Raw genomic sequence first — 72,089 nt, 5'->3', positions numbered from 1 at the left:
ATAAAATTGGGCAAAATAACTCCTAATTATTGCTCTAATTTCCTCTTCATTCATGGGTTCTGATAAAGACCTCATTTCTAAAATATATAGAGAATTGACTCAAATTTATAGGAATTCAAGCCATTCTCCATTTGATAAATAGTCAAAGTATATGAACAGACAATTTTCAGATGAAGAAATTGAAATCATTTCTAGTCATATGAACAGGTGTTTTAAATCACTATTGATTAGAGAAATGCAAATTAAAACAACTCTAAGATACCAATTATCCACCTCTCAGATTGGCTAAGATTACAGGAAAAGATAATGATAAATATTGGAAGGGATATGGAAAAACTGGGACACTAATATGTTTTTGGCAGAGAGTGAATGATTCAACCATTCTGGAGAATAATTTGGAATTGTTTTCACAGGATTATCAAGCTGCGCCTTTGATCCAGCAATGTTTGTGCTGGGTTTGTATCCCAAAGAGATCATAAGGGAGGGAAATGGACCCACATGTGCAAAAATGTTGTGGCAGCCCTTTTTGTAGTGAAGAGAAACTGAAAACTAAGGGCATGCCCATCTATTGGAGAATGGCTGAATAAGTTATGGTATATGAAATGGAATGTTATTGTTCTACAAGAAACGATCAGCAGAATGATTTCAGAGAGACCTAGAGAGACTTAGATGAACTGATGGTAAATGAAGTGAACAGAACCTGAAGATCATTATACACAGCAATAGCAAGATTATACGATGTTCATTTCTGATAGACATGGCTTTTTAACAATGACATGATTAGGACCAGTTTCATTGGTCTTGTGATGAAGAGGACCATCTGTACCTAAATAGATGACTGTTGGAACTGAGTGTGGATCATAACATATTTTCACTTTTTTATTGTTGTTCTTTCTCATTTTTTCCTTTTTGATCTGATTTTTCTTGCACAGAATAATTGTGGAAATATGTGTAGAAGAATTGCACATTTAACATACATTGGATTACTTACCATCTAGGGGAGAAGGTGGGGGGAAAGGAGGGAAAGAATTTGAAACACAAGGTTTTGCAAGAATGGATGTTGAAAATTATCCTTATATATATTTTGAAAATAAAAGGTTTTAATAATAAAAACAAGAAAGTACATTAGAGAGACCTCAGATAATAAGTAGATTTTCTATAACTTATTCTGGTCTATGAACCACATGAGAAACAATATTGCAGTTGCAGAATCAGATGGAGAGAACCTTGAAAAAAGGCTTTAATTGGCCTTGGCTATTCCCTCAGCTTCTTTGCTCATGACTGGACTTTTTTGTTGATAGTATCTGGTAAGAAAAAATGTTCTACAATCCAACACCCATTTCTATTTAAAAAACAAACACTAAAGAGCTTAGGAATAGATGGAGTTTTTCTTAAAATGATCAATCCCATCTATCTAAAACTATTGCCTCAGATATAATGTGGATAAATTAGAAACATTCCCAATAAGATCAAGGGTGAAACAAGGTTGTCTACTGTCATCATTACAATTCATTATTGTATTAGAAAGGTTAGTTTTAGCAATCAGAGAAGAAAAATAAATTAAAGGAATAATAGTGGGTAATGAGGAAACCAAATTATCAATCTTTGCAGATGACATGATGATATACTTACAGAATAAACTAAAAAATTACTGGAAACAATTAATAACTTAATTTAGGACCCAAAATAAATCCCCATAAATCATCAACATTTCTAGATGTTAACAACAAAGTCCAGCAGCAAGAGATACAAAGAAAAATTGTTCTAAGGACAAAGGTAAATCTTTCAATATTAGCCTTGATCCAGTCTAATTCTCTCTCCTCCAGCAAAATGCTCCAACTATCATCCTTTACTGTTTGTTTTATCTTCTACCTCTCCCCATCTACTAGCTTTTTAATTGCTGTCAACAAACATGCCATTTGGATACCATCCTTAAAAACTCTCACTTAATCTGAAAATCACCACTAGCTCTTTGTCCTATATTACTCTTCTCCTTTTATGCCAAACTCCTTGGGGGGAAAAAAGTCATCTAAGTTGAGTTTTCTCTCACTAACTTCTAAATTCTTTACTTTGGAACTTCCAGTTCTCATGACTGAAATGAAACTGCTCTCTCCAAAATTACCACCAATCTCATAAATGCTAAATCTAATGCTATTGTCTCTGGCCTTATCTGTGGTCATCTCAGTTACCTTTTTCTCTTCTGATTATCTTCTATTAACTCTGTCCTCTCTTGATTTAGGTAGCAGTACTCTCTCCTGGTTCTCCTCCTATCTACTTTTCAATCATTTTTATTTGTCCAAGACACAACTGTAACTGTGTATATTCCCCAAGGCTCTGTTCTAGGTGCAATTCTCTTTTTCCTGTATCATATCTGACTTGATTTTTCTCATCAGCTTTCATAGAATCATTCTATCTCTTTGCAGATGATTTCAAGATCTATATAACTAGACTTAATCAGGAGAAAGCCTAAACTCTAGTCTCAAATCATAAGCTGCTGTCTGGATATCTCTATCTTCCTCATTCTCCTCAACTGCTCTCTTTCTGTAAAATTTTCATATTTCTATCAAGGACAGCACATCATCCCATTCATCTAGCTTCACATCCTTAGTGTCATGTTTGACTCTTCATGTTCTCATCATATCCAGGCTGACTTGAAATGCTTGTCATTTCTACAGTCATAGCAGTTCTCAAAATGGACCTTCCCTTCCTGCACCCCCCCTTCCCCATTAAGACAGCCAACAGCCTACTGCAAGTCCTTATCACTAACAGTTTAGACTATTTCTACAGTCTTCTGATTGGTCTGAAATCTCTCTCCACTCTAAGGATTTTCCTGAATTCCTATTGATTTACTCACTGATTAATCTTTGATCTGGTACCTGCTGAAGCTCTGTACTGTTATTCTTGGGAGAAAAAGCAATTTTTCCCCTAAAGAGTATCTAGTTCTCTCACCTTTTGGAAAATTTTAAATTTATGATTGTATAACTTTCCTTTTCCTTCCTTTTCTGATAACTGTTACACTCTTTCATTCTTTCTCATCCTAGGAAGAGTCAAATCTCTTTTCTACTTTTTGATGTCACAAGGATACCAGGAGAGCATGCAGGATTATTTATTTGATTATTCCTTGTCACATGAGAAGTCTCTTTTTTTTATTCATACAGTTCTTTGATAAAATCTTTATTTCATGATTTTTTTATTGTAATGTGTTGCAACTTCACTGGCTAAACTTCAATTTATTTTATTGGAAATGTAATATTTCATGACTTACAAGTATACAACATCTGAAGAATGTTGGTATTTTAAATTGTGGGCCTTTAAGTTTATAGAGAAAAAAGTCACTAAAAGAGCTTCATTTGTAACAAAAAATGAATTTTAAAAATTAGATAAATTAGAGAGCTTCCCAATTATCCCAAGTCATTTCAAGATTGATATTTTCTCCATTTTTAATTGAATCTAACTTGTTTATCATTTACCTTTCATATATTTATACTAATATTTATATATCAATACATATATATTCACATATCCATATATGTATCAGTACATACATCGTATATTGATATATACATATATGCTATTGAATAAGCTTGATTGCCTATTCAATTGTATATAATAATAGAGACTATGAATTCTTCATCCTTTTTACTTTAAAAGATTTTTTTGTGCAGAATGCTAAAAATTAAGTTCATATACAATATTTTGAAATTAATATTTAATATATATGCATATATTAATGATATGCATAATAGTTTTTGTGCCCCATGTAATTAATGTAAAAACATATGGTAAGCACTTTTTAAAAATTACTCTTTCTTGAAGGCAAAGAACAGGCAAATCAAACTGTTGTCTTTTTTTTGGTCAGTTTCCCAGATGTCATCCTTCATTCTCAAAGTTATACTATAGCTGATTGTGGCTAATCAGGCCAAAATGAGCTCAGAATGCTCTGCACAAATAGTCCATACAAATATTTTAGGTAGGTTCTCTAACTTTGCACTTTTTGTTTTTCTTCTAAGCTATTTCAAGTCTGTTTTGCTTATAGAGCACAGCCCTTCTCCCTGTCATGTAATCAGTTCTAAAGTTCTTAATGGAGAGCTTGATATCTTTCTATCACTTTTTCTGACCATCCCATGAGTGTTTTCCCTGTCAGTTCTTCATAAAATGGTCTTTTGGGCAAGCATATATTTGATATTAGAACAGTGTGGCCAGCCCAAAACTGTTGTATTCTCTACAGTAGAGTTTGAATGCTTGGCAATTTAGTTTGAGAAAGGACCTTAGTATGTTTGGAATCTCATCCCATCAGGTGATCTTCAGAATTTTCCTAAAACAGTTCAAATGGAAACAATTAAGTTTTTTGACATAATATTGGTATACTGTTCAGTGCTGGCCACGTTGGTAATGAGGTTAAAACATCTATTACCAGAGCTAGCTTACTTTGGAAGATTTCAAAGGAAAGTGTGGGAGAGGAGATTAACTATCATACTGAAGTTCCACAGAACTGTTTTGCTGACTTCATTGTTGTATGCCTATGAAACCTGGAAATATACCATGGCAATGCCAGGAAACTTAATTGATTACATTTGAATTGTTCCCTAAATACCATCCTCAATATAATCCTTTTTTAAAATAAAATTTTATTAATATTTTTGAGGGTTTATTTTTACATCATCAGACTTTTCCCAGTTACAAGAAAGGCATTGAAGAGCCATCCTATCCAATACAAAAAAAAAAAAAAATTTAAGGAAAAAAAGTTTAAATTAGCAAAACTGATCAAGCTATTGAAAAAAAATGTAAATGTACAACATAGCACTACCTTCCAGACTTGCCACTTCTGCAAGGGGGTGTAAGGGTATTTTGAGGCTTGCTTATATTTTATGATTTTGCATCATTAAATTTTGATTACTTTGTGATTCTTTCTGTTTACATTTTTAAAGTTGTGGTATATATTGTTTTCTTGGCTTTGTTTATTTCACTCTCTATTAGTTAATGTAATTCTTTCCATTTTACTTATATTTATCATTTCTTCCAGAATAGTATTGTTCTATGGAATTCATATACTATAATTTGTATAGAATCTACTTTATTAATTTCTTTATTGTCACAAAAAACACTGCTATAAATATTTTGCTAAATATTATTTTGTTATAGATAATATTTTTAGTGCTTTTAGAATTTTTTCTTATAAAATGGCTTCCATGGCATGTAAGCCTAGTAGTAGGACCTGGGTCCTACTAGTAGTAGTCAGTGGGTTTGCATAGTTAATAACTATTTTCAAAAATGATAATACCAACTCATAGCTTCACTTACAAAGCATTGGTGTGACTGTCTTCCTACAACCTCTCTAATCTTTACTATTTTTACCTTTAGTCATTTTTGCCAATTTTGTGAGGTAGAATCTTAAGTTTCCTTTGATTTGTATTTCTCTTACTATTAGTAATTTGGAGCATTCTTTCTTATAGTTGTAATTCTTCTTTTGAGAGTTGTTTTCATCCTTTAACCACTTATGTATTGAAGAATGGCTTTTGGAGGGATAGATAGAGAGACAAACAGATAGAGGGAGACATTGTAAATAAAAATAATATAATTAAACTATAAAATTATAAAAATATATAGATATATGAAATTATGCTAAAATAAACAGTAAATAGAATAGAAAAATAATAAACATTAAGTAAATCTTTAGGGTCACTGGAACTATTTCTATTACTATTTTACTTCAAAGGAGTTCTGAGCTGGGCATGACTCGGTACAGTCCTCCAATAGTTTAGGTTTGATATTGGAAGAAAATGAGATACTTGTAAATCAGTCAGTAGTTAACAAAGATTTACTTAGTCATAGCAAAAGGATAATTCAATAAGGGTAGGCTTTGAGAGCTCCTAAAAATTGATTCAGTTGGGTGAAATTCCCTTACTTCATAGTGCTCCACCAATCAAACATCAGAGCAAGTCTTCAAGATTCTTGTAGTTGATTTGTACTCAGGAAATAAGGACTGAGCATTTATTCTCCCGCATCAATCTAAGAGAATAATTTAGTATTTCTTAACTTAATGGTAATTAATCATTCATAAGGTGAAGGAGAATTCTATTCTGCATTCTCACTATTATGAAGAAACTAATTCTAAAGTTGAAGTGATGGAAATATTAGAAAGAAATTACTATTTAGTCTTAGAATCTGTGATAGAAAGTAAGAAGGAAAGCAGACAATGTCTGATTTGTACTCTGGAATTCTATGAACTAAAATTTTAGGAGGAAAGTTGTTCCAGGAAGAATTAAATTCTAAAGACAAAAAAGTAAACAGTTCCAACGAGAAGGAAAGGGGAGTGTTACATAAAGAAAACATTGTAAATGCACAGCAAATTTAAAAAATCATACAGAGAATGAAAACTAGGACAGGTAGGAGAAGATGAATAAATAAATGTGGCATTCTTCTATAAGAATAGAGTCAGGAGTACTAGATCTCAAAAAGAACTGAGAACAAAAAAGAAAAGCTAATGACAACAAAAAGATTTTAGAGGGCTTCTAGCTTAATATTAGTCAACAAAATGATGTGACAGCCAAGAATCAATTAATAATAGCTCATCTACAAAAAAATAGAAATAATTCCCTTGCATTCTTCCTATAGGTGAAAGACTACACCTATAAATTTTTTTTAGTTCTGGAATCCACAATTTAGAAATATTACTGTATGCAGAGTAGAGCAATCAGAATGCTGGAGGGCCTTAGCCGTGCATGCCATTTGAGTATTGATTAAAGATTGAACTGGGATGTTGAATTTTGAAAAGACTCAGTGGTATATCATAGTTTCTTAAAGTACTTCAATTATTACATTAAAATGAATAGGGGCAGCTAGATGGCACAGTGGATAGAGTACCAATCCTGGGAGGTTCAAATACAGCTTCAACACTTAATTCAAATGCTAACTAGCTATATTACCCTGGGCAACTTTACATAAGGATTAGACAATTTATACAAAGATAACCTTATAAGAAAAACAACTTTGAAGGATTTTAGAACTCAGATAGGCAGAAATGAAGAGAATATGAAGGGATTTGTTTTGGGGATTTATTTATTTTTTTAATTTGATGAGAGAGATAATAGGAAGAATATATTGACAAAAATAATTATTGTTTAAAAAATTTAAGGACACTGATAATATTACAAATTAATTGTCTTAGAAGGTAGTAGGTTCCCCATCACTGGAGGTCTTGAAGTGAAGGCTATATTGTAAAACTATATGATAAAACTAAATTGTAGTGAAAATTCTTTTCTAATTATGTGGCCAATGAATTTTTTCTACTCTCAAATTTTGTGAAATTATGGCATTAAATTTGTTATTATTATATTCATTTTGTAAGTGACAAATCTGAAATATTAGTAAATGCTAGAAGTTGGATTTCAACCCAGAGTTTTGTGATTCTAATTCTACTAAATATGTTCTCATACTTTTATGTCACAAAATAATAGTCTTTAGACATTTTAATCATTTAATCATTCATTAACCAGGATTCTATAGTTTCATTTTAATTTCTTATAATTGTTTGCCTTTGCAGGATCTTTCTTCTAAAAACGAGAATCATTAGTGACACCATTAGTCTTTATATATTCGAATAAAAGTGTTGCCTCCTAAAGGTCCCATAAGATTAAAATGTAATTTGGGAAATGTTCAACAAAATAAATAAAAATATAATATATATTAATTGTGGTTTTCTAAATCAAAATAAAAGCTGAAGATACTCTACAACATGTGATACCACTTCCATTTCTGAAAAATTGAAAAAAAATTCACAGCAAGTGGTGGTTTCTAGTGTAGCAAATGCTTAATTGTGGAGGGAAGGGATATATTTGTCCATTTTAGTTAATCACTGCTTTGATGCCACAGGGATTATCTAAACAATTATGTCAGACAAAATAATTGATAATAGTTGAAAATGGATAATGTTTTACAGAGAATATTCATAATCATTATGTGAAGCCACAAATGGTGATCCCACACTTAACCCAGACTTAGCCTTTGTTATCTAGCATTTTAAATTTTAGATCATTATGATAAAATAGACCCTTTAAGGTTACCTAGTCTAGTTTTATTCTTCTAGCTAAGAACACATGTAAGGCACCAACCAAAAATTTATCTAGCCTGTTTTTAATGATCTATAATGAAGATTTTTTTTATAATTTTCTTTGATAATAGATTTTAGCACTCATTGCTATGTTACACTGCCATGACTATTCTCCCATGTTTCTTTGTGAGGGTGTTTCATATGTGAACAGTTTTGTTCGTTTGAAGGAGGCAGAAACAAGTGCAGTTGTGAAAGAATTTCTGAAAAAGCAGTTCTACAAACACAGGTAAAAATGGTTAAAATGTTCTTTGTTTCTCAGCAAAAAATTTGTATATGACAGACATAGGTAATTTGACATTAATAGCTAGGAAACCTTGATTTCTGAAGCTATTTGGTGGCCATTGAATGGATGTGTATTTTCTGGTTGTATATTGTCTGGCAGAAATTAGGGGGTTTTGGTTTATCACCATTTAATGAAGTCATTTCATTTAAGAGATTTTGTTGTGCCCTAGTTGTATAGTGAGGTTTATCTTAAAGATCAGATAAGAGCTGAGATAACCTCAAGAGAGATCTCTAGTCAGGTTTGAGACAGGATCTCATTGTCACTTGTTGCTTAAAATAGCTGTTTGGAAGAAGAAAAAAACTCTGATTTTGCTTCTTAGAAGAAAAATCTAGATTAGAGTGTTATGCCACAATTTTTTTTAACTGTCCTGACTCAGTTTCCTTGTACAAGTTTCCCTTGTCTCAGTCTCCCTAATTACTCCCCTAAGCTGTAAATCTCCCTCTGGTCCATGAAGGCTGAGGACCAATTAGTCTAAGGTTATAAATTGTTAGCCCAAGCAAGATAAATAAGAGAGTAGAGCTCCTGATTATCTTCTGTCCTTGAAAAGTTACAACATCCCTCTAAAATATTCCAAGATAGTTCACTAACATCTTTATCTCTGGGTATTCAGACATCCTGTCTCTGGGTTCCTTTTTGATTCATAGCCTTTTCCAGCTGGCTCTTTCCCTCTTCTTTGTCTCCAAAAAGTATATAAAGGTTAGAGATTCTCCATTCATTGCTGGAGAATGGCGGCTGGCTGTGGATGCTGGACGCTGGATTCTTTGAGATGATAGTCTCCTCCAGACCTGGAACCAACATGAATTCCTTGGTCCCAGTATATCTTTATCTCTGTCTGACTGGATAATTTGAGACGAGAGTCCTGTCCAGTCAATCTTACTCTCCCATTAATAAAATATTAAAAACTCTCTAATCTCTCTCCTGCCTCAGTTTCTCTGGCATTACAAGAGGAGGAAAAGTTTTATCTTTGCTTTTCTCTGCTTTACCTGAGAAGTGGAAACCCCGCCGCCGCCCCCCACCCTCCAAAAAAGAAAGAGATTTCTGCTTTGGCTTCAAGAAACAAAGCCAAGATCATAGATTGGCAAAACTATAAAAGAAATCCCTAAAGTTTCTGTTTTTACTGAAAGAATGAGACATTAACCTAAGCAGCCCAGAAAAGAAGTGAACTTAATGGAACAGTTATTATTGTTAATAATTATCTCCTCAGGGAGATAAAGAACAAGATGATGTACATTTGAATTAGGCATTGTTTTAAGCACTTGAGGTTCTTATACACATTATTGACTGCTATTGTTCTGTAGATTTGTGCTCAGTCCCTTGTAAAAGAAACGCTTCACAAAGCTCCATTTTCCTGTTATATTAAATAGGAATAACAATATTTTCACTACTTATTTCACCATGTTCCTGTGAAGATGCTTCTAACATATAAAAGTGATGTATGATCATTTTTTTTTACTTAATTACATTATCTTTGATTTCTACTTTCTATTTCTCAAAAACCTCTTGTCTATTTGTGAGTTTTGAAAGTCCTTTTTTACCCTGAACTAACAGTCTCACAAGCTGATATATCCAAACCATTTTTCCAATTTCATTGGAACAATCTTGCCCTAGAAAAGAGATAATCAATGGCAAGCAAGGATTTGGAATTAGTCACCTTAGTTCCTATTCTACATAAACAGGATTCTCCAAAATAGGAACCATGAGTACTGGTCCTTTAAACATGCTGAATTATAAGGGAAGGGGAGAAAAATGGAAAGATCCCAGGATCAAAGAGTCTTAAGCAGCTGGAAATATTATTTAGACATATTATACCATACTCAAGGGAAAGAGTAATCAAATTACATATCTTCCTCTTCTCTGGGGTTTGCAAATTATCAGTTTAGGTTTCTGTTTCTTCCCTCAACCATATAATCCAAACCTGCATGGCATAGAATGCATTGTTTGAATAATGTTGGAATGGCTTTACTGTAACCTTATAACTGTGGCAAAATGGTTTTAGTCAGAAGCGCTGGGTTTTGCTACTATCTTTGACTTTTATAATCAATGTGACCTTAAGTAAGTCATTCAACTTCTTTAGATCTTAATTTCCTTATCTATAAAATGAAAGGGTTGCATTAAATGGTCCTGAGGTTTCTTCCAGCTTCAGGTTTCAATGATTTCACTTCCCTGGTTTTCATTGGGAGGCAGTATGGTAAAATGAAATGAATTCTGTTACAGGATTAAGAGAAACTAGTTTAAATCATAGTTCTTGCATTTACTACTGTAGGACCTTGGAAAAGCCTCAATTTCTTTACTGTAAAATGAGGGAGTTGGAGTAGAAAGTTTTAAAGATTTCTTAGTACTTTCAATTTAACTAGGTACTTACTATGGTATCATAGCTTCTTGAAATTAGGGCAACTTTGTAAAAAAAAAAAAATGATGCTCAGGAAAAAGAAGCTATTTTTGGAAAGTATTACAGTCTTCCTGACACTTTTAAATATTAGCAAATGCACTCATTCCAAAAATGCACTAGCTCCTTTTACTAGCAAATGTCTGGAAAGTATTGCAATTTGCTCCAAAGTGACTTTTATTTCCTGGACTTTAGTCAATATCCTCCAGGGAGCCTGAAAGTTATGTCAATTATGTAAGTGTGCCATCTGCTGGCTCAAAAGAAGTTATCCAAGGAGTTCATTCAGCCTTTTTAACACTTGAAAATTAATCATTGAAAGGTGTTTCCATTGCTTCTTAACGTAGTGCTAATTATCTCAATGAATACTTTTATCACGCGGTCCCTATACTGACATTAGGAGGAAAGGAAGAATTTCATGAGCCTTGTACAATGCCTAGCATATTCTTCATTTAATAGAGATCTAAAGAAATTATCTTGCTGACTCAAATCCACCTTAAGAACAAAGGTCTCCTGATTTCCAGACCACTACTCTTAGTTTCTAGAACAGTTTTATCTTTAACGTATGAAATCAGTTAAGGTAGACTGAAAATTTCTTTCACCAAAACAAAACTTGGACCAAACTAAAAAGTGGTTGATTACCTGGGCATGCTGTAAAAATTTGATAATGGGTTTTTGTTTTTGTTTTTGTTTTTTCACATATGGTTTGCAGAGAACCTTAGAATTTCATCTTGTTAGCAAAATACAAAATCTACTAACTATTCCCATTTTTGGTCATGTCCAAGTGAAAAGACAGAAATGCATTATTCTATGCTGAATAGCAACCTATCTGAGGGGGAAAGGGAGGGACAAAATGGGTTTTAATGTATCTGCCCTGGGGAGTATTTCACTTCCTGGAAAAGTAGAAAGGTCTAGCAATGTAATTACTATAGTATCTGTCAAGTTAGAAACCTTGCAGGTACCAATCACATTACCATGGATGCAAGACTAGAAGTTAGGAGCTTTAATATCCAAAGTCCAAGCTTCCTACTGATTTTAACAGAAAATTTCCTTATCTTGCAAACTGAACCACAGAAAGCTCATTCTTATCCCAGGATTCCCTGCAATCTATTTTCTCAAGTCACCTGCCTGTCAGGAGACCCCAACTTGTTCATAGATAATAATTTTTGCCAATTCTATCCAATAGAGGGCAGTGACACACATAGGTTTACAATTTGTTCAACCTTCAAGTAAGAAAAACTGCGTTCTTATATATTAGAAACCTGAATCTGATTTGAGTGTGGTTGTAGTTCTTGCCTGAGGAAAACCATGATCTTAAACCACAAGCTCACACTTAAAGCATTATGTTGTCTTGCTTTTTCTCCATCCAAGCTTTCAAATTTATCCCTTTTTATTCTTTTGCCAGTGCCTTATCAGATTCCAAAATTCAAGGTTAAGCCTAGTCTTCACTGAAAAGCAAAAGTGATAATCTTCCAATCAATTAATAAAATGAAAAACTAAAGTCCAAATGTTCCCCAGGGAAAAAGTGCTTCAAGAATCTTGAAAAATATATCTAGCTTTGTTTGTAACATATAAAATTATTACAACTATATTCACTATGAGGACTATTGATGGATGATTCATACATACTTTAGCTAAATTCAGTGAACCTCACATTGTGCCTATCCCAGTAGGTGACACATGTATTTTTTTATTTCAAGTACCAAATATTTGCCAAAACCAGTTATTTTTTAAAAGTAATGAAAATTGTTCAAAAAGAGTGTATGAATAGGTTAGACTACCCATCAACAGCTTCATTTTGTCTTGACCACTTACATGGGATTTGGTAGGACTACTATAGTAACCCTTGTTAGAAAGTGTTCACCACAGGAAGGACAGCCTCAGGAAGGGCATATTTGTTCTATTTTAGATTTATTATTGCCTCCCTTTAAATACAAATATCTATCAGTAGAGATGTGTAGCCTTTTGAAAATATCCCAGTATTCTAGAATAGAAAGCAATACTGTAAAGGGGAAAAAAAAATTTCATAAAATGACTAAAACAGAAAGAAACCAGGTCAGTTTCTGGTTCTTCTTTTTCATACTTCTTTAATTTAAAAAAAATCAAAAGAATGGAGAAGTGAAAATTCACCTGAGAAACTAGAAAAACAAAGTTCTTGACCAGGGAAAGTTAAGACAAGTTCACTATTCTAACCACTAGTAGGTCATATCAATTAGTAGTAACTATTCATTAAAGCTTCAGCAAGATTTACTCTCTCTAGAACATGCTGTTTTGATCAGCCTCTTGTTGAGGTCCTGAATAATGAATGTGTTGGGCAGAGAGAAATGGAATTGAGAAAATTGATCCCTGAAGCTAGTAAGGAAAAAGGGAGGTTATCCAGTCAGAAATCCTCGTTTTATCAAATCCCTGAGGCCCTCTCTCTCTCTATAGGGGACTTGGATAGCCTGACCTTGCCATGCCCTGTCAGAAATCTTAGTCATGTCCCTGAAGTTAAATTTTCCCTATAAAATCTATCATCCTATGGTGGTTGCCCTTTTTTGAGTCAGTCAGCCTCTTGGTATCTTTTCCCTTATTCCTCCCCCACGATGGGGGTGGGGGATCTCTCCTAACTCCACTTCTCCTTATAGCTAGGTAACTGTCTTTAGAAAGTCCCTTTCAGGATTTAGGCTGCCAAATAAGGACATGCCCCATGGGGTGTTTCCTTTCCTCTGGAAAATGGCAAGTTCTACTAAGGAACTTGCCCTTTCTAGCATTAATTAATAAAATCCCTTTCTATGCTTTCCCAGTTCAATTTCATATTTTCCATTCCTAGTGTCTACTGTATCCTTTCATTTTGTCTGCAATCTCTTCCCTAAATAAACCTGCCTTTTGCCAGAGAGAACAGTCATTATGAATTCTTCACATGACTGAAATCCAAGTTTTGGTGCTTCTTCTAAAAGTACATTATTTGGTGTCTACCATTATTCTACCATCATTTGGTGTCTTTATCAACCACATCTCTCTAATGCAGTATCTGAATGAATATTTTGGAGATGTCCATTTTCTCCTTTTCTTCTTTCTTTTCCTTCTTTCGTTCTTTCTTTCTTTCTTTCTTTCTTTTCTTTTTTTCTTCTTTTCTTTCTTTCTTTCCTTTCTTTCTTTCTACCTTTCTTTCTTTCTTTCTTTCTTTCTTTCTTTCTTTCTTTCTTTCTTTCTTTCTTTCTTTCTTTCTATTTTTTTGCTGAGGCAATTGGGGTTAAGTGACTTGGCCCAGGTCACACAGTCAGGAAATATTAAGTTTCTGAGACCACATTTGAATTCAGATCCTCCTGATTTCAGGGCTGGTACTCTATTCACTGCGCCCCCTAGCTGCCCCTGTTCATTTTCTTTAAAAGAAAAAGAGAGACGGACATTAGTTTGTATATGGGAATAAATGTACATCTTACAAGATACTTAATCTTTTTAAAAAAACAGGAAAAATCTGCTCTCTTTCCCTTATCCCAAAACTCCCTGTCAAAAACAAAAGAAAAAGAAAATCCCTATTACAAACATGTATAGCCAAGCAAAACAAATTTCAATCTCATTTAAATCCAAAAAAAAAAACAAAAAAAGTCATTCTGCAACTCTGAATCTTTCACTTCTGTATCAGGAGATAGTTAGCATGTTTCATCATTATTCCTCTAGAATCCTGGTTGGTGATTATGCTGATCAAAGTCCCTAATTTTTTCAAAGTTGTTTACCTTTACCATATTAGTGTCATTGCATAAATTGTTCTCTTTTACTTCCCTCTGCATCAGTTTATACTGCCCTTCCCAGATTTCTTTCAAACCATTCGCTTCATCATTTCTTGCAGAATAATAATATTCTATAACATTCATATACTGTAACTTATTATTAGTTGTTGTTTAGTTATTTAGTCCTGTTTGACTCTTTGTGACTTTATATATGATTTTCTTGGCAAAAATGATTTGCCATTTCCTTCTCCAGTATATTAAAGGCAAACAGAGGTTATATGACTTGCCCAGGATCACACAGCTAATAAGTATCTTGAGTTCAAATCTCAAATCACCATATCTCCAGGCCTAGCACTCTATCCACTCAGTCACCTAGTTACCCCTATGCCTTGGTCTACCCTTCCACAATTTATGAGCACCCTTTCAGATTCTTATTCTTTGCTACCTCAAAAAGAACTATAAATATTTTTTAATTTAAAATTTAAATAGAAAAAGAAATATAAGGGGGGGAGGGGAGGGAGTGAGAAGATAAGAGAAAATTCAAAATATGTAACAAAGAATTTCCATTTCAAGAAAGTATATTTAGTAATAGAACACATTGTATTCAGAACTGTCCATCTTCTTTTTGCTTTCTGGTAGACTTTTTTTTGTTGTTCTTTGCTATGCAAATTTTAACTTTATTCTTTTATTCCCCTTTCTTTTTCCTCAACTTCCCCAAGAAGGCTACATTAAGCACAGATATTTATGTCTCTTTCTATCTATCTATTCAGATATCTAGCATCTATCTACACATATGTGTGTATATCTACACATTCATATATATATATATATATGTACACACACATATATATAAAACACACATATATGCATTATCTCACTAACTTTTACTTCTACTTCTTAACTTGTCTTGCCATTACTTAGTACACACACACACACACACACACACACACACACACACACAATCTCAAGAATGCCTCCTATATCCTTTCCCTTCTTCACCTCTTTTCCTTCCTTTTTATCCCTTTGCCATTTATTTGCACACCTTATCCCACTCCCATTATTCTCACACCCTTCTATATTCTACCTTGTCCTATTCCTTGCCCACCTTATTTCTTTAAAGATTTTGGAGAGTGCTATACTCTTCTTGATATGTATATGTATATATGTATATGTGTGTGTGTGTGCATGTACAAATAAATATATGTATTGTTCCCTCTTTAAACAATTCCCATGAATAGAATTTCAAAAATACCAACCATCCTCCTCCACCTAATTATTCTGTGTCAATTCTTGCTCCTGCACCTCATTTGTATAGAATAAATTCTTTTTTTTTTTAATCTTTTCCTACATGGCTTTGCTTTTTAGAATTATATCATACTCAGTTCTACCCCACTCTTTCTTTGGAACTATCCAATTGCTACTGATAATTTCCACATATAAAACATAGTTTCTCCTCATTGAATTCCTTGAAATTAGTCTTTGATGTTGGTTCTTACTTGTCAAATTTTCTATTTAGTTCAATTTCTTTGCAGCAAAATCATAAAAATCTATTAGTTCATTGAATGTCTTTTTTTCCCATTCAGTATTGTACTTAATTTTGCTGAATATGATATTTCAGCCACAATCCTAGTATTTTTTTTTAAATTTTTGATATATAGCATTCCAGGATCTGCAGTTTTTTGTGTGGCTCTAATCGTAGTTCCAGCACGTTTGAATTGGGTTTGTTATTGTTGCTTGTAAAAAACTTTTTCTTTAATCTGAGATTTCAAAATTTAGCAATGATGTTGCTGTATGTTTTCCTTATGAGATCTCTTTTAGGATTATTTCTTATATTATTGTTTCAAAGCTTTGGGAGGTTTTTTGGTCATAGCTTTCAGATAATTCCATTATTCTTATATTTTCTCTTCTTGATTTGTTCTCCAGATCTTTTCTTGTGAAATGTCTCACTTTTTCTTCTACTTTTTCATTCTTTGCATTTTGTTTAATTATTTCTGGTCTCTTATAACTTCACTGACTTTCCTTTGCCCAATTCTAATTTCCAAAGAGCTATTTTCTTCCTTAAGACTCTGGATCTCCAATTCTGATGGACGTGGCCCTCTTCAGCAATGAGATGAACCAAATCAGTTCCAATAGAGCAGTAATGAATTGAACCAGCTACACCCAGTGAAAGAACTCTGGGAAATGACTATGAACCACTACATAGAATTCCCAATCCCTCTATTTTTGTCTGACTGCATTTTTTATTTCCTTCAGGTTAATTGTATGCTATTTCAAAGTCTGATTCTTTTTGTACAGCAAAATAATTATTTGGACATGTATACTTATATTGTATTTAATTTATACTTTAACATATTTAACATGTATTGGTCAACCTGCCATATGGGGGAGGGGGTGGAGGAAAGGAGAATACTTCAATATTTCTATGCAGTTCTGATCTTTTCATCAGAAATGCTTGGGAGTTCTCTGTTTCATTAAAAATCCATTTTTCTGAAAGAGGTTTCTGTGAAAATGGTGAAATAGGTCAGAAAATTTCAACTCTCTAGATCTTCTCCACAAACAAGACAAAATAGTACCTGAAGGTGAATGTAGAACAGTAAAAACAAGCAAGAATTGAGGCAGAACAGTAATTCTCCAAGGACAATTTGAAATCTGAAGAAAGATAACAGGATAGATATCTGGATCATATGAAGTGCAAACAACTCAAGGCTAGTTCTGCTGAAACAGCAAGCAGCCAGAACAGGGTTGGGAGATAGTCTCAGACGCAAGCACAGAGAGCCTCTACTAATAAGGAAAGCTAGGCTCAGCTGTGCTGCTGAGACTTGGACTTGAAAGAGGAGACAGCACATACCCAGTAAGTAAAGAAGCAATGGGACAGGATTGGCTGGCTACAGACTTTCAGGAAAGCAGGGTTCTTGGTTTCGATTCCAGGCCAGGGAGAAAACTGAAGGAGGACCTAAGCCAGAAGCACCATCCCCACAACCCAAGACTGAAGGTGATTGCACTAACAAACTGCTATAATTTTTTTTTTTTAATAAACAAGCAAAGGAAAAAGAAAGGAAAAAGGAAAGTTACTATAGGAACTGCAAAGATCAGAGTTCATCTTTAGAGGAGGATATCAAAGAAAAAAATTTCTCTCCTTATTGCTTTGTTGTCTGTTAAGATGATACGTTTTTATTTGTGGTGAGACCAGTGGTATGGCCAAAAATCTTGATTTATAAACAAAAATTTTAGAAGGTTCTTCTTTCAGGTTATAAAAATATATTCAAAAGATTATACATTATGACCTGATTGAATTAATATGTAGAATAGAGCATTATTAAATATTGAAAAAATATATATTAACCATATTAATAACAAAAAGAGTATAAACCAGGTAATTACATCAGTAAATGTAGAAAGATTTTGTGACAAAATGCAATACCCTTTTATAGTTAAAAAAATACTACAAAGAACAACAATACATGGATTTTTGCTTAATATGATAAATATTATCTATTAGAGTCAGGGGCAAACATCATATGCAATAGAGAAACAATAAAGTCCTTTCCAAAAAAGATAAAGCAATAAATAACTAGAGAAAGTACACTTTGAAATCCATTTATCAAAACAAGCTTGCAGGTGCTAAGCCTAAGTGGTCTCTGAAAAGCTGGAATATATGTCAACACTTTTTTTTAATCTTTGGAATTCATTTTAATATTATTTTTGTTCTCATTATTTTGTTCTCTCTTCTATTTCATCCATTCTAATTTCCAGGGAGTTTGTTGCTTGGGCAAACTATTAATTCTCTTTCCACCTATTTGTTCAATAGTTCTTATGTGTTTTTTTCCTTTTTTTAAATTTATCATTTTAGTTTTATTTATAAAAAATTATTTATACTCTTTTTAATTCTTGCCTCATCTTGTCTAAGAATTATAATTGAATTTGTACCCAAATTGTGTTTTTCTTTGAAGCTTAGCTTGTTGATATATTTGGAGTCATTCCCTTGTAAGTTTTAGTCTAGAGCATCTCACTCAGCATAATAGATTTTTATGGTGTGATCCTTGTTTTGTTTTTTCACTCTTCCAAACTTCTTCTTGACTTCATACATGATATTTGGGTCAGGTCAGGTTCTGTATTCTTATGTTGCTTTGTTGGGGTATTTTGAGTAATGGGAAAATTCCACAAACCCAGTCTCTACAATGAGGAATCACAAAATAGTTAATGCTACCCAGCACATCTAATTCTATGGACATGAAAAATTAATAATGTAATAATGTAATTTTGACCCTTACACCCTTAGTCTATAAGTTAATTTATTTTTATATTATGAGAAGTAATAGACAAAATTAAATATTAATTAAAAGGCATTTGATTTCATAACATCTACTGAAACAATATATTTTCATTATATTTCTTTTAGCAATGTATCTATCCAAGGAAGTCAAGTATTAGGAACTTTTTATAAGAATCTCTTGTAACTAAGAAAACATTTTATTTCATTTGCAAATGAATATCCCTCAAAACTTAATCTCACATATTTTAAAGTACTGCATGTCATTTCACAAAAAAAAAAATCATCAAAAAGTTGTTACAGAAACAGAGGAAAAAGACCTATTAAAAAGATCATTTAATCTATTAAAAATTATACAATTGCTTAATTATAAGAAACATCATCATATTTTCCTAATGTCATTAATTGTATCAACCATATTAATTAACATTAGATGCTGCCAGTAAATGCATTATGTTTTAAAGTTTGAGGAAAAACAAAATGCTTTCATCTCAAAGTCCCAATAAAATAAAATATTCTAAATCCCAGAGTTCTATCTGGTTAAAACCCTATTTGGTTAAAATCATAAATTTTAATTCTATTCTAGATTCAACACATAGAATTGTGTGTGTATGAAGACAAGAGTTAAGTGCTTTGTTTAGGGTCTCACAGTTAGTAAATACCCAAATTTGAATTGGGCAGATTCTCCCAACCCCAGTACCAGCATTTTATTACATCACTTAATTGCTCCAACACATAAAAATTTAACTATCAGATAGTACTGATCACTTATAATTCACTGATCATCATGATAATGTGTATATTTCTCCCATGCATAATTGCTAAATACACTCTATATTTATTGGTCAACCCACCATTTTGTATCCCTCAGTTCTTTTTTGTGAAGTCGTGTTAACTCATTGTTAAGAGTATGTAGATTTCCCCAGTTAGAACTTAACTCTTAGCCTTCATTCATTGGTCTAGCTTTTCAAAATTTTCAATATTTCACTGAGCAAAAGTCAAGAGACCTTGGAATGTCATTGCTTATTGAGTGATGCGTATACACGTGCTTAGGTATACTGCATACAACACTAACTCAACATGGAGTTGTTAGACAAATAGACAATAAATACAAAGAAACAATGAGCAACAAAACATTAAAACATCTACCAAACAGCTTCAAGTCCATCTCTATCCTAAATTGTAGAAATTATCTATGTATCCAGATCCATGGTTATCTAAATCCAAGAGTTCTAGGAAATGTATAATTTAAGATTATTTAGTTCCTTGCATCTGTGTCCTTCTGAGCAAATATAGTAATATCTATTTTTGTGTAACAGGCTTGGTAGTGTGCTGGCAAAAAATACTACATATAACATTTTTTAAATGTGCGCTTTATTAACATATTGTGTATTACTTCCCTAAATCTAGATACTCAACGAAACAAATACATAAAGTCCTGATTTGTAGCATTTATTGGTTTCCAAGATGCAAAAGCTCAAACTAAAAAGTTAACAGTCTGCTTTCACAGAGCCTCTTAATTCTAGCTCCTACACAACCCTGAAGTATGAAGAGACCAATTTGTTTCCCTAGTGCCTGAGACATAAAAGGCCCAGCCCAAAAAGAAGTTGGTGTTAAAAGTTTCGCCTTGCTCCTTGCTGACCTACAAATATTTTCCTGGGTATTTGTGCTATTGATTCTCCAAATGTTTTATTTTAACTCCTACTTAGAAAAGTGGTTTTTAACTGAGTCTCTATGATCAATAATGCTTATTGTATTTTGATCAAACCTGAGTATTGTACTAAGCATAATTTAAACTTGTCCTACAATAGACTGTTGACTCATACTTCTAGTAAAACTGATCATAAGAAACAATGGCAGAAATTTGTGGGTAATTCAAGATCTGGTGTAAATCTAGACCCAGTTTCCTTCATTCCAACTGTCAGCTCACTGGTCAGTGAATACCATGGCTTAACAAAGTGAATGCACTTAGCAATGTCACACACAGATAATCAGTGATTTGATGTTAACTAGTACAATGGAAATACTAACTAGATTTAGGATTTTCAATGTCTGAAGTGATACCTGTGTTCTTAGTGTTGTAGAACTGACTGAGTGATTATAGAGAACTGAAACTCTTGAGTCATTGCACTGAGGTTGGTTCAGACACTTAGGGCTAATTACCGAGTGGACAATACTCTATGGGCATGTGCTTGGGAAATGGCCCTTCCCGACTATCCTGTGCTGGCTTAATAATTGGTGTTTACAGAGAATTGTAGGAAGGACTATGGGGTGGAGTAAGACTAGCCAAGGTCACTCTGGGAGGAGACGAAGAAGGAAGCTTGCGGAGATTCTGCTTCCATCCAATTCAATCCTACCTCTAAAGACTAAGAATAAAGACTAAGAACTTTTGCTTATCTTGACTCTGGCTGATTCTAAGGTATCCAGGGTGCTAACATGGCCATCACAGATTCTACAATGATTGACTGTAGCATTGACTTAGTATAGTAGATTGACTAAACTTGGAATCAACAAATATGCATATGAGTTTTGAGATTCACTGTGTATATTATTAACAAAGCCTAAAAGAAATTCTACTTAAAAATAACTTCAGACAATATAAAATATTTGTGAGTCTACCTGCTAAGACAGACACAGGAACTAAATGAGCATAATTACAAAACACTTCATTCAAATAAAGCAAAATTGAAACTAATGGAAATATATTAATTACTCATGGATAGACTGAACCAATATAATAAAAATGACAATTCTGCCTAAATTAGTTTATTTATTCAGTGCCAAACTAATCAAACTGCCAAAAATCATTTTATAGAACTAGCAAAAATGATAACAAAATTCATCTGGAAAAATAAAAGGTCAAGAATATGAAGAAAAGTAATGAAAAAAATTAAAAGAAATGTGATCTAAGTATAACAGATTTAAAACTATATTATAAAGTGGCACTTATCAAAACAATTTGGTACTAAGAAATAGATTAGGTACACAAGATACAATAAGAAATAACTATAGTAATCTACTATTTAAGAATTAGACTTGATTATTTGACAAAAACTGCTGAGAAAACTGGAAAAGACTATGACAGAAGCTAGGCATAGACCAACACTGTACATGAAAAATGAGTCAAAATGGACACATAATTTAGACATAAAGGGTAATGACATAAGCAAATTAGGAGGGCAAGGAAGAGTTTACCTGCCAGCTCTGTGAAGAAGGGAAGAATTTATGACCAAACAAGAAATAGAGTACATTATGAAATGCAAAATGGACAATTTTTATGACATTAAATTTTTTAAAGTTTGCACAAAGAAAACCAATGCAAATAAGAGGAAAGCATTTTTTACAGCCAGTATTTCTGAGAAAGGTATATTTCTTTACTATATAGTAAATTTGTAAGAATTTATAAGAATACAAATCATTCACTAATTAATAAATGGAGATTTTATTGGATAGGAACAAGCAATTTTCATATGAAGAAATTAAAGCTATCTGTACTTATGTGAAAAAAAGCTCTAAATTCCTAGTGATTAGAGAAATACAAATTAAAACAACTCTAAGGTACCAAATCATACCTGTCAGATTGACTAATATGACAGAAAAGGAAAATGATAAAAACTGGAAAAGATGTAGGAAATTTAGAACTCTACTGCTGGTGGTAGTGTGAACTGATCCAACCATTCTGAAGAGCAATTTGGAACTATGCCCAAAGGACAACCAAATTATGCATACCCTTTGACCAAGCAATTCCACAACTAGGTCTCTATCCCAAAGGGATTTTTAAAAAGGAGAGGCGTAGAACATACATTTGCAAAAATATTTATGGCAGTCTTTTTTTGGTGGCAAAATATTGGAAATTCAGAGAATGTTGCATAAGCAGTGGTTTATGGATATAATGAAAGACAATTGTTCTTTAAGAAATGATGAGAAAACAGATTACAGAAAAAACAGGAATGTCTTATAAGAACTAATATTGAGTGAAGTGAGCAGAACAGAACATTGTTCTTGATAACAGCAACATTGTATGAAATCAATTAAGATAGACTTAGCTCTTCTCTGCAAAACAATGATACAAAGCAATTCCAAAATACTCATGATGGAAAAAGCTGACCACATCCCAAAAAAAAAAAAAAAAAAACAGGTATCTAAATGCAGATGGAAGCATACTATCATCACTTTTTTAAAAAATTTTTCTTTCTCTTGATTTTTCTTTTTTGTTTTGAGTCTTCTTTCATAAAAAGACTCACAGAAAGTCTTTCATAGAAAGACTTATAGAAATGTGTACATGATTGTACATGTATTGGATTGCATGCTGTCTTGTTGGGAGGAAGAGAGGGGAAAAAATTTGGAAATCAATCTTACAAGAATGAATGTTGAAAACTATCTTTAGATGGACTAGGGGGAGGAGAAAATAAAGTATCAGTAAGTACAAAAAAGAAAGAAACTCAGTTCTACCATGGATAAGTCATTTAAATTCTTTCAGTCTCATTTTCCTCCTCTATAAAATGAAGTTCTATCTATTTCTTAAAGTAGCTAAGGAAAATTATATATACATGAATATATATACATATAAATATGTGAAAGAGAATTATTTTAAATACTGTAGTTTAGGATTATAATTTCATCATTGCTTTTCTGTTACTTTGGAGACTTCATTTAAGAATCACTGCATATTTTCCCTCTGCTTTGCATTTATTTTCACTCTTAAGAAAATTTCTATGGCAGAAAAATTAATTGCGAGAAAGTAAAATAAGCAAATTTATTGAGATGCAAAAACTTCACAACATTACATTTTTTCAAAAATCTTTAATATGTTAAATCTCACTTTTCTAAAGTGATTTATTTTACACAATTTGGCATTAAGAACTTAAAAGAAAATTCAACATATAAAATTTTAGAGAAATATAAGATAAATATCAAAGACTAATTACAAGAGATTCAATAAAAACAAATTGTTTATATTTTATACATGAAAATGTAAATCATATTGTAAGACTCAGTAAGTGGATAGTTTAAAAGAAAGATGAGAGTAGAGTTGAATATGATGTGATTCTAAAAATCAAAATCATATAGGAAAAGGTAAAAATATATATATGTTATATATGTGTAAAAGGGAGAACTGATACAGAGAAACTGGATGGAGGAGGAGGGCTGGTAGTTCTGGAACCCTACTCTCATTAGGAAGAGATTAGAAAGTGGAAAATACACACACACTCATACTCATATTATATAATATATATAGAGAGAGAAGGGTATAAAAGTCTCCTTACTAAACTTATAGAGAAATAAGGAGGAGGGAATAGGATAAAGGGGAGTATAAAAAGGCACATAACTTAAAGGGAATGGAATAGGGTGTGCAGATTAATAGGAATGGGACAAAGAGGGAGAAAAAGGCTGGGAGGAAAGAACTAGGGAAGAATTCTTGAAGGGGGGGGGTAAGTTAAAAAATAGCAAGGCAAGGTAGCAGATAAAGCAAAGAAATAAGCAGGCATAGGAAATAAAAGATATACACAAACATAGTAATAATGATCAGGAGTAGAATTTATTAAGAAAAAAAAGAACGGATAGTAATCAATGATTTCAAATGTTAAAGCTAAAATAAATTTAATCAAAAGAGGAAAAAATAAGGAAGCTACACTATATGTAAGCCATATTAAACTACATTGTTTTGGACTATTTAAAATAACTAGACAATATAAGGCTAAAATATTATTGTGGTATAGAAAATTGTGGGTTTTTTGGATTTAGAAAAAATATTGAAAGACAGACTTATGAAGTATAATATTATCTACTTTCAGAGAAACAGGGCACAAACAAGCAAAAAATAAACAGGTCTTACATAGATGTATATGTGTATACATGTGTTTGATTATAGATATTTGTGTATATGTATATTTGTGTACAGATATTTTTAATCATTATCAAATTGTCTTGATGATTAGTCATTTTGTGGGATAGTTGGGAATCTTGGGCAGTTTTACTGCCCACTTTTTTCTTCATTTTCACTTGAGATTTTTGACCAAAAAAATTCTTCCAGAAAAAATTTATTTTTAACTGATTTATCTGGAACATAATCTTTTTGCACTTTGGTATAACTATTAACAATAGCTTTGAAAAAATACATTTAGGGACTGGTGTAATTTTCATTATATTGGCTCAGCCTACAAATTTAGGTTTTTCTATAAGCAAGATTTTTTTAGTTGTAATTTGGTAAGTAGACTCAAATCTTTAGTATACAATCTGAAGGTATAAGTAAATGGAATTTCCTTTTCTATTTTTTCCTGATAGACTTGATTGGTGATGTGTAGAAATGCTGATTATTTGCATGGATTTATTTTATATCCTGAAACTTTGCTCAAGTTAGTTTAAATATATTTTCAGGTGACTCTCTGAGAATAATTTTGTTTCTTTGTTGTATGTACTTTTCCCTCAAGTTATTTTTCTTGTATTATTACTATGTTACAATTCTAGACATCCTTTCTTCAACTCTTATTAGAAGGAATTCTGGTTTATTTCTATTTTTATGATGGGCCTCAGTATTAGGGAGAGAGAATGTGTGAGAGAGAGCATGGGAGAGGGAAGAAGAAGAAAGAAAAAAGAAAAGGAGAGGGGAAGAGAGGAGACAGAGCCAGACAGACAGACAGACAAAGAAGGAGCGAGAAAGGGAGAAAGAAATCTAGGTAGATGTAGCTATAGGAAAAAAAGAAAGAAAGAAAAAGAAAGAAAATTACAATTTAAAAGAAATGGAAAGTTGTGAATGGCAAATTAGGAGTTTCATGTGCAATCATCTTTCTATTGCACTGTTTTGGAAATACTTGTTTTATTCCACAAGTTAAAATTAATTTTTAAAAAAATAGTTAATTTATGGCTGGTTCAATTTCTTTTTCTGAGATTGGGTTCTTTTAATTCTCTATTTTTATGTTAATCTAGATATTTTATATTTTTATAAATACTCAGCTATTTCATTTAGATTCTTAGTTTTATTATCAAATACTTGGATGAAATATTTCTAATTCTTTTTTCTCTTCATTTGTGTTTCTTTCATTTCATGGGACAGCTAGCTGGTATAATGAACAGTGCTCCAGGCCTGGAGGCAGGAAAACCTGAGTTCAAATCTTACCTGCACTCTTGCTAGCTATGTAACTCTAAGTAAGTAGCTTAACCTTTGTTTCAGTTTCCTCATCTTTAAAATAGGGGTAATAACAGCACTTATCTCCCAAGGTTGTTGTAGGAATCAAAAGAGATAAAACTCTAAAGTACTTAGCTCAATGGTATCACATAGTAAGTAATACAGTAATATTGGCTATTCTTTTTTTTTTTTGATATTAGTCATTTAGTTTTCTTCTTTCTTTTAACAAGATTTGTTAGTGATTTATCTGTATTTTTAAAAAGCAGCTTTTTATTTTATTTATTTATTTTATTTTATTTATTAATTCCATAATGTTTTTGTTTTGCTTTCAATTTTCTCTCTTCCTTGGTGATCAAAAATTTTATTTTGATGTTTCATAGTATTTTAAAAAATAATTTATTGGTTTTTTGCTCTTTTTATTTTCATCCCTAATTAATTGATTTGTTCTTTCTTTTATTGATGAAAGTGTTTTCCTTTGGCTGATTTAGTTGCATCCCCAAAATATGTTCATATTTTATCCTATTTGTCATTATCTTTAATGAAACCATCTATTATTTCTATTTATCCTTTAATACACTCATTTTTAAGATTAAATTTAATTTCCAATTAATTTTTATTAATGTGGACTTTTAAAATTTTCATTACATTGTGGTTCTTAAAAGATGCATTTGATATATCATTTTTTATATTTTGTGATGTTTTAATACCCTAATACTCATGCTGTTTCTTCCAACTTCACAAAGCATATTTAGCATTGTAGGGGATCTACCAGAATCGTTTGAAGCTCTTTGTTTATTTTCTGAGGATTAATTAGACTAATTCATAGCAATTTTTACCAGTTCCTGGATTTTCTAAAATGCTTTTTAAATTTCCCTTTGAGTTTTTGTGCAACTGATCTATTTTATTGTCAGCTAAAATGATTCTCCAAATACATGAATTCCCCACATCAAGAACTACTGCATTATCTCTAACAGTCATTGAAGTGTGCTCTTTAAGAGCATAATTTTTGCTCATTTCCTTAAAATAATATCCATTCTTTATGTCTACTGTGTTAAAAACAAAATTCAGCATTTAACTGATAAAGAAGTTACTAAAAGTAGAGAAATAAGATCATTCTAGTTTGATGATCAGTCAAATAATCTGAGATAGTTTAGTGTCAGTAGAAGCATATACACATGATTATTGATGTCACAAAACCATGTCAAGATTGTGAGATGATCACAACTGAGGTACTGAAAAGGAATACATACTCCCAAAGTATCACAAAACAAGGAATTTATTACTCACTGGTATACAAATATGTAGTTCCCCAGCCCTTCCATTCTATGAGCAAGCACAAGTTGTGGCACATGATACATACAGTTGAATGAATACTCTAAGAGCAAAGAATTCTGATCTCTGCTTTTATCTGATATTGTTGCCTGACAAATTTACATGGACTGTGTGGGAGAAGAATCTTGGACTTATTTTGTGACTCAGATTCCAAACTCCCTTTACTGAAGACAAGGACATTGATGTAGAATGTTTGCTAATATTGGATCCACAGATTAGATGATATTTATTTAACTGCTTATGATAAGAAGAGCCTTACACTTCTCACCTAAGTGAAAGCTAACTAAATCTAAAACTTGGATACAGTAGAAACTTCCTGGTACACAGGCAAAGAGTCATCCCATCTACAGATTTGTCTACTTATAAAATATAAGATTGTGTATGAGAAAAGGATTTGAATTTCTGGAACACATACAGAGTTGACCAGAAATAGAGTACATCTAACAAAGTCTGCTAAAAAAAAAAAAAAATGTATCTGCATGTTTTATAAATCTAATCAGAAGAGATTTAATCCAAAAGCATAGGGAAGAAAGAAGATTGCTTCTTTATATCCCTCATGTTAGATGCTATAGAATGTAATTACAAAAAAAGTTTTTTTTAAAAAATAGCTTCTAGACAATCATGAATTCACAGTACACAAATGTTCAAGAATTAGATTTAGAGAACAACAACAAAAAAAAAAAAGAACTCTTTCAATGAGAAGGAAAATTAGTTTTGCCTAAAGAAACTGATATAGATGAACAGGGATTCCAGTGATCAACTTAGATTTCAAAAGTGAATTTATAGGAAAATGTGGCCAAGGCCCCATGATAGAAGATAAATATAAGGTCGTTGCATAGTTCATTAAGAATAATGTTATATATGCTAAAGCTCATAAGGAGGCTATCATCAATGACAACAATGTTTTCTCTGTAATAAAGATGACAGAACTGGAAATGACAGAAGAAAAATTACTTACAGGAAGTCGACACCTTTCCAGGTTTCTCTGAGAGTGTTCTGTTCAACATTTCCCATAAACAATTATATTCTATCATAACCGCATACCACAATTTATTCAGCCATTCCTCAATTGATGAACATCCCCTCAATGTCTCATTTTTTGGACTGAGAAGAATATGGCTATAAATATTTTTGTACATGTAGTTCCTTTTCCCTTTTTAAAAAAAATTCTTTTGGGATTTACATCTAGTAGTGGTGTTGTTAGATAAAAAGATACATATACATTTATAGCCCTTTGGGCATAAATGATACCTTTTGATCATTTATCAGTTGGTGAATGGCTAAGAAATATTATTAAAGAAATACCAAACATCTAAAAAAAGAAGTACTGATTACAAAACCCATTCCTTCATAGAATTAGGTTGTCAAACTAACCTCACTTCCTTTTTTTGACAAGATTTCTAAGGTATTTAATGAGTGAAGAGATATGAAGATATTTAACCTAAGTTTTAGCAAAATCCTTCACAAAGGATTCACAAAGAATCTCATACTATTCTTGTGAAGAAGATGGAGAAATATACACTGGACAATAATAAAAACAAATAAATTTAGAACTGGTTGGATGGACCCTATTAAAAAGTACTTGTTAATTATTCAGGGTAAGCATGGTAGATAATCTTCAGTGGAGTACCTCGGAGATTTGCACTTGATCTGGTGATGATTAACGTTTTGATCTGTGATTTGGATAAAGCACATATCAGATGTTATGTTATTTTACAAATAACCTAAAAGTATGAGGGATAGTTAGTACAGTAGATGTCCAAGTCTAGGACACCAAAAGATTGAATTTAATAAGGTAAAATTTCAATGGGAATAAATATAAAATCAGTATAAATGGGCACCAAAAATGTCATCTTCAAAAGGTAGTATGGAGGAGATATGTTTAAGGATTTTAGTTAATCACAAGTTGAGTGAATTAACAATATGATGTAAAAGGCAAAAAGTTAATTTAAACTTAGGCTGCATTAGTATGCCTAACTTTCAGGAAGGAGGAAGTAATAGTCCCATTTTGAATTCACCTGAAATAAGATTGTTTTGAGTTTTTTGTCCATGTCACATAAGTATCAGTTAAAGGACCTGGGACCTATGCTCTTGTGTAATTTATAAAATTTTAAGTTTAAAACTGCAATAAGATTTTCGGAGAAGGCTTTGCCAACTTTAAGTTAAAAGTTTTTACTTTTTTCTAAGAGAACATTTGTCATTGTCCTTTACACTCAAAGAGAACCAAAATGATATCATTATGTCAGTGTCAATGTACAGTGTGTCAACTATGGCTGATCAGACCAACACAAGCTCAGAAGACTCTAATATAGATTAGGCACAAATAGTTCATATGAACTTGGAGTGGAGATGTCTCTAAATTTGTGTTTATCATATTTCTTTTGAGCTACTGCAATTCTGCTGTGCTTATAAAGCACAGTGCCTTCTTTGGTGTAGGCATGCCATGCTGGATAGTCCTGTGTCAGTGTCTTTCATGTCCCACAACTGATTTCAAAGCTCTTTAGAAATGTCTTGAAAGTATCCTTGTATTGCTTCTTTTAATCTCTGTATGGGCACTTGTCTTGTGTGAGTTCTCTATAAAATAGTCTTTTAGATAGGTGAACATTCGGCATTCCAACAACATGGCTAGTAAATTGAAGTTGTAATTCTCTGCAATATAGTTTAAATGTTTGACAATTCAGGTCAAGAAAAAAATCTATGTTGGTATGAGTTGAATATGAAGAGGTAATATCTTTTTTTTTTTTTAATGATGAAATTAAGAGGCGAGAAAGGAATGTATTAGGAGAAAGGGAAAGAGAAAAGTGGAATGGTGCAAATTATCTGCCATAAAAAAGGTAAGATAAAGCTTTTACAGTGGAGGGGAAGAGGGATATTAATATGATTTTTTAAAAATAATGTTTTAATTAATTAATCAATAAACAAACACTTATTAAGTACCTACTATGTATCTGGTATTTAACAATACAAAAACAAAAGTGAAAACACTCTTTACTTTCAAGACATTTACAACTGAGTCAAGCAAAAAAGCATACATAATGTATATGTAGAAAAAAAGATATATGTGTATATGCATACATGCATACATGCATACATATACATATGTATGTATGTATGTATATATATATATATATATATATATATATATATATATATATATATATATATATATATATAAACAGAAAAGCATTGGTAGATTACAAAAGCCTCATGTAGAAAGCCTTAAAAAATTTAGGGATGAGGTCACTTAGAAAGAAGAGAAAAGGGCCCAAGACAGCATCTGGGGATTTAAATATAAATAATATTGTAGTTACTGACCTAGTAAAAGAGATAGAAGTTGTCAATATAGTTAGGAGAAAAAAACAAGAGAGAGAAAAGTCATGCATATCCAGATAGGAAAAAGGAGAGGTCAATGAAGTGTGTCAAATGCCAAACAAAAGGATGCAAATTTAGGGGAAAGACCTCAGATTAGGCAACTAAAAGAGCACCAACAATTTTGGAGTCGCAGTTTCAGTTGAGTAATAAAGTTGGAAGCCAAATTATACAGGATTTAGAAGAGAAAGTGGAAGAAATTAACATGTAGTATTATCAAAAATTTGACTTAAAAGGTAAGGAGAGATTTAGGATGTCAACTTGCTGATATGGTAATATCTAATTAAAGGGAGTTGTTCTGTTTTAAACTTAATCAAAAAGCAAAGGCATGGTGCGGGGGCAGCAGATAACAAGGTATTTAAACTAAGTATAAAAATGTAGTTAATGATCCCTTCATGAAGTAGGAATAAGGCACTTGAGCGAATCAGAAAGAAATGTCATAGATAATGAATGTACAAAAGAGACTCTTAAATAAATAGGAATAGCAACAAAGAGCAAAAGAAATACTAAAAAAAAGACATGCCTTAAAAAGAGTGGAAATGTAGGAAGAAGCAACTTCCACAAATACAGAATTCTGAGAAAAGCTAGTTGGGCTAAATGAATATAATGTACATTAGATATAAACTATGTTGCTGAGTCATCTTCTACAGATCCCTAAGTAGTCTAAATGCTAAGTTCTTTAGTGGAAATCTAAAGCCTATTCCTCTGAGCATGGGATGCTTATATTTCTGGGGTTTTTTAAGTTAACTTTGCATCTTTCTTATAAGGGTATACATGTTGGGAATACAGTTGAGCTGAGGCAACCATAAAGGAAACACCCAAAGAGAAGAGATAGAGAATTAACATTAAGGTATTTAATGTTATCTGTTGTGCTAACAAAATAATAAAGAGAAGTCTTTGATACTACTTTCTAGAGTAAAGGAGCCATACCATGAAACCCATCTTGAAAATGAGTCATTATATTTTCCAACTACTATTCACCTATTTATGGATCCTCCAAGTAGCCTTTGCAAAGCACAGTTGCTGCTGTCAGCATTTCAATAGGAAATACCAGGATTGGGTACCCAGTCTCCAGTTTCAGAGTTACAGATACTATCCAGGTGGGAAGTTCAAAGATATTAGCCTTTCTCAATACAGAGGGAAATACATCTGTTCTTCTTTTACCTCTTGGACTTTACCTTTCTGTGTCCCACAGAGATTAGAGAATTCAGTGATCAACCTGAAAAATTTGAGAAACTTAACTGCCAAATGATTTGGTGTTTCAGTGGACAGAGATCATTTCTGTCATCTTACTCGTGTCAACACAATCAAAACGCAAGGTAGACTGAGATCAATAAATACGTCAGTGGCATCTGACCCCAAACATATCATTGCTCAATATTATGGAATCTTAAAAGAAGATGAGGGAATTTCATTCAGGGGCTCTCTTCATCATTGCTGAGAGATGGATCCTTCAGCAGATCACCATCAAAGACCTTTCTTTGGGCCACTCTATGGATGAGGCACTTTGACTAATACAGTTCTTCTAGTTCATAGACAAACATGGCAAAGTGTGCCATGTTGGTTAAAAACCTGAAGGGAGTAAGGAATACTTCTCTAATCCTCACTTGAGCTACTGCAGAGGAGCCTGAGGACATAATTAGCTGCTATCTGGAAGTCAAGAAGAAATATTTGATCACTTCCTCAAGCTTTCTACTTCAAGGCTTTTTCAGAATGCTTCAGAGGTATCTGTTATGTCTAGAAATGTGCTTATCTCATAAGAATTATTGGAGGTGATTCCTTTCTTTTTCTCTCACTCAGCGCAGCAGCTTGGCCCTTGGCTTAGGCCTATTGTTCCCTCCTTTTAGTTCTAAAGACCAAGTGCTTTATTAACAAAGTTTATATGATAGTCAACCTTTAGGTCTCAAGCCCATCTAATATTTTTGTAGCTCCTTAATTTGACCTAAGACAAACAAAAACAACCACTAGTAAGGTGAAGAATAAATAAAAGTATACTTGTGATCATATTACCATCATAATTTTCCCTTCTCCCTATCAATTCAGAACCATGAAATATTGCAGTAGTTTTTTTAACCACCATAGCAACTATTTTCATTATATTGACAATCTCATGAAAAGACTGGAAAAAGACAACATCAAGAGTATACTTAGAAAATTTGGTCTTGACAAACCAATGAGCCACCCTTTTAACAGAATAGGAAACGATGGTAAGTGGATAAAAGTTTTTTTTAAAGATATTCCTTCAAGATAAAGGGAAGTAAGAAAAAGGAATTTATAACGAATATCTCTATTTTTTCATTACAACCTTTCGCTTCAAAGCTGATAACTAGTGAGTGTTGCCAAAGAAATATCAGCCTTAAGTAATGGCAAATGGCTTTTGTTCAAAATTCTCCAGTTTGTTGTTTTGTAAACTTAGCTTTGAGACTCCTGTGAGGAAGAATATGAACTATTTTCAATTTTGTGATTCCCATAGGTAGAGCTGAGTGTTTTGTAAAATGTCTAGATGGCTACTCTCTTTCCCCTCCTCTCCCTAAACCCAACCATCTTCTGAACATCTCATGTGTTGTGAAAGGCACCATCATCCTTCCTGACTCTCTTATATCATATCTGACTTCTCACTTCTAATAAGCATCTATGAAGCTCCTACTATATTCCAGGCACTGTGCAAAGTGCCAAGGTTACAAAGAAAAGCAAAAGGCACAGATTTACCTCAATTTCTCACAATGTACATATCAAACCAGGTGCCAAACTTGTCAATTCTATTTATATAAATTGTTCCCTTAACTTTACCCATGCAATAATCAGCCTAGTTCAAACTCACATTACATCTTTCTTGAACTATTAAAATAGTCTTGCAAATGACCTACGTCTTTAAGTCATTCCCCACTCCAATCTATGCTCCATAAAGGTAGGTTTGATTTCCTTGTACTACAAGCACCAGAGAACTAAGACTCATAATTAAATTACATGGCACATTTGACCAATAAACACCTGTTTTAGGATTAAATAGAGATGAATATCCAAAGAACACCTACATTTCATTCCTACTCTTTCATAAATACAAAACATTGCTTTTTAATTATCTCTTCAGTTGTTGTAACCTTTGTAATACCACCACTATGAAAAAAAAATATTTCAAATCGTGTCCATCTTGATTGAGTTCCTTTTTATCTGTTCCCTATCCTTATTCTTAAACATTAAATTGCAAATTTCAGGAATAAATGCTCAGCTATATTTTGGATGTACATTGTGGTGCTCTTTACTTACGTTTCTAAAGATAGAAAATGGACTTGGTTTTTGTGATGAGAGTGAAAAAACTACCATAAAAACAATGTCAACTTTTGTTGCATGATCTTGAGATTACTGTGTATTTAGATGTGTGATAATGATGCGAATTCTGGTATGATCTTTCAGAATATCATTTAAGATGTCAGAAGAGTCATTAGGAATGGCTTTTCAGAATAAGGAATCTGGTTTTGTTGTGTTAGTCATGATTTTCACACAACTCAATGATTTTTAGTTTATTTCTCCTTGACTTGTTTTCTAGGCAAATTGTTTTTGATTATAGATTCTTTACATCTTCTTATGTTACTTTTAGACTTTTGGTTTTGTTTTAATATTGCTTGTTATGTCATGGAGTCACTGTTTCCGCTCTGAACTTTCAGAATTCAAATCTTTGGTAAAGTTTACCATTGTCCATTCTAAACTATCCCTACTATTTTTTCCTCCTTTAATATTGCATTTTGTATGTCTTGCTTTGTTTCTTCCAGGAACTCTTCTTGTACTTGTGGCCAGTATATTCTTTTTTCTGAATCTTTACTTGACCTTGTTAGAGTTACTCTCTTTTCCTTGCATTTGCCTCTTGGGATTCTTTATGCCTTAGTATTTCTTCAGTGTGTTCAGGATATCCTTTGATTTACTCATTTTTTTTGGCACATTTATGGATTAGAGTTTTTGTACTTAGGTACAAAATCTATTATTTACTATTGGATGGTGAGACTAGGGGCAACTAGAGGCTGGGCTTTGTGCTTCCTGAGATCTGCTCTGGCCTTGTTTCTTAATTCCTTTCATTGTTGTTTGTTTTTAGCTACCCTCGATCATTTCTTCTGCAAGATTCTGGCTGGCTTTTGTGCAGGTCTGAACTGAATAGATGAACTTAAAATTATTTCTTTTCAGTTTTTTTTATCACTGTGCTTTCTGGTGTACTTTTAGAACTTTACTGGGTTATTTGGGAATCAACATCTGGCATTTTTCATATCTTAAAACAGAACCATCTGCCCACAATTCTTCCCTGATACTCTTGGCTAGCAGTGTGACCTTAAATAATTTACTTTTTATGGCCCTTATCCAGAACCAGAGCATACTCATGTAGATAAATATGTACTTAAGAAGAATTCAAAGACCTAAAAAAAAGTCTTGCTCCAGTTTCAAGCTCTTTACAGTAATAATAAATTAAAATATTGAACTTCTGTTTCCTTTTGCATTTTTTATGCTGAAATATGTGATGAGTGGGACATAACTGGGGGCTGACCACATTTTTATATGACTTTCTATTTGCTCTTATAAGAAGAAAATTCTAAGAATTGGTTCAGTGGTCATGTTATAATAACTTATTTATAAATCAGGTTTTTAAAATCTAAATATTAGGGACATGGGATTCCATGTGGCTGCAGTATTTTCACAGTGTTTTTTCACACAACTGAAATTCCCAATTTTTGCTCTTTATCAAGTCCTGAGAAAATGCCTTATCTGGTTTTGGACAGCTATGAGCAAAAAGAGACTTCTTAAAGCTTCAAGTCTCTTCTGCAGGGAGTGTAAACCTAAGCAAAATTGGAAAGAAACAATACCCATTTCCTCTTGTACTCCCAAAACCAATTCAATAGGGCCTTCCACAGGGTAAGAAAAAAAAAAGACACACCTGCACATTTATCTGGAGGTTAGAATCTGCAATGAGGATTGAATTACCAGTAAATTATGCACAATGATTTCTGTTTTAAAGTGAGTGCATCTGTGCCACCTGTTGATGACATGATTGGAGCATTAGTCTTTGCTCAGCCTCTGCACTATTGATAACTCTGCTTAACATCACCACAGGGGAGGCTTTGTTAGATGCTGCAATCACTTTGCCTGAGCAATGGTGTACATTGGCTATCTTGTTCAGCCCCATCTGCCTCCCCCGCTTTTCCTCTCTAACATTAGCACATTTAAATGGGCCACCAGTGAAGCTATTCAGAGAGAACATGCAACTGGGGCTTCTGGGTGGCCTAGGACTGAGTTGAGAATTCTTGTTAATGGACTGCAAAGTCTTAGCCTATTGAGGTACATGAACTCAATGACCAAAGAAAAGTGAGACAAAGATATCCCTCACAGGAACATGTAGGTCAAAAGTGGACAAAAGCAGACATGAACCAGTCAAAGATATGTGATTACTGAATTGAAAAGGGAACACCTATCACTGTGGGAGAGCTACTGTGACTGAATTTGACAGAAATCTTTAAAATGCCCATACACCCTGAGAATGAGGAATTTATCAGAATTTCAAAAGTAGGAGAAAGAAAACAAGAAGTTATTTTAAAATTAGTTTGATGTTTTTCCTTCCTTTTTGACTTTAAAATAATCATATTTTGTGATATTTATGAAAAGAAGCACACAAATAGGATGTAATGAAATAGTGGAAAGGTTGGATTGCAAAAAGCTAGCTTCAGAAGTGAAAGGAAATGCTGGCTATGAAGCTCTTTTCTCTGCTAATACAGGCCAAATCAGTGTAGTAGGTTAATCCCAAATGCCCTATGCAAAAAAAACAAAAAAAAAAAAAATGCTGCTTTTGGAACCCTGAGTTTGCAAAGATGATAATAAGTTTTTTATTTAATTTCCCCCTAAAAAAAGAAATATAATAAATCAAAAATCTAATATTAAAGAAAGGAGAAGACCCAACAATTAACAAATAGTTTGAATATAACTTCGGATATAACTCATCTGTAACATGATTAATTTTGGTTAGCTCTTTGGTGGTGCTTACTTTTTTTTAATTGTACAAATAAAACTAATGCAGTTAAAATTAGAAGGAATACTATCAATTGGAGGAAAAAATATATGAATGGCAAGAGAGAATTTCAGAAACTAAACAAAATGACTAAATAAATTATGGTACAGGAACATAATAGAATATTTCTGATGTATCAGAAACAATAGAATATAATTAAAACAAAAAACTTAGTTTTTTTAATTTTTGCATTGCCTATATTTACATATATATTCTCCCTTCTTTCTTCTCCCAGAAAGGTCTGACAATAAGGATAAGGATGAGAATTAAGATATCAGTAATATAAAAAACGCTTGGATATGAAAACTTCCTCTATCAATAGTGTTAAAAGTGTTGCCAGAGACATTGAAACATTAAGTGACTAGATCAGAGGTGCACAGCCAATATATGTAAGAGAAAAATTTGATCCCAGATTTTATTAGTTCTAAGATGGCTCTCTACACACTATACAGCATTGCCTCCCTACTTATTATAATAAATAATCTAAAAGAGATGGGGAGAAAGATATTTAAGCAAAACTACTGTAGGCCTAATACTAAGATATATATTTTATAATATAACATATTACAGAATTATAATTCTGTCACAAAACACTGCCAAAATTAATGTGCCATACCAATTATTGCCATAGCAATAAAATTCTAAAATAATTACTTTATAAAAATAGAAAAAACATTTTTAAAAATAACAAAATTCACATGGCAAAACAAGTAATAGAGAAAGTGTGAAGGAAAGGAGTCTAGCAGTGCCAATTCCCAAACTATACTTTTAAAAAGCAGTAATCTCCAAAACAATTTGATACCATTTTTAAAAATAGAAAAGTCAATGTAGCTGATTAGGTACATAACTAAATTGTGTTCGATAAACCCAAAGACTCCAGAAGCTAGGCAAAGGACTCACCATTTAACAAATTCTTCTGGGAAAACTAGAAATAAGTCTGGCCCCAATTAGGTATAGAAAAATATAGTGCTTCACATTATAGATGACATCAAAAACAAATTAGAGAAGCAAGACAAAGTAATTTTGGGATCGGTGGATTAGGAAAAGAATTCAAGTTCAAATAAAGGATTCAAGAAAATAAAATGGACAGTTTTGATTACTTTTTTTTAAATTGTACAAATAAAACTAATGCAGTTAAAATTAGAAGGGACACTATCAATTGGAGGAAAAAATCCTCTCAGGAAGTTATTCTGACAAGGATCTAATTTCCAAGAAGTATAAGGAATTATTTCAAATTTATAATGAGCTATTTCTTTCTAGGGAATAGAATAAGCATTTATGTAGCACCTACTACATGCCAGGGAAGTTGTTCAGTGCTTTTATTTAACTAATTTTTTTTTCATTTTTATCTTCACAACAACCCTGCAAAGGTGCTATTATTATCCCTGTTTTATAAATGAGGAAACTGAAGCAAAAGAGCTTAAGTGACTAACCCAGGTTTACACAGCTAGTAAAAGCTAGGACTATATTTGAACTCCATTTCACCAGTTCCTTCAATAGCAAACAGTTCAAAGATTATTTATAGGCCTTTTCAAAGTTATCAACCACTAATTAAAAAAAAGTTCCAAGTCAACAACAATGAAATACAAATTAAAGCAATTCTGAGAATCCACTTTGCTTCCATCAAATTAACAAAAAAAAAAAAAAAAGATAAATAATAATTGTTGAAGAGGCCATGGGAAACATAAATGCCTTAATCAACTGTTAGTAGAACTATGAATTGTGCTCACAACTCTGGGAATACTGATTCTAATGATACTACTTGATAGTATATAAAGTACTTTCCTCACAAAAACAATCCTATGAGATAAGCAGTGTGAATACATTTCACAAATCAAAGACCAGAGTGACTAGGCTTATATCCCAAAGAGATAAAAAAAAGAGTAAAAGGAATCATGTATGCAGAAATATTTATACACACACGCACACACACACACACACACATATATATATATATTCTCCTTTTGTGGTAACAAAGAAATAGAAACCAAAGGAATATCCACTAGCTGAGAAATAGCTGAACAAATTATGAAATATGAATATAATATGATTTAAGAAATTATGAAATGGATGGTTTTAGAGAAAAGATGAAAGAAGATGAAAAGTAAAGGGAGAGAACCAACAGAACAATTGAGAAAATAACAGCAATATTATGAAGACAAACAATTTTGAAAAGCTTAAGAATTTCAATTAATATGTCACAACTGGAAAGGACAGAGGGATAAGAATCTCAAGATGAAGAAACAGAAATATATTCAACATGACCAATTCACTTAGCATGGCTATCCATATTTGTTATAAATGTTTTCAGTTTTTTTTCCAATTTCTGAAGGATTTGGAAGAAAGATAAAATGTGCTTGTTTACTTTAAAAGTAGATTAAAGTAAAAAGAAACAATCTTGATAGAGCTAAGAATTCATTCAACCATTCTGTAAATTTTGAATTACATCCCTAAAGAGAAAAAGAATGAAAGTGAAATTGTAAAAAAAGTCCAAACACCAATTGTGTTCAGAGCTGCATGAATTAGTCTGGCCATTCTGTAACTGTGGTGTGTATTTTCTGCATAGCTTAGTTATTCTCTTTGGCTTAGCATCTTAGCATTCTCTCTTCTTCATGTTAATTCAAAGTCACATTAGCTATGGCAGCAGCAGTTCTCAATAGTCCTACTGCTATTTGATGCAGTCAAAAATGGTACAATCTTGCAAAACTAGCTTTTTGTGCATCTAATGTTTGCAATTATACATCACAACAAAATGAAAAAAAAAAACTAACTACAATAAGCATAGGACAGTGTAAAGCATTGGTGGACAGGCTACTTTATTGAATACAGGTCTAAATTACATGCAGGATACATATGCATGTCACAGAAGTACATGCATATCCATAAAATACAAGCAAGTATGCTTCAGGGAATACTTGCCCCCCCATCTTCCCATTTGTACATTATCTGTATGCTTAGATAAGTTGGATCACAAGGTTTTACAAGATGTTGAACAAGGAAATTAAACCTAAGGGTTTATTTCTTAAGTACTCCATGAATTGGAAAAAGGACTTCCAGGAACCAGGAGCAAGGATTAATTACCCTTTTGACATATATTATCTCTAAACAATAGCTTCCTTTTTTTATAATCTGTTTATACTTATGGGAAAGTATATTAAGGATGTTTTGAGAAAGTTTTATAACTGTTATTATTGAAAATATCCTCTTTCTAAAGAGGGCTGGCTGATTAGATGATTCTTAAGTGAAATATAACCCCTACCCTGCAGACATGCACCAAGGGAGAGCATATCTAAACCAGCTCTGGGGCTCTGACTCATCAGTAGGATAAGGATTCTCAGAGTTAATATGAACTACATAAATTTTTAGCTAATCTGATTTTTTAAAAATCTTTTTTAAAGATAGGAAAATCAAATTGCAAATATTAATAATAAAAATGTAGACCATATCAAATATAGAGAAAATAAAAGAAATTATTAGGAGTTATTATCTTATTATTATAGAACATGTTACTTATCAGACTTGTCAAGTGAACAATTTATGAAAAAACAAAAGATAGAGTTATCCACTAAAATTTATCCACTAAAATGGATAGTTTCAATTACACAAAATTAAAAAGATTTCATACAAATAAAACAAATTCAGCCCAGATCAGAAGGAAGGCAGAAAACAGGGGTAGGGCAGACTTTATAGACAGTTCCTCAGATAAATATCTCATATCTCAAATATATAAAGAAGTTTCTCAAATTATCAGAATGCAAGTCATCCCCCAATTGATAAATGGTCAAAAAATATAAATAAGCAATGTTTATTGAAGAAATCTAAACAACTTATAGTCATATGAAAAATGTTCTAAATCATTATTGATTAGAGAAATGCAAATTAAAGCAATTTTGAGTTGTTATTTTATACCTACCAGATTGGCTAAAATGATGAAAGGGGAAAGTGACAAACTTTGGAGGGAACATGGAAAAATCAGGACAGTAATTCTTGTGAAATTGTGAACTGATCAAATCATATTGGAAGACAATTTGAAATAATGCCCAAAGAGTTATTAAACCGCCTCTATTTTTTGACCCAGCAATAATAGTACTAGGTTACCAAAGTTAATTAGGGGGGAAAAAAGAATCTATGTGATCTAAAACATTTATAGTAGCTCTCTTTGTGGTGACAAAGACCTGGAAATTGAGGAAATCACCAGTTGGGGAATGGTTGAACAAGATGTGGTATATGATTGTAATGTAATATTATTGTCCTATAAGAAATAATGAGCTCAATGATCTCAGGAAAACATACACTTGCATAAAATAATGAAGAGGATTGGGCAGAACCAAGAGAATGTTGTACAAAGTGATATTGGTTTAAGCACAATTTTGAGCAACTAAGTCATTGTGACTATCAAAAATACCCAAATTAACTATAAGACATAAGAAAGAAGATACTATCCATATCCAGAGAAAAAACTAATAAATAGAAGTTTGTATGGAATTATTTTATAGGGGCAGAGACAAGATGGCAGAGAAGACACATGTGTCATTCTAAGTTCCCTTTCTACTCTCATTACTAATTACCAAATTCAGCCTCAGAAATAGTGCTTGATTGATAAAATCCACGAATATTGGGAGTCCAACATATTACCAGCCGAAGATAATCTGGAAGATCGCCAAAAAAGATTTGTGTTGATAGGCATGAGTGCAGGCAGAGAGACAGAACTAGAGGCTAGCACACTGAGTGGACCAGGGCCCTGCGGTCTCTATAGGTGGAAAAATTGCAGGAGGACTCTACCACAGATTGGCTGCTCAGTTTAGTTGCAAAACAGTAGATCAGTAGAGAAGTTAAAGCCAAAAGTAGAGTATACTGCAAAAAACCGCCAGAATCTAACAGGATCTGGCTACACCTACCCCACACCAGAAATGACTCAGCACAGACTACAGCACAGCTGTGCAGCTCCATTCTGCAACAAGGGGCTTTTGCCTGGGGCAGTCACACTTCTGATCACAGGGGGGGCTTTGCCTGGAGCAGCCACAAATCTGCACAGGGTGGGGGTGGGGCCTTTGCCCAGGGCAGCCACAAATCTGCCCAAAAGGAGGACTCTACCCAGGACAATAAAACTTCTGCCACACTGCCCACTTCCCAGGACAGAGACACTTCCAGTGCCCAGGGCAGCCACAAATCTACACAGCAAAGGACTGTAGCAATAGAACTTCTGCAGCACAACTGCACTTCACAGGACAGAGACACTTCCAGGGTGGGGCTCTTCCCAGAGCATTCCCACAACTTGGATGCTCTTAGCAGCTTGTTTGCTGGACAGCTACTGTCCTTATATCTATTCCTGCTCTGCAGAAGGAACTGGTAATCTTCTTGCCCTGAAGGCAGACCCTAAGGGTTTTTTTAAAAAATGAGTAAAAAAGTCAAGTGAATGCTATCCATCAACAGCTTCTATACAGAAAGAGAGCAGGTTTTCAACCTCAAAGAGACTAATAGCAAACAGTCTCCAGACAAAACTCCAAATGTAATCTGGTCCCCATCACACAAGGCTCCCCTAGAAGAAATTATAAAAGATCTTAAAAGAGAGCTAGAAGAAAAACGGGGAAAGGAAAGAGAAGCTCTGCATGAAAGTATGGGAAAGGCTTACAAATCACTGAAAGAAAAATTTAATAAAGTGGAAAAAGAAAACAATTTCCTGAAATGTGAATTGGAAAAAATAAAGAACTCTCAGGGAGGGGGCAGCTAGGTGGTGCAGTGGATAGAGCACCAACCCTGGAAGTCAGGAGGACCTGAGTTGAAATGTGGCCTCAGACACTTAATCCTGAGCAAGTCACTTAACCCAAACTGCCTCAGCAAAAAAAAAAAAAAAAAAAAAAAAAAAGGAACTCTCAGGGAGTGTAGGGAAACAGAATTTGTGAATTGGAAAAGATAAAGAATGCCCAGGAAAGTAGGATTTGCGAATTGGAAAATGAAAATAACTCAGTAAAAAAAAAAAAAAAATTAGTTAAATGGAAAACAAAAATAGAGCAAAGCAACTCATATAAAAACTCAATTGCACATATACAAAAAAGTAAAAAAAAAAAAGCTAAAGAAGAAAATAAATCATTAAAAATCAGAGCTGAACAAATAGAAATGAATGATTCATTGAGACATGGAGAATCAGTCAAGCAAAACTGAAAAAATAGAAAAAATGTTAAATATAGACTGGAAAAACAACACACCATGAAAATAGATCTAGGAGAGATAATCTGAGGATTATTGGACTTCCTAAAAATTGTGATGAAAAAAAGAAAAAAAGTCTAGACACTATTTTACAGGAAATCATCAGAGAGAACTACCCAGATGTACTAGAATCAGAAAGTAAATCAGGCATTGAAAGAATTCATCAAACACCTTCTGAAAGAGACCCTACAATAAAAACTCCAAGGAATATTGTGGCTAAATTTCAGAACTATCAAACTAAGGGAAAAATATTACAAGCAGCCAGAAAAAAAAATTCAAATACTGAGGAGACACAATAAGGATCACTCAGGATCTAGCTGCTTCCACATTAAAGAATTGAAGGGCCTGGAATCTGATATTCCAAAAGGCAAAAGAACTTGCAATACAGCCAAGAATAAACTACCCAGCTAAGCTAAGCATTTTCTTCCAGGGAAGAAAATGGACATTTAATGAAACAGGTGGATTCAATTTGTTTCTAATGAAAAAAACAAGAGCTGAACAAAAAATTTTACCTCCAACTATAGGACTCAAGAGAAGCATAAAAAGGTAAAAAGAACTATTGAGAACTGTCTTTCTGTTATGGACAATTATAAAGAGTGCATGTATAATTTGATTTTATTGATATAATATAAAAAAGGAGAAAGTGGAAATGGAAAGGGGATAGTATCAGAAAAAGGGAAAAGGGGAGAAAAAAGAGGAAAACTACATCCCATGAAGAGGCAAAGGAAACCTATTATATCTGAGGGAATTTAGGTAGGGGGAGGAACATTGTGTGAAACTTACTCTCATCAGATTTGGCTCAAAGGAAAAATAATTGACATATTTGGTTTACAAAGAAGCTTCCCTCACCTCAATAAAAAGTGGGAGAGGAAAAGGAAAAAGGAAAAGAATAATAGCGGAAAGGTATAAAAAAGGGGTAAGGGATTCAAAGGAGGTGGAAGAGATTCTAAAGAGGGAGAGCTGTGTGAGGCAAGTGGTGCCCATAAGTTTAATAATGGGGAGGAGGGTAAGAAGGGGTAAGAAAAAGAAAAGCATAATCTGGGGATAATAAGATGCCAGGAAATACAGAATTAGTCATTTTAACTGTAAATGTGAATGGGATGAATTCTCACATAAAGCAGAGATGGATAGCAAACTAGATCAAAAGCCAGAACCCTACAATATGTTGTAGGAAACACATTTAAAGCAGGGAGATACATACAGAGTAAAGGTAAAAGACTGGAGCAGAATCTATTATGCTTCAGGTGACATCAGAAAAGCAGGGGCAGCCATCCTTAGATCAAACAAAAGCAAAATTTGATCCAATTAAAAGAGACAAGGAAGGAAACTATATCTTGCTAAAGGGTAATATAGACAATGAAGCAATATCAATACTAAACATATAGGCACCAAGTGGCATAGCATCTAACTTCCTAAAGGAAAAGTTAAGTGAGTTGCAAGAAGAAATAGAGAGCAAAACTATAATAAGTGGGAGATCTCAACCTTGCACTCTCAGAACTAGATAAATCAAACCACAAAACAAATAAGAAAGAAGTTAAAGAGGTAAATAGAATATTTGAAAAGTTAGGTATGATAGATCTTTGTAGAAAACTGAATGGAGACAAAAGGGAGTATACTTTCTTCTCAGCAGTTCATGGAATCTATACAAAAACTCACCACATAAAGACCTCAAAATTAAATGCAGAAAGGCAGAAATAGTAAATGCATTCTTTTCAGACCACAATGCAATAAAAACTACATTCAACAAAAACCTAGGGTTAAATAGACCAAAAAGTAATTGGAAATTAAATAATCTCATCCTACAAAATGAATGGGTGAAACAGCAAATAATAGACACAATTAATAATTTCATCCAAGAGAATGATAACAATGAGAAAGCATGCCAAAATCTGTGGGATGCTAACAAATTGGTAATAAGGAAAAATTTTATATCTCTAGAGACTTACTTGAATAAAATAGAAAAAGAGAAGATCAATGAATTGAGCTTGCAACTTAAAAAGCTAGAAAAAGACCAAATTAAAAACCCCCAATGAAATACTAAAATTGAAATTCTAAAATTAAAAGGAGAAAATAAGAATTGGTTTTATGAAAAAAAAAAAACAATAAAATAAATAAATTTTTGGTAAAGCTTTTCTGATTAGAAAAAGGAAAGAGCAAAATCAAATTGTTAGTCTTAAAAATGAAAACAGAGAACTTTCCACTGATGAAGAGGAAATTAGAGCAATATTTAGGAGTTACTTTGCTCAACTTTATGGCAATAAATTTGATAATCTAAGTGAAATGGATAACCACCTTCAAAAATATAGGCTTCCCATATTAACATAAGAGGAAATAAATTATTTAAATAGTCCCATTTTAGAAAAAAAAATAGAACAAGCTATTAATCAACACCCTAAGAAAAAAATCCCCAGGTCCAGATGGATTTACATGTGAATTCTACTAAACCTTTAAAGAACAATTAACTCCAATGTTATATAAACTATTTGAAAAATAGGGAATGAAGAACTCCTACCAAATTTCTTTTATGACACAGATGATATTGATGCCTAAACCAGGTAAGTTGAAAACAGAGAAAGAAAATTATACACCAATGTCCCTAATGAATATTAATGCTAAAATCTTAAATAAAATATTAGCAAAAAGGTTACAGAAAATCATCTCCAGGATAATATACTATGACCAAGTAGGATTTATACCAGCAATGAAGGGCTGGATCAATATTAGGAAAACTATTAGCATAATTGACTATATCAATAACCAAATTAAGGAAAATCATGTGATCATCTCAATAGATGCAGAAAAAGCATTTGATAAAATCCAACATCCATTCCAATAAAAACACTTGAGAGTATAGGAATAAATGGACTTTTCCTTAAAATAGTTAGTAGCATCTATTTAAAACCATCAGTAAGCATCATATGTAATGGAGATAAACTAGAACAATTCCCAGTAAGATCAGGAGTGAAACAAGGTTGCCCACTATAACCATTACTATTCAATACTGTATTAGAAATGCTAGCTTTTGCAATAAGAATTGAGAAAGAGATTAAAGGAATTAAAGTAGGTAACGAGGAAGCCAAATTATCACTCTTTTCAGATGATATGATGGTATACTTAGAGAACCCCAGAGATTCTACTAAAAAGCTATTAAAAATAATCCACAACTTTATCAAAGTTGCAGGATACAAAAAAAAAAAAAAAACCATAAGTCATCAGCATTCTTATATATCACTAACAAAATTCCACAGTTAAAGTTACAAAGAGAAATTCCATTTAAAGTAACTGCTGATAATATAAACTATTTGGGAATATATCAGCCAAGGGAAAATCAGGAACTATATAAGCAAAACTACAAAACACTTTCTACACAAATAAAGTCAGATCTAACCAATTTGAAAAATATTAAGTGCTCTTGGATAGGTCGAGCAAGTATAATAAAGAGGACAATACTACCTAAACTAATCTATTTATTTAGTGCTATACCAATCAGACTTCCAAAAAACTATTTTAATGAACAGAAAAAATAATCTGGTCAAGATTCAAAGGAACTAATGAAAAAAAATCAAATAAAGGTGGACTAGCTGTACCAGATCTAAAATTATATTATAAAGCAGCAGTTACCAAAATCATTTGGTATTGGCTAAGAAATAAACTAGTTGATCAATTGAATAGGTTAGGTTCAAAGGGCAAAATAATCAATAACTTTAATAACCTAGTGTTTGACAAACCCAAAGACCCCAGCTTTTGGAATAAGAATTCACTGTTTGACAAAAACTGCTGGGAAAATTGGAAATTAATATGGCAGAAACTAGGTATTGAACCACACTTAATACCATACATTAAGGTCAAAATGGGTTCATGATCTAGGCATAAAGAATAAGATTATAAATAAATTAGAAGAACATAGAATAGTTTTCCTCTCAGACCTGTGGGAGGAGAAAGGAATTTGTGACCAAAGAAGAACTAGAGATCATTATTGATCACAAAATAGAAAATTTTGATTATGTCAAATTGAAAGGCTTTTGTACAAACAAAACTAATGCAGAAAAGATTAGAAGGTAAACAATAAACTGAGAAAACATTTTTTCAGTCAAAGATTCTGATAAAGGCTTCATTTCCAAAATATATAGAGAATTGACTCGAATTTATAAGAAATCAAGCCATTCTCCAATTGATAAATGGTCAAAAGATATGAACAGACAGTTTTCAGATGAAGAAATTGAAACTATTTCTAGCCATATGAAAAGATGCTCCAAGTCATAAAAATGCAAATTAAGACAATTCTGAGATACAATTACACACTTGTCAGATTGGCTAGGATGACAGGAAAAGATAATGCTGAATGTTGGAGGGGATGTGGGAAAACTGGGACCAGTGTTGGTGGAATTCTGAATACATCCAGCCATTCTGGAGAGCGATTTGGAACTGTGCTCAAAAAGCTAACAAACTGTGCTTACACTTTTATCTAGCAATGTTACTACTGGGCTTATATCCCAGTATATATCTTAAAGGAAATTTTAAAGAAGGGAAAGGGACCTGTATGTGCAAAAATGTTTGTGGCAGCCCTTTTTGTAGTGGCTAGAAACTAGAAACTGAGTTAATGCCCATCAATTGGAGAATGGCTGAATAAATTGTGCCATACGAATGTTATGGAATATTATTGTTCTGTAAGAAATGACCAGCAGGATGATTTCAGAAAGGTCTGGAGAGACTTATATGAACTGATGCTGAGTGAAATGAGCAGAACCAGAGGATCATTATATACTTCAATAACAATACTATATGATGATCAATTCTGATAAATGTGGCTCTCTTCAACAATGAGATGAACCAAATCAGTTCCATTTGTTCAATAATGAATAGAACCAGCTGTACCCAGCGAAAGAACTCTAGGAAATAAGAGTGAACCACTACATAACATTTCCAATCCCTCTGTTTTTGTCTTCTTGCACTTTTGATTTTCTTCACAGGTTCATTGTACATTATTTCAAAATCCAATTCTTTCTGTGCAGCAAAATAGTTGTGTGGATATGCTTTTACAACTGTCAATGCTGAAAAATTTCCCATGCATATATCTTGTAAATAAAAAGCTGTAATAAAAAATAGAATTATTTTATATATATACATACATATAGTACATATATACATACATATAGTAGCCAATCTTGGTGATGGAGACAGAGAGGGAAGAAAAAAACTTGCATTACTTTATTATAATTTTTAAAATAATAGCAAGTTGCACATAATAAGTTTTCAGTTTCATGTGTAATCATCTTTTTATTATATAGTAATAGAATGCTTTTTATTCCACAAACTAAAAATGAAATATTTTTTTTTAATTTTAAAGAAATTTTTTTCCAGGTTAGATCCCAAGAAACATGATCATGACGTAGTTAGAGGATATAATGGATAGAGCTCTGGGTCTGGAGTCTGAATAGTATATAAAAATATTCATTTACAATACATAACAATTTTAGATTAACAATTAAATTATCCATTTCTAATACAGAATTTAAATAACTCAATTTATGACCAAAAAAAAAAAAATGTTGGGCAGTCCATTAACTAATTTTTTTAAGAGACCTAGATAGATTTACAAGAGAATTTTCTTTTAAAATTTAAAACAATTCTAATTTTATAGGAGTTATTTACAAAAACTAAGAAATTTTAGAGTCCTTTACAATAAAATCAGGAAGCAAAAGTTTCACTTTTTAATGGTATGTGGTAAGTAACAAACTAGGATAATATAAAATAAACTCCTTTAAATCATTAGATTTTCTGTATATTACCAACAAAATTCAGTAGAAAAAGATAGAAAAAAAGAATTCTTTGTACCTCATGAAAATAAAAAACAGGTTCTTTCCTGTTCCTATAATTTGTACATTATATGACTTTTTATACCTAAATAGTTTACTACTATTGACCAATTGAAGTTTAGTGAGGAACACAGGAAATAAAATAGATGATTTTGATTGGCCATAAATTTAAAACACTTCTTTACTTTAAAAAAAAAAGATATTAAAATTGTCAGGGAGAAAATTAATTGGGGGAATGATTCTTGCAACAAATTTCTTTGATTAGAAAACTAATAAAAATGTGTTGGAACAAATGACATTTCCCAAAGAGTAAATGGTCAAAAACTAGGAATAATCAATCATTTCTCAAAAGAAGGAAAGCAAGTTCTGAATAATCATATGAAAAAAAAATCCTCAGATTCGAGAAATGGGAGTTAAAACAATCTGAAGCTCTTCCATATACCTGTTACACTGGAACAGTTGACAAAAAAAAAAAACCCTGTAACAATTATTGTAGGAAATATAGAGAAGCACATTAATGAACAATGTTGATAGAGCAATTAATTGATTCAACCATTATGGAAAAATATTTGGAACTATTCTCCCAATTTTATGCTACTTTAGAAATCAAATGGATCTATATGCACACCAAAAAAAAATTATAATAGTACTGGAAACAAAGTGGAAACTCACAAATTGCAAATTGACTGAAGACATTATGGCACATGAATGAAAAATAATATTATTGCATTGAAATAAATGACAAAAGATATAGATTCAGAGAAACCTGGAAGAATTTGTATGATCTAATACATATATGGTTCAATGAAGCAAAAGAGGATTTGTTGCAAATATGAAGACATTTCAAAGGAAAATAACTGAATAACTTAAATACGTTGACCAATGAGTAATAGAAGACTTATGATCATGATGCCAAACTCTTGTCAGAGAAGTGATGGACTTAAGGTACCAAATGACTCCCTATATTTCAAACATGATCAATGTGTGGATGTTTTTATTATTATATTTGTTAGAAGGGAGGAATTTTTTTCATGGGAGAGAATTCTCTAGGAATATGAGGAATAATTTTAATTATATAACAAACAAAAATATAAAGCAAAGTAGCATGTGGTTGGCACTAAGGAAAAGGGATCCTGAGGACTCCAGGAAAATCAGGGAGCAAGCCAGAACTTTATTCTTTAATAAAACATGAATATTCAAGCTATAAAATCATTCTTTTAGTTGTCTTGTTAAATCTTATTAAAATTTTTTTTATTAAAACACATTAAAAGTGAAATAAAATAAAACCACTGAGCAGCAAAGGACAGGTCTCTCAGTGCAAGAGATTTGCACTCTGCTAATGGTCTCCATTCCATCTCACTTTCGGAGCACACCATACCCCTAAGGACAAGAAACTGCATTAAGAAAGGCTGCTGAGCATGGTTTCCTCAATTTCCACTGACCTCTGCAGCAACTATTGAATGCTATTCTTATAGGATTTCAGGGTTAAATGGAAACAAATAAAAACCTGCTGTGGATGAATTCCATCTCCATTATCTTGCAAAGGCCTGTATTATATCTGTCTTCCAGACACATGTGCAAATATTTCCTTCCTTCTCCCAGCTGACCAAATGTGCATCTCAATACTTGTGCCTTTTGAAGATGACAAGCTTCCTACTTACTAGTTATTAGTAACATAAAGTCATGTTACAATACGGCAAAGATTTGTCTTAATATAACAAAGAATCTTCTGAGTGATCCCATGCCCTTCCCTTGCCCCATCATTTTAAAGGAGAAGTATCTTCTAGTTCTTTCTCAATTATCTAGGTAGCATCATGATTTCCAGTGAGAACTGGAGAATGGCTAATCTTTCTCTATCATGCCTTCATGAAAACTATGTCATAGTTTCAACTCCACATGTCAAGTAGAGAGTGGGCCTGGACTCAAATTCAAGATAAATTTGTTACTTGGTCTCCAGTTTTCTTTTCTAATTTTTATTTCCTTTTCTGAACAAACAATAAAAGATCATTCTTGAACTAGATGTATCCAGGCTTAGAAATCATCTTCTGAATTTGAGAAATTCAAAAATCCTAAATGTAATGAGTAGATCTAGAAAGGATGTCCACTGTTACCACTATAATTTAAAATGGTTCCAGAAATACTAGCTATACAAATAATACAAGAAGAAGAAATTAAAGGAATAAATACAGGAAAAGAGAAAACTAAATCATCACATTTTGCAAGATTATATTATGGTTTACTTAGAAAATTCTAGTCAACTAATATTAATTGAAATAATCATTTTTAAAATGTTGCAAAATAAAAAATAAATCATCAACACTTCTTTATATTATCAACAAAAGCAAGTAGGAAGAGATAAATTCCATTTAAAACAAATGCAGAATATTTGGAAGTCTGTCTGCAACCATATGAATACATAGAAACTCTAGGAATTAAACTATAAAACAATCTTTCTACAAATACAATCATAAATTATTAAAGAAATTTTAATTGTTCACAGTCAAGTTGAGACAATATAGTAAAAATGGTGATGCTTTCTAAATTAATTTATTTAGTGCTGGAACCAACGCTTCAAAATTACTTTGTAGAACTACAAAAAGATAATAAAATTCATATAAAAGAACAAAATGTGTCAAATCTTAAAAATAATAATAATGAAAAAGGTGAGAGGGACCATCACCCTGAAACTTTAAAATTATACTATGAAGCAGTTATCAACAAAATGACTTAGAACCAGTTAGGAAGTAGAGAGATTAATTAATGTAACACTTTAGGCTCACAATATACATGAGCAAACAGAGTAACTCATTATTTGATAGACCCAAGGACTCCAATTATTAGTATATTATTGTTGAAGGCACTATCATACTTTCAGGTTCTCAGGCTCAAAATTTATATGATATCTTCAATTCCTCAATGCCCCCTTACTCTTTAAATCCTATCTATTGCCAAGGTCTATCAATTTTACCTTTGCAACATCTCTCAAATATGTTCCCTTCATCATCCTGGTGCAGGTCTTCATCACTTCACACTTACTTAATTTTGTAACAGCTTGCTGTTTGGTCTGCCTGTTACAAGTCTCTCTCAACTCTACTACAACCTGCATTTAACTAACAAATTTGTTTTTCTAAAACACAAGTCCAACCATGTTACCCCCATATTCAATAAATTCCAGTGACTTCCTATCATTTCCAGAATCAAATACAGAAACTTCTATTTGACATTCAAAGCCTTTCATAACCTAGCATCATCCCAATCTTTCCATTCTTCTTGTACCTTACACCCAATTATTTGACATAGTGACTAATATTGGCCTCTTTGCTGTTCTATAGACAAGACATTCCATTTTTCTCTGACTGTCCTCTAAGTGTAGAATGCTCTCCCTCCACATTTCTGCTTATTGCCTTCACTAGCTTCCTTTAAGTCCCAATTAAAATCATTTCTTTTTCAGGAAGCTTTTCCCAATGCTTTCTAATTCTAGTAACATCCCTGTTTTACATTATTTCCTATTTATCCTATGTATAATTTGCACATAATTGTCACTTAAAATTCTATCAAAAAATCACTATAACATTCCAATTTACCATCCAGCTGATCAATCAATAAAACATTTATTAAGCTCTCCTTAAGGATCAAATATTGTTAAAAGCTGGGATTAAAAATAAAGTAAAAAGCATAGTCTTTGCCTGCTAAAATCTCATATTCTAATGATGATAGAATCTAATGATTCTAATGATAGACAAAATGCAAACTCTGCACATATAAGATACATACAGTATAAAAAGGAGATAATCCCAGAAGGAAGGCAATAGCATCAGGAAAGGTCATGAAAAATTGCACTTACCCATTAAAGAGCAAATCGACAGAGTTCAGCAGATCGACCCATATGGCAAAGATACAACCTATCATACTGGGTTCAGGGTCAGAGTCATCTACCTGCTCATTCCATTCCATCAGGACCTTACCAGAGGCAGAGATCTGCCTGATATCATATAATGGCGACAGCCTAATGGTGGAGCAATATTCTTATCCTAGTCCAGCAGTCAAGCATCTTGACAGTTCTAGCCCAGAAGGAACTTAAACTAATGATGATATATCTCAGGAATTTAGCGACACACTTGACCCAGTCTATCACTGATTCAAGATGCTACAGATTATTAGTAAAATAATTGAGCTAATTGTACAAAGTAAATATTCCATACATTGAAGAGTGGGTCCAACTCTATAGTGGAGTGACTAATCCATTATTGATGCCACACCCTGAATAAACTTCATGCAGATTTTATAGAAGAAAATAATTTCTATTGACTCTCTACAATTCTATGTTTCTGGGTTACTTAATCATGTTTATTCTATAAAAATGGAATTTAGTACCTCTGTATTTGAAGTTTGGGTCCATTCTTTCCTCACTCCTCAAAGGTTGTATATATATTTACAAGAGGATATGCTCCAGGTTGGGCAAGGGGAACAGAAATACTTTTTAATTATTATTACTTCTATGCCACTTAAATAAGTATCTTTATTACCTAGATAGGTCTACTAGAAGAAGGTTAAGAAGAAGCACACTGGTGAAGGTTCATGAGCTAAAAATTAGGAGGATACCCTTAGAATACTGAAAGTATTAACAAATATCTTCTAGAATATAGTGCACAGTAGGTGTTATGTATATATTTTAGTTTTACCTCCCCAATCAACTTAGAGTCATGGTGAAGGCAAGGATAGCGTCTTATATAAGTATCTAGACTAATATAATAATATTGCTTGGATCAACACTGAAATGATGACCTCAATGACCTCTATAAATCTTGAGAGAAATCACTACACACACATACATGGGGGGAGGGGCATAGAGAAGAGATTAATCACAACCTAATGAATACCTCTGGGAGAAAAAAATTAAGAAAAATAATAAAAAGTTTACTTAGTGATTTGTGCTGATATAGATTGTATACCCTAAATAACTACATCAACCAACCAGGCTGAAAAATGATCTAAGTATCCATAGTTGCCTAATATGTACAAGAGATAAGACTAGATGCTGGAAATATAGACATAATGCAAAAAAAAATAATTCTTGCTTCGAAGATTACATTCTCATAGCAAATTGAAGGGGGAGAGACAGAGACACAGAGAAAGAGAGAGACAGAGAACAACATATGAGGAGAGAGAATACTATAAACAAAAGGGAAAAGAGTAAGCCCAAACCTTTAGAGGAAAAATCAGATATTTTATTTGAAGAGTATTGATTAAAGCCAGACAATTAACATCAAGCCATCAAAAACCCTAGTACTAATGACCTTTTCAATATTTGATTTATTCATTAAATTAGACATTGTGCCACTGACGTTAGTATCTTGATGATCAAATTAGACTAAGGTAAAATGCAGGACAATAGAAAGAGAATGTTACAATAGTACCATTAGTCTTTAAATGATTGTCATTAAGTAATTTTGAATTTTAACCAGAGGTCACAGTGATTTTTGATGGATGGATGGATGGATGGATGCATAGACGGAAGACCTACAGTGATATTAGGATTTCAAAATATATTCCTGATCTCTCCAGAAGACCAGCTTCATATAGTTCAGCATTAGAGACAGTGATTGCATCCAAGACATAATTGAAAAATTCACTATTTAAACAGGTTATATTTTGCAAATATGTCACTATATTTCTGTTTCTCTCCTCAGCTTTTTTCAGGTTAGTTTTCTCAGCAGGTTACTGAACAACTTTTCTCAGGAGAATTAAAGTGCCATCCTTCTTAATTCTTTAAATCACCTTTAAAAATTACCCTCTGCTATACAACTAGATTTGCTCTAGAAATACATAATTTTTTTGTAGCCTGAGAGTAACATACTGTGTCCATTACATATAACAGCTACATAATTTATATTCTATGGTCCTTAGGAGGTTGGGAGTACAGCTTATTCAACTTGATTTAAATTGTATGTAGTATTGGGGGGGAAGGACAGGTAGGAAGTTAACTGGCTTCAAACTTGCATTATTTTTAAGTTGCATTAATGTTATATTTGAATAGCTACATACTATTTAATTTATATATTTAAAATGATGACTATCACCAAAACATAGCAAAAGCAGTATTCATCATTCTATGTACTATTACTTAAAGTAGCATAGCTAACAAGCTATCTTTAAGCCATAGGGAGAGTTAGCCATTTAGCTCTGATTCCCCAGTACTAGGACAGTGAAGAAATGGGAGGAATGAGGATTATTGCCTTTCCCCATTAATATTTATTTATTAAAACACCACTCACACTGAGAAAATTCTCCTTTCACTTTGGTTATAGGGGATTTCAGAAGGAGGGTTATCTAGTAGAATCAGAGCCAAGAACTAAACAGGGAAGCAGACACTATAGAATGATTGTGTGTCTTCTTTTGTCATTTAAAAAAGATGGTCATTTTATTCTGAAATAATAAACATATTGAGAAATGAGAGAGGAACTGCAATTTAGGTTGTCCTTTAAAAAACATAATCTCATCCTTAAACATAAAGGAATTGGATTAGCTGGTCTCAAAGGTTGCTAAAAATGTATGCTGGAAGAAAATATTAAAATAATGAAGATGTCATTCACAAAGAAGAAAAATGTATTCACTTGACCAAGATTAGACATACTTAGTGCTTCAACTGGCAGTAGAAATGTGGTCTTTTAATTCCCAGTTCTTTTCCCCTTTGCAGAAAACCCCTAAAAGAATGCAAATGGGCAAAGTTAGTGCATAGTGAGAATAGGGTTGGGTAAGGTTCTATTTTTGCAACTGCTTCACCCTACCAATTTTTTTCATACTTTTCTTTTCTAATGATGGGAACAGGTTGTGAGACATTCCATCAATCAAGAAATAACTTCAATGTCTCTCTGCTAGATATTCATCAATGTAGTAAGTGGTATGGGAGAGTGTAAGGAAGAAAGAGAATTTGTCCCATTGCTCAAGAAGTTTACAATCTAGTTGGAGGGGAACCAAGAAAGATGCCCACAAAAATGTAATTCATAATATAAAATTAAAAATACATCAAATGACTAGTTTAGATCACAAAAAACTATAGGCATTGAAGAAAAAAGTTATTAAATCAATAACTATGCTGAGAGAAAGTTGCAAAAGACATCATGAGGAAATATTATGAGCCCTTAAATTCTTTTCATCAAGCCATCAAGTACAAAGTTAACAATTATAGTAGCTAAACCATTTCATTTCAACTTTTTTACTAAATATCTATGGCCTGTGGAGTGCATGATAAGCTTCCTGGCATATTACATAGAGCATATATTTCTTGCTTTCAGGTATTTTTAATGTGCTTTCAATAATAGCCTAATGTCAAAGTTAGAATCAGCAGTAATATCTTATTATAATATAAATATAATACTATAATATAATACTATAATACTAGCGCCATTACCTCTATTAAATAACATTTTTTTCAGTTAACTGATCTCTGAGAACAGTGAAAGCTTTGGTGCATTAAAGCTAAACTCTACTAGAGTAAAATCAATAGTAACAATAGCATATAGCAATCTTGCTGAGTGGCGTTGCATTGTGAGAATTGACTAGTCTAATTTGTAGAGATCTGTTAATCTAAATCAAAAACAGAGATAGGAATAGGATCAATTCCTGAGTCCCAAAATTTTTAATCTATAATTACTTTGGCAATGCAGTGTGTATGTTTTAATAAACAGTAAAATAGATTATTTTTAATCTACTAGGTTGCTGCAGAAGAATTAAGCTTTTTATTCCCTCTCTCTCTGGCCTTTAGAATGTGGGTACCAATCTTTTCTAGTCACTTCATTTTTCTCCAGGTATGATTTCACAACTATTTGTTGTCCTCTGTTTCATGCCCCAAAGGAGTTGCCTTGTACTTTTCCAAATCAGAGCAATGCAAAGGGTTATATTTCATGTTTTACATCTCATCCATTCCTCATACCAGAGAGAAACTACTGTCAGATTTGTTTTATACCTAGGAGGATAACTAGGTTCATTCACTTATCTGATTTGGAAAATTATACAGAATAAATTATTTAAATTCTCTATTTAGTTCCAGAGGCTCCAGCCATAAATATTCCAATAATTCCCAACAGTTTATTTTCTATGACTCCTCTTTATATGTAACCTTCCAGTGACTACACACCTCTTTTGCATTCTGTTCCTAATAAGGACATCCATGCCGATCAGAAATGTCAATTACATTCTTATTTTATGTCTCCTTTCAATATTAATTTAATAGAAATATAAACAAATTTTAAAGAACAGATAAGTTTTGAATTTAACATATATTCTTCCAAACAGAGAGCAGGAAGAAAGGACAAGGAAAAATCACAGTGTTATCCATTTTCTTAAATAGAAAATTCAGCAATGACTGCTGGTCCTCCCAAACATGCTTATTACATGAGTCTCAGAGCTCAAAGGATAGTGTCTCACCATGCCCTTGTGGCTGGTCAAATTTCTGAAGCCCTATCAATCTTGGTTCCTGCTCCAAACTCTCTTGGAACTCACCCTCATGCCTACCTACACATTGCATTTAGCAAGATTTCTCCTCCAGACTGAGGAGAAGGTAACACTGTCTCTTTAAGGTGTCCTTCTACAGACAGTGGATCAAAACAAACTAAAGATTTCCATATTGATCAGATGGCTTTATCTTTGCTGTTCTAAATCCTTTGATAGAGAAGCACTATACTTAGATGCTGAGCTTTGCTGCTAGTGCCTGATTTCTTGACTTGCTATGACTCTTTTTCTCTGCTTTGGATTTTCTGAGATATTTGATAACTTGCTTGAAATACTAAAAAATGACTTTTCCTCCATTTAAAAAATTTAGTTGTGGAATTTGTCTATATGAAAACAAAACCTTAGTTAAAAATTAGTAACAACACAAGTTTCAGTACTCTTGGAAATCTTGTAAGTTGAATAATATCTGAGCAACAAGATTCAGTTAACAGCAACTTCTTAAAGATGTATTTGCTGTCAAAGTGTAAAATTTCATTTAAATATAGCAGTCCATTTTAGGGATGATGGTTATCAAATCATAAAAGAGGGTTATAATTTTGCTGACTTTTTTCATTTGCTTTTCTCTATTGGGGATCTGAAAATGAACTCCCTTAATCCCCCAATGGTCTTAGAAAATAAGTATACTTCAACTACTTCTGTTGTGAATAATCTATTCAAGCCAAAGAGTATTACACTAGCTCCATCAGTATTCACAAAAAGGTCATATCCTTACATATTTCTTTGAATATGTGGGATACATATGATGTGCCACTTCTATAGAAGGGATATTTTCTTTTTAGAATTCAACTTTTGCAACCTTTGGCAACATGTAGTATCAGTGGCTCTTTGTTATTTAAAAAAAAAAAAGTAAAACTGTAAGTTATCCCCAAGGATATGCAGTGTGTTTCCATAGCAACAGAATTTGCCTCCCAACCTCAGAAAACATGAATAAAAGATGGCATTCTAAGGATAGCAAACTAGAAGAGGTTGTTTCAATCCCTCTAATACCTAAAATTTGCTGTTATTTTATTAAATGTAAAGTAAAAATCTTGGGAAAGGATCCAGCATACCAAAAGGATGAGTTTATATATTGCATTTCAGATGTTACAGGGGAAAACACAAGCTTTTGAATTGAGCATGTTCAGAAAAGAAAGACCAAAGAAGATACAGAGTATTTGATTTATCATTTTTTTTCCATTTGGTTTATTGCCTCATCTAAAAATACTTAATGTCAGATGAGTTATTCTGACAAACAAGAAATGAGAATATTTTAAATTCTGCAATAGCATTCTTCTAGCTCTGCATTTTAACATGTCCATGGAAAGAAAACTGTTATATAAAACAAAGTGCCCAAATTTTAAAGTTCTATTATCTTTTCTCTAAATAGATATATCAATATATCAAATTTGATTTCTGGATATTTTTCCCATAGCTAGTTCACAAGATTTTAATACTTATTCCTGAATATTAATAGTTCTTCCTGCTAATGTTATAAGATATTTATGAATGGAGTTTGATACTCTGAGACTTTCATGGATTGGTGAACTCAATGTAGGTGAAGTAGAGGGCCTTGTTCATGACCTGCAAATTCTCGCCAGGAGCTAATCCAAAATACTGGGGCCTTCTATCAAGACCACTTCACTTTGAACAAATAGAGTTGTCAACCATTATCCTTTGTTCTCATTCCTTGACTGTTCTACTTGCTTTTTCAGTCTTACATTTCTCATAATTCAATATATCATTGGTAATATACTGCATATAGAGAAACAATGTAGTAGTAGATAGATTGATATGGGAACCAGGCACCTATTTGAGGAGTTTATGTGGTAGTGAAGCTTTAGTGTTTTTGATTTTGTCTTCTGCTGCAGTCTAAGGACACCCCATGATTTCTTCTATAGAATGAGGCTTAGTGGTTGGTAATTAATTAGTTGATTACAGATTACTGATTACAAAGCAGAGTCATCCTTTTTGTGCTGCATCCTATAAAAGAAAAAAATGGTGATGAATTGCATTTTTTCTTTGCTTCTAGATCCTTACAGAAGAGTCAGTGTTTTCTTAAGTCACTGTGAATCTAAGGGTTTTCAACCCTAACTCCCAGGAACTAATAATGACTGCAATGGAGTAGGGAAATACAGAAGTCTGATGTGCTCTCACCCATGCAACTTGGGAGAATATTTTATTCCTAAATCCTGGTCTCAACCTTGAGAAGACAATGGCAGGAATACACATTCTTTCAAACATACAGCTCTTTAAAACAGAGAACAGAATCAAATGACTTGAATTATGATGATTTCTGAGTTTTGTGTTCCTGGAGATAGAAGTTCTTGGGCACATGATTCCAGAATTCAATCTCAAGAGAAAAAGGAAATTCTTGGGTGACACCAAGTAGGAAACTCCAAATCTGATCATTTTCAGGCTCTGTCTTCCGGACATAGAAGTTCTTTTTCACCAACCTTTTGAAGAAAAAAAAGAATATCTTGTATATGGATCCCCATAGCTAGAGGATCATAAAGGATGTATAACCATTATCCAGAGGAATAAAAGGCATGGTCTTTACCATTCAGTAATATGATTGTAAGAATTCAGATCTGATTTGGCAAGGAGTTTTTTGTTTAGCAATCTTTAGTGGCTTTCTCCTCTGAGATAGGAAGCCCAAGAACTACACCAAAAATCCAGAAATTCGTCACATCAAAAATCTAGATGTTGTTCTAGTCTCCAGAATGAAATAGGATTCATTGGAATTAGGAGAATTTCCACAGAAATTTCATATTTCCCTTCTGAGCATAATATAAACCACAGGGTGGTGCTATGAGTCTGCTGCACTGAGGAAAGCCATGATTCACTAGAAAGAAAGAAAAATATATAAATTGTTTATAGACTATTCAGAAAAGTGTGTTTTCTTCATTTTTTAGTGGACTGGAAAAAAATAAAAGGTTCTTCTACACCTAATGTGCATCACTATCTTGACTTCTTAAACTTTTACCTCAAATCTAAGCCATTTACAGAATGTTTTTAGAGCTAACTTTACATAGGAACAAAAAAATGAGTTAATGAGAAAATGATTTGGGATGGAGGGTTAACAACAAGATTGTACTTAATCTATGTAATACCAGTACTTGTGGGGTTAGGTCATAAATTGTAAAGAAAAGGAAAACCCTTGTACCAGAGAGAAACCTGGGATAACTAACAGCATTGTACAATATTCCAATTCAGCCCATTCTCCTGTTATTCAGTTCCTTGAAAGATGCAACCATGGAGTTAATCTAATTTTCAAGCACTTGGATTATTAACATCAAAGAAGGCATGATACTGCTTTGTATATTTTCACCAAAATAATTTGCCATCATCTGGGAGGATGTCCAGCTCAAAATCCAAGAGAATGAGGAATTATAATGAGAAGTTAAAGTGTTTCAGTCAAAAATACTGTCCATTCCTGGACTTATAATTAAATACTTTTCATTTTGTTAGGAATTATCCTTTATGAAAATGCAGAATCACCTCAGGGAGGCAATACCCTAGATATTCCTGTGTATTTTTTCTCTTGCTAAGATATATGGAAAATTTGATTATTTAAAATATATATATATATATGCTTTCTTTCTGGAATAACAGTAAACCCAGTTATTGAAATTCATTAGAAGTTGACATTTAACAATGATCCAAAGACTATCCCAAAGGACTTAATAAAATTTGCTTTCTGCCTCCAGAGAAAAAACTGATGTCATCTGAATACAGACTGAAGCATACTACTTTCCTCCTTTTTTTCTTTTTTCTTTCTTTTTTTCATTTTCTTGTACTAAATGACTAATATGTAAATATTTTACATGATTGCACATATATAACCCATATCTGATTGCTTACAATTTCAGAGAGTGGAAAGGGATGAAAAAAAGGAGGGAGAAGTAAAATTTAGAACTCAAACTTTTTAAAAATATAAAAATTGTTTTAACATGTAATAGGGGAAAATACTTTTTAAAAAAAGAAGAAGAGGAGAAAATGAGCCTATTGTAGAAGACTTGGCATTTATAAGAAACATAATGGTTTTCAGTATCCACTTTTAAATAAAATGATAAGAAGTCCCCTAACCAGGAAGAAGGAGATGTATTCTCTGAAGTATCTTGAATTGGAGAAAAACAAAATATGCTTTAGAATGATGCAAAAATAAATACAATCTTATAAGTTTAGTTTTGAGCTTTCAAGTAAGTTTTTCAAAGAAGCCTCCTTATCACTTGAAGCAATCTCTATTGAAGAAGAAGAATATTTGCCTGTTTTAGGACTGAAATTCGAAGCACTTATTAAAAGTGAAAGTTTTTGTATCAAAACTATAATGTAAAAAAAAGAATTTCAAAGCAAGTTTCGCTAATAAGTCCTCATTTCTCAAACATAGAGGGAACTGAATCAAATGTATAAAAATTAAAAGCCATGCCCCAATTGATAAATTATCAAAAGATATAATCTGTGTCCAAAAGGCTAAAAATCCATGGGTATGCTTTGACCTAACAATACTACTACTTGCAGGAATATCAAAAGAGATTTGGGAAAAAAAAAAAAAACAGGAAAATGACCTATATGTACAAAAAATATCCAAAGCAACTCTCTACTCAGGGTAAAAAAATTAGAAATTGAGAGGATGCTCATCAATTGAAAATGACTTAATAGACTTTTGTATGTGTTTATGATTGAATATTATTGCTAGAGGGGCGGAGCCAAGATGATGGAGAGGACACATGCATCTTCCTAAACTCTCCTTTTCCCTCAATGTATTTGAACAAAATTCAGCCTCAGAATTAGTGCTTGACTGTCAGAACCCATGAATATTGGGAGTACAACACATTACCAACTGAAGACAATCTCAAAATTCTCCAGAAAAGGTCTGTTTTGTTCATTTATGGAGATGGAATGGGGGGTGGGGGTGGGGGAAGAGGGGCCTTAGGCCAGGCACAGACCTCAGGCAGACAGTGAGAGCAAAGGAAACAGCTGATACTGAGCAGACTGGAGGAGGGTGGAGGGTGGTCTCTGCAGGCAGAAAATCTTCAGGAAAACTTTACCACAGTGTGAGCTATGTTGCCCTGGCAGCAAGCCAGTGGATCAGCAGAGAATCTATAAACACAGCGGATAAACACTATGACCCCAAAACACTAGACTCTCCCGGGATCTGGCCATACCCACCCAAAACCCAGAGTGACTCAGTGTGATCCAATCACAACCAATTATTGACCCCAGAACACCCACAGTTGTTGGTCTCAGCACAGTCCTTTATATTGCTGCTGATTTCAGCACAACTGCTAATCCCAGCACAGCCAGTGGCTGCTGTCCTACTGCTCCTTCACTGCCACTTCCTATTGTCTGTATAGGCAGCTTGGAAATACCCCACTGCTCCCCATAAGCAGACTGAAGTGGGCTTTTTGTTATTGTTGTTTTTTCAAAATGAGCAAAAAGGCAAAGCGGGTTCTAATTATTGAAAGCTTCTATACAGAAAGAGAGCAGACTTCAAACCCAGAGGAGACTAAAAACAGTTTGTCTCTAGATCCAAAGGTGGATATGATCTGCTCCCCATCACACAAGGCTCTCATAGAAGAAATTTAAAAAGATCTTACAAGAGAGATAGAAGAAAATGGGGAAGGGAAAGGAAAGAAAGCTTTGCAAGAGGGTCAGGATAAGTCATGTTATTCATTAAAAGATAGAGTGGACAAAGAAATCAACACCCTGAAAAACAGAATTTACAAATTGGAAAAGGTAAATAATTCCAAGGAAAACAAACTTTGTGAACTGGAAAAAGAAAATAACTCTTTAAAAAAAAAATTGGCAAAATGGAAAAGAATTTCATAGAACAAAGCAATTCATTTAAAAACTCAATTGGACAAATATAAAAAGAAATTTTTAAAAAGTAAATGAAGAAAATAATTCATTAAAAATCAGACTTGAACAAATGGAAATGAATGACTCGAGGAGACATCAAGAATCAGTCAAACAAAACCAAAAAAATAGAAAAAATAGAAAAAAAATGTTAAATACCCACTTGGGAAAACAGCAGACCTGGAAAATAGATCTAGGAGAATTCATCTAAAGGATTATTGGACTCCCTGAAAATAATTGGAAACTAAATAATCTCATACTAAAGAATGATTGTGTGAAACAGCAAATCACAGGCATAATTAATAACTTCACCCAAGAAAATGACAATAATGAGATCATACCAAAATGTGTGGGATACATCCAAAGTGGTAATAAGGAGAAATTTCATATCTCTAAAAGCCTACTTGCATGAAATAGAGAAAGAGAAAGTTAATGAATTGGGCTTGCAACTAAAAATGCTAGAAAAGGAACAAATTAAAAAACCCCAGTCAAACACTAAAGTTGAAATTCCAAAAATAAAAGGAGAAATTAATAATATTGAAAGTTAAAAAAGTATTGAATTACTTAATAAAATTAAGAGTTCATTCTATGAAAAAACCAACAAAATAGACAAACCCTTAGTAAATCTGATTAAAGGAAAAAGGAAAGGGAAAATCAAATTATTAGTCTTAAAAATGAAAAGGGAGAAATTTCTTTTAATTAAGAGGAAATTAGAGCAACAATTAGGAGTGACTTTGCCTAACTTTATGCCAATAAATTTGATAACTTAAAGGAAATAGAAGAATACCTTCAAAAACATAGCTTGCCCAGATTAACAGAGGAAGAAGTAAATTGGTTAAATTGTCCCATTTTAGAAAAAGAAATAAAATAAGCTATTAATCAACTCCCTAAGAAAAAATCCCCAGGACCAGATGGATTTACATGTGAATTCTACCAAACATTTAAAGAACAATTAATTCCAATGCTATATAAACTATTTGAAAAAATAGGGAATGAAGGAATCCTATCAAATTCCTTTTATGACACAGACATGGTACTGATACCTAAACCAGGTAGGTAGAAAACAGAGAAAGAAAACTATAGATCAATCTTCCTAATGAACATCGATGCAAAAATCTTAAATAAAATCTTAGCAAAAAGATTACAGAAAATCATCCCCTGGATAATACACTATGAGCAAGTAGGATTTATACCAGGAATGCAGGGATGGTTCAATATTAGAAAACTATTAGCATAATTAACTATATAAATCAAAAAAATTAATGAAAATCATGTAATTATCTCAATAGAAGCAAAAAAAGCATTTGATAAAATCCAACATCCATTCCTAAAAAAAAAAAAAAAAAAAAAAAAAAAAAAACACTTGAGAGTATAGGAATAAATGAACTTTTCCTTAAAATAGTCAGGAGCATATATTAAAAACCATCAGTAAGTATCATATGTAATGAGGAAAAACTGGAACCTTTCCCAGTTAAGATCAGGAGTAAAACAAGGTTGCCTACTATCACCATTATTATTCAATGTTTTATTAGAAACCCTAGCCGTGGCAATAAGAGTCTAGAAATAAATTAAAGGAATCAGAGTAGGTAATGAGGAAACCAAATTATCACTCTTTGCAGATGATATGATGGTATACTTAGAGAACCCAAGAGATTCTACTAAAAATCTATTAGAAATAATTCATAACTTTAGCAAAGTTGCAGGATACAAACTAAATCCACATAAATTCTCAGCGTTTTTATACATCACTAACAAAATCCAACAGCAAGATAAACAAAGAGAAATTCCATTCAAAATAACTGTTGATAGCATAAAATATTTGGGTATTTATCTACCAAGGGAAAGTCAGGAACTATATGAGCAAAACTAAAAAAAAAAAAAAAAAAAAAAAACACTTTCCACACAAATAAAGTCAATTTAAACAATTGGAAAAATATTAAGTACTCCTGGATAGGTTGAGCATATATAATAAAGATGACAATACTACCTAAAGTAATCTATTTATTTAGTGCTATACCAATCAGACTCCCAAGAAACTATTTTAATGAAATAGAAAAATTAACAACAAAATTCATCTGGAAAAACAAAAGATCAAGAATTTCAAGAGAACTAATAAAAAAAAAAAATCAAATGAAAGTGGCCTAGCTGTACCTGATCTAAAACTATATTATAAAGCAGCGGTCACCAAAACCATTTGGTATTGGCTAAGAAAGAGACTAGTTAATCAATGGAATAAGTTAGGTTCCCTGGACAAAATAGTCAATAACTATAGTAATCTAGTGTTTGACAAACCCAAAGACGCCAGTTTTTGGGATAAGAATTTATTATTTGACAAAAATTGCTGGGAAAATTGGAAATTAGTATGGCAGAAACTAGCTATTGATCCATACTTGACACCGGTACACCAAGATAAGATCAAAATGGGTTCAGGATCAAAGCATAAAGAATGAGATTATAAATAAATTAGAAAAACATAGGATCATTTACCTCTCCAACCTGTGAAGGAGGTAGGAATTTGTGACCAAAGAAGAACTAGAGATCATTATTGATCACAAAATAGAAAATTTTGATTATATTAAGTTAAAAAGGTTTTGTACAAATAAAACTAATGTGGACAGGATTAGAAGGAAAGCAGTAAACTGGGAAAACATTTTTACAACTTAGCTGTTCTAATAAAGGCCTCATCTCCAAAATATATAGAGAATTGACTCAAATTTACAAGAAAAAATTATAAGAAATCAAGCCATTCTCCAATTGATAAATGGCCAAAGGATATGAGCAGACAATTTTCAGATGATGAAATTGAAACTATTCTAGTCATATGAAAAGGTGTTCCAAATCATTATTGATCAGAGAACTGCAAATTAAGACAATTTTGAGCTACCACTACACACCTGTTGGATTGGCTAAGATGATAGCAAAAGATGATGATGAATGTTGGAGGGGATGTGGGAAAACTGGGACATTGATGCATTGTTGGTGGAGTTGTGAATGAATCCAACCATTCTGGAGAGTAATCTGGAACTATGCCCCAAAAGTTATCAAACTGTGCATACCCTTTGATCCAGTAGTGCTACTACTGGGCTTATATCCCAAAGAAATACTAAAGAAGGAAAGGGTTCTGTATGTGTCAAAATGTTTGTAGTGGCCCTGTTTGTAGTGGCTAGAAATTGGAAAACGAATGGATGCCCATCTATTGGAGAATGGTTGGGTAAATTGTGGTATATGAATGTTACAGAATATTATTGTTCTGTAAGAAATGACCAGCAGGATGAATACAGAGAGGCTTGGAGAGACTTACATAAACTGATGCTAAATGAAATGAGCAGAACCAGGAGATCATTATATATTTCAACAATGATACTGTATGAGGATTTATTCTGATGGAAGTGTATTTCTTTGACAAAGAGAAGATCTAATTCAGTTCCAGTTGATCAATGATGGACAGAAGCAGCTATACCCAAAGAAAGAACACTGGGAAATAAATGTAAACTATTTGCATTTTTGTTTTTCTTCCCAGGTTATTTTTACCTTCTAAATCCAATTCTTCCTGTGCAACAAGAGAACTATTCGGTTCTGCACACATATATTGTATCTATAATACTATAACATATTTAACATGTATAAGATAGCTTGCTATCTAGGGGAGGAGGTGGAGGGAGAGAAGGGAAAAGTTGGAACAGAAGTGAATGCAAGGGATAATGTAAAAAATTACACAGCATATGTTCTGTCAATAAAAAGTTACAATTAAAAAACTAAATAAATAAAATAAAATGAGGGGGGAAAAAGTTTTATATTCTCTCCTTTCAAGAAAGTTTTAAATGTGACTATTATAAATGAGCTTTGGCTTATTAAAGGATAAACTTGAAATATTTTTGAAACATATGCAAAAAACAGAAACTATAGCTGTCATTTTGTTCAACTATTTTGGAAAAGTAACTTTCAATTATTCAAGAAAAGTTAGTAAATTATTTATTTCCAAAGATCCCACTGTGAAAAATAAATCTTGCTCTGATCATTGATAACAAATAAAAACACTCAAAAATATATGCGCAATAAGTACATTTATACAAAATATTGATAGCATTATCATTTGTGATAACAAAAAGATAAAATTATAGTATTTACATAAAGATGGTTTTAAATATATATATATATAGCAGAGGCCACAGAACAAAGTTCTGGACCGAACCAGGAAGACCTGAGTTCAAAACTTATTTCAAATACTTATTAGTTAGGTAAGTCACTCAACCACTGCCTACATCAGTTTCCTTATCTCTAAAATATGAATAATCATAGCACTTAATTTCCAAGTTTGTTGTAAGGATAAAAAATAATATTTTTAAAGAACTTCCCAAATATAAGTTTGTGCTATATAAATGCTACTTATTATTATTATCACTATCATCATCATTATTATCATAATTATTTTCCAACTTATGGATTATTACAAAAAGAGGTATGAAATAGAGATGAAAATTGTTGGATATTTTCTGGTACAACTCCTAAAAACTTTATCTACTTACTCCAATAAAAACTAATTTCAAATTGAAGTAAATAAAAACAAGACTAGCATGGCAAATTCACTCTAACCAATAGTGAATGCATGGCATTATATCATATCAAATGTGCAAAAGAATAAAAATTTTAAAGGTTAAATCTGAATTAATATCCATCAAATCTCAATGTAGACTACCCCTCCCATTAGTTGACTTAGGGCCATGACACAGATGATATATGTCATTGTACTCTTTGCTTTATTTTAACATGAAATATATCAAAATAAGTGAAAGTTAAAAGAACTTTGACATTAATTATATTTCACGGTGTCTTTCATTTTGGTTAGTACAAATACCATAAGTTTGCAGGTAACAAAGTGTAAAAGATGATTACCTTTTAAGTAATTAAGTAATTTAAGTAATTAAGAAACTAAATTCTTATTTCACAATCTAAATGTGTAAAGCAATATGTGTAGTTAAAAGTGCTATTCTATTTATGTATATACGTGTGTATGTATGTGCATGTGTACATGTATGTGTATATGTGTGTATATACACATATTTCTCATATAATATATATAAATAGATTCACTAGATGCTAGTAAAGATTTAATGCTTTGAAAACCTACTGATGTCAATATCAACATCAGATGAAATTTTTGTTATTGATAGATTTTTTAAAATAAGAATTACATAAGATAAAAGAAGTATATTTGACTTTGCCACCATCAGATACGCTATATCTTGACCCCAAAATAGTGTTGCCATTTTGGTCCTCTTTGAGGACAAAGAACAGCAACCAACCATCCATTTAGTCTGCATCCCAAAGAGATCAACAAAAATGGAGACAGAGTGGAGGGGGCAGGGCAGAGAGGACTTTACTTGCACAAAAAGTTTATAGCAATTCTTTCTGCAGTGGCAAAGAAATGAAAATTGAGAGGATGTTAATTGGGAAATAGTTGAACAAATTAGGTGTATGATTTTAATGGAATACAAAAAAGTATTCCAGAATACTGGAAATATTTCCAGAAATAGTAATGTATACAGTAATAGACATATTGTACAGTGATCGATTCTGAATAACTTGTCTATTCTTAGCAATATAATGATCCAAGACAATTTCAAAAGACTCAAGATGAAAAATTCTATCCACCTGAACAGAAAGAACTGATAGAGACTGATAGAGTCTGGATACTGATCAAAGCATGCCATTTTTCAACTTTGTGTGTGTGTGTATGTGTGTGTGTGTGTGTGTGTGTGTGTGTGTGTGTGTGTGTGTTTTCTTTTGCAACATGACCAATATGGAAATAAAAATAAAATATATGTAACTATAAAATAAAGATAATAACAACACCTGTTTTATAGGATTATTGTGAGAAATCTCATAATTTAGAGATGGAGAGCTATCTGTAAACATTTATAATTTAAATACAAAGCACATCAATAAAATTTTAAAAAGAAAAGCAAAGTATTCTATTGCTTGAATTCAGCATTAAGATTGTTATTTGTGAAATAACCTGAAAGAAAGAAAGAGAGAGAAAGATTTAAAATGGCTACATCAGTGAGAATTTCACTGAGGATTCATATTCAAAGAGAAAATAGAATTATTTATTCATTTTAACTTTTCTGAACAGAGAATATACATTCACCAGTATGATGATTTTCTTCTTTTAAAATAATAATGGTTCTCTCTGGGAGAAAGCAGGTTTCTTAGAGAGATTTTCTGGAGGCAGCCTTAGTTTCAGTCAAAAGTAATAATCACCCAAATGCAGCCAGGTGATAAAAGTTCAAATGTTTATTTTCTCCTTCCAAAATTAGTTAGTTAGTTGAGGCCTATCTCTCTGCTTGGTTCTAAGAGCTCTTGCAGATTGTCCTTTGCTTCTGCCTCTGCTTTCTTCAGTCTCCAGCCAGCCACGTGGAAAATGGAATGAATCTCTCTTGCCTTGGAGAGAGGGCTTGTGGGCTTCCTCCCAGAGGGCTCCTCTCCGACCCCAGTCAATGTTCCGAAGTAACTCTCTCTAACCTGAAGTAACTAACTTCCGAGAGAGGGTTTCTTCTGAACTGACTTGATGCTCCCCTCTCAACTCTTTTCAGCTGAACTCTCTCTGAGAGCCTCTGTCTGTTTCTTATATATGAGAGAATGGGATTGTGGGATATCTCCCAGTGTGCTCTCTGGCTCTAAGAGCTTCAAGGAAGGTATGAATTCAGATATCTCATACTAAACCCTGAAATCTCCCAAACGTGTGAACTCCAATGAGTAAAGATGTGAACATAAGCATTGTATCAATTAGTTCTACTTAGTGCCTTGTTTCAGATTCTGGCCCAAAACATCTCCTTGTAAGATCAGATCAATGACACTGATCTAAATTAGATAATTATTGTCTCTATCAACTCTAATGCTTAACAGTTTGAAAAGATTCCAACATTTCCCTCTTTCTTTTGTTTTAGAACATAGAGTGGTCATGACCTCCCTGACTTCTCAAGGAGGTGAGAACCCCCAAAAGGTGATCATGCCTTCCCTGACTGCTCAAAAAAGGAGTGAAAACACCATAAAAAGAAGGTGGTCATGCCCTCCCTGACATCTCAGGAAGGGAGATGAAAACACCAAAGGAAATAGGAAGTCAAATCAGGTTAGCGGGTTTCTGAAGGGGCTCATTTGAAACAGGTACACATAAATCCATCAATATGGGCCAGAACTTGAAACAGATATATGTGGTATACATAAATCCATCAATATGGGAGGCAGTACACATAATGGCATAAGCACATAGCAATATAACACAGGCTAGTAGTAATGTAACAAATAACATAAATCAACATAAGAATTCACACATGTCCATAAGTCCTAGAAATAGTCCAAAAGGAATCCATTGTCCATTAGTTCATTTGCCAGGAGTCCAATAGTTCCTGTAAGCTTTGAAGTACTTCAATAGTCTCATCAACAATTTTTCAGCTCAAGGAATCCAATGATTCTTGCTGGTTTTTCAAGAACTAAAACAGTCTCATCTTGTGTTAGGAAATCCAATGATTCCTAAAGATTTTTAAAAGTTCTTTTAACAGTGTCAGCCACGCTCTTTCAATGTCAGATGTTTCTTAAAGTTTTTCTCTTTTTCTGTTTCATCTCAGGGAATCCAATGATTGTTGCTGGTTTTTCAGGAACTGAAAGCTGAAGCTTTTAAAGTTCTTTTAACAGTCTCATTGTCAACCATGCTCTTTCAGTGTCAGATGTTTCTAAATCTTTTCCTTTGTTTTGAGGTTTTTCTCTTTTTCTTCTCTTTTTCTGTTTCTCTCTGATGGACAAGGCGAATATGGCTCGTTGTCAGCCATCTGATTCCTTCTCTATCTGTAGAAATACAAACAAACCCTCTTCTCCAAGCAGTTAATCTATCTAATTCCCTTCTATTTACCACTTTTGGGATTTCTTCTCATCATCTGGTAATTACATTGGAGCTGTTTGCACTGGATACTGCCTTGTTGGGGTAAAAAATCTATATTCTCCCCAACTGTAATCCTGATTGCTTTTCTGTTGGTTGATGACATTTCTGAAGTCTCTCTGGGCGTAACCTCAGCTGCTATCATGCCCTTTCTGTCTTTTGATTGATACCTTGGAGCTGGGCCCTGCCTCTCATTTCTCTGGGTCAATTTACATTCAGAGGCCCAGTGAAAACCTTGGTTGCATTTTGAACATGGGGTTTGGGATTTTATTCTCTCACCCTGTCTTCTCATTCTATCTCCATATCTATAATGAGCTCTCAAATGTCCAACTTTTCCACACGGAAAACAATGACAATTTTCTCTAGAAGTCCCTTGCCAAGAGGGACCCTGTCTTCCCATGTTCATCATAGTTTAGGTATAATAAGCACTTGTGCCCACTGTGGCACAGTGTCTTATGATCTCCTCTAAAGGAGCATCTTTGTCTAGTCCCCATATAATTCTTTTGCAAACCTCATTGGCATTTTCCTTAGCCAGATGTCTGGTCATTATTTCTGTGGCAGCATTATTCCCAATGGTTCTTATTACAGCTGTTTGCAAATGTCCCACAAAATCAGCAAAAGATTCATTGGGATCTTGCTCTATTTTTGTGAAGGCTTTACTTCCATCTTTCTGTCCAGGGAGAGAATTCCAAGCTTTTATTGCAGCCTTAGAAATATGCTCATACACTGGTATGGGATAATAAATCTGTTCTGAATTCTCTCTATACTGACCTTCACTAGCTAGTTGGTCAAAAGCTATTTGTACATTAGCTCCTGTTTACCTATTGCATGTGGCTTGAATCATGTATAATTCATGAAACTCCGAAAGCCACAATAAATTTTGTCCCGGTTCTAAGCATGTCCTTGCTATGGATTTCCAATCATTCAGGGTTAAGATTTCATAAGATAAATTATCTAGTAACATAAAGAGTGCAACCCTTTTTCAAATCTTTAATTTTTTCCAAATTAAAAGGAGTATATTTTCTCTCTTTTTGATCTGAAGAGTCAAGCTTTTCAATCACAGGATATGCATTTATAAAATCAGATATATCTTCTCCTTCATTTTTTGCTTTAATTAATGCTTCTTCTAATCTTGTCATATTCTGCTTCACAGGAGAT

General features: G+C 32.7%; 1 pseudogene; it reads left to right on the top strand.

Annotated features, from left to right (window-relative positions):
• The first annotated feature begins 17,355 nt into the window (after positions 1 to 17,355).
• On the top strand, positions 17,356 to 32,154 carry LOC127546679 (peroxiredoxin-1-like; annotated as a pseudogene).
• The last annotated feature ends 39,935 nt before the right edge of the window (positions 32,155 to 72,089 follow it).

Source organism: Antechinus flavipes, chromosome 2, assembly GCF_016432865.1.
Source record: "Antechinus flavipes isolate AdamAnt ecotype Samford, QLD, Australia chromosome 2, AdamAnt_v2, whole genome shotgun sequence".
Taxonomy (NCBI): Eukaryota; Metazoa; Chordata; class Mammalia; order Dasyuromorphia; family Dasyuridae; genus Antechinus; species Antechinus flavipes.
The sequence above is the reverse complement of the archived record's forward strand: the minus strand, read 5'-3'. Positions and strand labels throughout refer to the sequence as shown.